Source organism: Trichoplax adhaerens, genomic scaffold (assembly GCF_000150275.1).
Source record: "Trichoplax adhaerens TRIADscaffold_6 genomic scaffold, whole genome shotgun sequence".
Lineage (NCBI taxonomy): Eukaryota > Metazoa > Placozoa > Uniplacotomia > Trichoplacea > Trichoplacidae > Trichoplax > Trichoplax adhaerens.
This window is the reverse complement of record NW_002060948.1, coordinates 3,472,398-3,527,163: the sequence shown is the minus strand read 5'-3', so window position 1 is coordinate 3,527,163 and position 54,766 is coordinate 3,472,398. Positions and strand designations below refer to the sequence as shown.

The 54,766-nt window shown below is 32.4% G+C and overlaps 9 protein-coding genes across 9 annotated transcripts; 7 read left to right on the top strand and 2 right to left on the bottom strand.

The window, feature by feature from the left end:
- Positions 1 to 6,693: 6,693 nt before the first annotated feature.
- On the top strand, positions 6,694 to 10,704 carry TRIADDRAFT_57504 (uncharacterized protein; the record flags this gene model as incomplete). The annotated part of the gene is made up of 9 exons (XM_002113722.1): positions 6,694 to 6,787; positions 7,565 to 7,664; positions 7,888 to 7,948; positions 8,408 to 8,452; positions 8,816 to 8,958; positions 9,101 to 9,683; positions 9,795 to 10,067; positions 10,212 to 10,247; positions 10,375 to 10,704. The coding sequence occupies 9 exons, from the start codon at positions 6,694 to 6,696 to the stop codon at positions 10,702 to 10,704; spliced, it is 1,665 nt and encodes a 554-aa protein (XP_002113758.1).
- Positions 10,705 to 12,209: 1,505 nt separating this feature from the next.
- On the bottom strand, positions 12,210 to 14,745 carry TRIADDRAFT_57503 (uncharacterized protein; the record flags this gene model as incomplete). The annotated part of the gene is made up of 13 exons (XM_002113349.1): positions 12,210 to 12,287; positions 12,547 to 12,636; positions 12,671 to 12,767; positions 12,824 to 12,946; positions 13,028 to 13,125; positions 13,211 to 13,300; positions 13,404 to 13,491; positions 13,603 to 13,716; positions 13,844 to 13,938; positions 14,054 to 14,181; positions 14,300 to 14,339; positions 14,420 to 14,570; positions 14,735 to 14,745. The coding sequence occupies 13 exons, from the start codon at positions 14,743 to 14,745 to the stop codon at positions 12,210 to 12,212; spliced, it is 1,203 nt and encodes a 400-aa protein (XP_002113385.1).
- Positions 14,746 to 18,221: 3,476 nt separating this feature from the next.
- On the bottom strand, positions 18,222 to 21,570 carry TRIADDRAFT_57502 (uncharacterized protein; the record flags this gene model as incomplete). The annotated part of the gene is made up of 8 exons (XM_002113348.1): positions 18,222 to 18,506; positions 18,739 to 18,771; positions 18,903 to 18,975; positions 19,337 to 19,419; positions 19,490 to 19,565; positions 19,878 to 20,079; positions 20,594 to 20,812; positions 21,045 to 21,570. The coding sequence occupies 8 exons, from the start codon at positions 21,568 to 21,570 to the stop codon at positions 18,222 to 18,224; spliced, it is 1,497 nt and encodes a 498-aa protein (XP_002113384.1).
- A 2,201-nt stretch (positions 21,571 to 23,771) lies between these two features.
- TRIADDRAFT_64017 (uncharacterized protein) lies at positions 23,772 to 28,615 on the top strand (the record flags this gene model as incomplete). Its single annotated transcript, XM_002113721.1, has 9 exons — positions 23,772 to 24,318; positions 25,495 to 25,716; positions 25,936 to 26,140; positions 26,416 to 26,488; positions 27,107 to 27,154; positions 27,333 to 27,493; positions 27,768 to 27,837; positions 27,967 to 28,002; positions 28,175 to 28,615. The coding sequence occupies 9 exons, from the start codon at positions 23,772 to 23,774 to the stop codon at positions 28,613 to 28,615; spliced, it is 1,803 nt and encodes a 600-aa protein (XP_002113757.1).
- A 2,118-nt stretch (positions 28,616 to 30,733) lies between these two features.
- Positions 30,734 to 35,536, top strand: TRIADDRAFT_57500 (uncharacterized protein; the record flags this gene model as incomplete). The annotated part of the gene is made up of 8 exons (XM_002113720.1): positions 30,734 to 31,274; positions 33,024 to 33,245; positions 33,493 to 33,697; positions 34,082 to 34,151; positions 34,460 to 34,620; positions 34,851 to 34,920; positions 35,052 to 35,087; positions 35,249 to 35,536. 8 exons carry the CDS (start codon positions 30,734 to 30,736, stop codon positions 35,534 to 35,536), a joined length of 1,593 nt encoding a protein of 530 aa, XP_002113756.1.
- A 2,733-nt stretch (positions 35,537 to 38,269) lies between these two features.
- Positions 38,270 to 42,054, top strand: TRIADDRAFT_57499 (uncharacterized protein; the record flags this gene model as incomplete). The annotated part of the gene is made up of 9 exons (XM_002113719.1): positions 38,270 to 38,816; positions 39,061 to 39,282; positions 39,607 to 39,811; positions 40,036 to 40,114; positions 40,249 to 40,299; positions 40,426 to 40,589; positions 41,239 to 41,308; positions 41,381 to 41,416; positions 41,584 to 42,054. 9 exons carry the CDS (start codon positions 38,270 to 38,272, stop codon positions 42,052 to 42,054), a joined length of 1,845 nt encoding a protein of 614 aa, XP_002113755.1.
- Positions 42,055 to 43,944: 1,890 nt separating this feature from the next.
- On the top strand, positions 43,945 to 44,971 carry TRIADDRAFT_57498 (uncharacterized protein; the record flags this gene model as incomplete). Its single annotated transcript, XM_002113718.1, has 2 exons — positions 43,945 to 44,506; positions 44,754 to 44,971. 2 exons carry the CDS (start codon positions 43,945 to 43,947, stop codon positions 44,969 to 44,971), a joined length of 780 nt encoding a protein of 259 aa, XP_002113754.1.
- A 923-nt stretch (positions 44,972 to 45,894) lies between these two features.
- Positions 45,895 to 47,913, top strand: TRIADDRAFT_57497 (uncharacterized protein; the record flags this gene model as incomplete). Its single annotated transcript, XM_002113717.1, has 6 exons — positions 45,895 to 46,061; positions 46,440 to 46,512; positions 46,778 to 46,938; positions 47,065 to 47,134; positions 47,369 to 47,404; positions 47,566 to 47,913. The coding sequence occupies 6 exons, from the start codon at positions 45,895 to 45,897 to the stop codon at positions 47,911 to 47,913; spliced, it is 855 nt and encodes a 284-aa protein (XP_002113753.1).
- Positions 47,914 to 50,713: 2,800 nt separating this feature from the next.
- Positions 50,714 to 54,038, top strand: TRIADDRAFT_57496 (uncharacterized protein; the record flags this gene model as incomplete). The annotated part of the gene is made up of 9 exons (XM_002113716.1): positions 50,714 to 51,281; positions 51,390 to 51,611; positions 52,423 to 52,630; positions 52,739 to 52,814; positions 53,047 to 53,088; positions 53,205 to 53,365; positions 53,499 to 53,571; positions 53,686 to 53,718; positions 53,874 to 54,038. The coding sequence occupies 9 exons, from the start codon at positions 50,714 to 50,716 to the stop codon at positions 54,036 to 54,038; spliced, it is 1,548 nt and encodes a 515-aa protein (XP_002113752.1).
- Between the last annotated feature and the right edge of the window lie 728 nt (positions 54,039 to 54,766).

The window sequence follows — 54,766 nt, the reverse complement described above, 5'->3', positions numbered from 1 at the left end:
TGTTTAAGATTATGGATTTAGAACTGAATGAGCTAGTTAATTGTATTAGCGCTAACGAATTAGTAAAGAGATTTTAATTAATACAATTTATTAGAGGATTGATACAGATTAGCGGAAGTATTATCGAATTCGTTGAAAAGTTATCGGTTAAAAATGATGTTAATAGGGTAGGCGGTTTCGGATCTCTAGGACAGGTTTTATTAATAAGGGGACGACCTATCAAATCGATCTTATTTAAACTTTAAATAACGTCTAGTCTCGCCATCATGACTGCTCCTTACAAACATGAAATTGTAGCCCAAGGTAGTCATGGCGATTTTTATCCATTCAAATTTACTTGTCAGCCATCTTCTTCCGAAACTATTGAAGTTGCAAATTGTCGATTTAGTTACGATAGGGAGAATAATTGGCCAAATAGTCAATTTAATATCGTCTTAATAATGCGGTCTTGTTTGCAGTCAAATAATACAGTATAGGCTTTTGTATACGACAGTCACTTCTAGAATTGGCCATAGCTTAATTTATTATCTAAGCTAGAAAAGTTGGAGAGTTAAACCATCCTAGACAGAGCTTTATTCATCTTAACTTAAATCAACCTACCCATACTGTGTCTAGATAGTATTTATCAACGCTACGAGAAGCTTTTCTTGATCTTTTCAATTTAATCGAATGTGTCAATATACTCAAGACATGCAATAGAGTCAAATCTGTTACCGTATGTGTCTTGAATATTTAATGCATAATTTCTTACAATCCTATCATTCTTTATCATGACCTATAAACGCATGGGATACAATAATGATTGTACTGTATTCTATTTAGCGTTGATTCTAGTTATTTTAGAAGGCAATCGACGAAATCGTTTCCATAATTCTTTTTCTAGTACTCTAGTACCCAGTTGCTTTGTTTGATAAATTCGTATTTCATTAAGTACGCGTGGACTATACGTAAGTTATATTCAATTTAATGAATGGCCGATGATTCAGCCTTTGATGTGTAGGAACGTATATGATTCTAGATCCGTTAATTTCATGCTACCAGTAGTTGATGAATTCATTTTTATTGCAGTTAGAGTATTAAAAGATTACCTTTCCCCGTTAAATTATCAATCAAGGTATAACCACAATTCTCACTTAGTAAAGAAGAATCCATAACTAAACAGCCAATATTTGTCTGCAAAACTATTTTGAAGGGTTATTTCTGACATAGAATAAATAAATGCACCATAATGATTTTAGTGATTGAGACAGAGACGTAAATCATTCTTATTTCTTACGTTTATAGTTATTTATGGTATATCATCCAACTATTTTGAAATAATTTCTGTGGAAATAGTTCTTTCATAACACATAAACGATTATGATGACGATGCTTTTTCTTAAAATGGGATATGGTACCGTAGTTATTATTTGGCAGTTCTTTGTCATGCTTTTCTATCTGTTTGCGATATATCGTTTAACTGTCGTTTTGAACTATTTCTGTGAAATAATACAACGGTTATGTAACCTAAGTTGCACAAGAATGAAAGATTTCACGAAAGGAAGACAGCCTCTACTTTCAAGGCGTTTATTTCTATTGAAGGATTGAATTAACTACTCGATATGTTCCTTCCACTTAATCGTAGTTAACATAACCGTTTATTTTTCATTCACATTTGTCATATTGGATGTTTCCAGACAGTTTGCAGTACAGTATCATTGATTACCCAAACAGACTGGCTACTATGGACTATCTTACGGCCATAACCTAATTTGAATGACGACGGTAGTAGAGATTTTTTTTTTTATGTAAAACGGCAGTATTTCTTTCCTATTAAAAGTAATTGATTGAGGTACAATATGAAAAATTTATAGCTAACCATCCAAAGCTATTCTTTCCTTCCATCTTAGATGCTCATAATGACGTAGTAGTTTAAGTAGATTTCTTTAACCTCTCTTTATTCTTAGTCATCTCTATCATTTTGTCTGTCCTTTGTTCTTATATAATGGCCGTCATTTTCAAACAAAGTAACTGCTGCACTCATTGCAGACTATTAAGTTGGTTGTGCAATATCCTTGAGAGATTTCGAAACTTAGAAGGAGTGATAGGAGTTTACTAAAAGTAAGTTGGCTGGGTGAATGATAGAATCAATGGAAAGCAGTAGTTTATAAGCAAAAACTGGAGAAGAATCGTTCCAGTCAATGTTATACTACTTAGAATAAATGTATATGTATATAAGGTCTAGAAATGTCTACGATTAATTGTAATTGACATCTTTTCATTGAGAGTATTTATTCTTAGCATAGTATAATGGCATAAAATGAGACAGTTTGAGAGTCATTTTAATAATCAATCTTTGACCAACCCATTAACCATCAAATTATGATAGCCATCCTATAAGAATGATTGGATAGCATTCAATATACGATCCTAATTGTTAGTTAGTAGGATTGATGTTGAATATTCTCATTGGGTTCGATACAATTCAATCATTGCAAATGAAGGTAATCGTAAATTGAAAAGAGGTAGTTGAAAGAGTTTTTTCCCAATTTCTTGAATGTATCGTTAGTCATATTGTCCATTACACGTGCATTACCTAAACATATATTAGTCATCGATTTACAAGATGTTATCTACTTTCTTAGAAAAGATGATTAATTGTCTTATATTTATTAGTCAGATTGGCCTAGCTAGCTTTAAGATTCAGACAGTTGGAAGCCCCGGGCTAAATGGGCATTTCATAAAGTTCTTTTGAAGTTATCGCAATTTAGCATAGCCCTAGCGAGGCTTTAAATTAAGCAACCTTAAATCAGAATGAAAAAATAGCTATAGGGACTCCGTACTGCTCTTGAATTCTATAGTCTAGTTATAATTGGATGGACTAACTTGGAAATAGAACAATTACAAGTTCAAGTTAGCAGTTTAAAAGCAATACATAATAGTAGTGAATAATTTGCATTAATATTGCGTATGTCTAACCGATTCTGACTAAGAAATCAACAATAGTAACTCTATTGTTGCTATCTAAAGCTATTTTCTAGGCTTTTTAAAAAATTAAATAGGTTTTTCGCTTACACATGGAAATTATACATAATAAATGGACAAATTATCAGTATGGCGTAGCTAGAGCTTTACGAAAATGACGATTTTATTATAATATATTCTGGCTAAGAATATTGCTACATAGTTTTCAGCTCCATAACTTTTATAAAATAAGTAAATGCTCATATTCATTTCTTGTTGTTTAATAAATCCAGCCGGGAGATATGAAATTGTTGCCGATCGAGATTAATGAATCATTTTACTTTACAACTGATTATAGCAAATTCATGATCTCCCTAAAATTAAAAGTTCATTTTCCTTTTTTGCTTGCGGCTTAGCTACAGGAAGTGAATTTAAGCACTTTATATTCTTTGACAGCTACGCAACCTTCATCTAAAATAGGTATAGTACAAGGTGCGTTAACAAATGATGATTATCATTTTTAAGCAATCATTCCTGCTACAATAGAAATGAACTCGTCCGTTAAATTTTCATCTATTTTTAAACACTTCTTGAAATCCAATATCATATTAATAACAAATGAACCTAGATTAAAAGTGAGTTTAGCAACTGAGCAGTTTTAGTCACTTTAATGGTATCATACCGAATTAATGTCATGTATAATTTATAGAAGGCTGCCATAAGAAGCTTTAAACTATAGAAAGTGATGAAATTATCTATCATATCTGTAAAGACGAATTACTACATTGCTGTTAGTAATCTAGAACCTATAATTGTAATTGATTACAATGTTATGGATTGAATTGGGCTACCATTATTTATCAATGCTTTTTATTTTTATGACATAGTCTCGGACACCATTAAATAACAGATAGCTAATTTGTGTTAGCTATTATGTCTCAGTAGCAAAACCTCTATTTTTTGTTGTTGTCTTGCTATCCACGTGAGGTAGCGGCAAAACCTAGCAGGAAATTAAAAAAGATTTAGCTACATAACAAAAGTTATTTATTCATAAAGTTAAGTGCAAACCAAATGTAAAGTGCCGCCTTCATAATTAAATATATAAAGAAGTTAACTAAGAAATAGAACAAAGCACATTGATTTTAACCAATATCTATCTCTCACTTACAAACTATCAGACTATCTTATTCAAGAAGTCGATTTCAATGCGATGATATAAATCAATTCAAGTTATTCACCTTGTTTTAGCTGAATCATTCTCCATCTTGATATCTCTACTTGACACCCCTCTCCTTGCTGGCACCTTTGAAAGGGTGATACTGTCACAATAGAGAAATTTAATAATTTCCTTCCTATTTGATTTGCAACCTTACCGACAAAGTTACAAAAGGTGATCATGAAAGCGTTTGAATATTATGTTGCCATGCCACAGCTGACCAAGTTGTATAACGTTCAGTCAATGTTTGCAAATTCTCAATAGCAATGGGCTTGTGACGGTATTTTAATTGCTTAAAAAATACATATCCACGCCAAACTGTACCATATGATTAGTTCTCTATTTCTTTTTATTAATTTAATCATCCGAGTATAGTTTGATCGCACCCTGACGCTATCCTTTATTATCCTATCACATGGAGTTAGCTTTGCTACACGGATACTAAGTAGATAGCCATTTACAAAAGAAAAAGTTACCTTCAAGAAGAAGTTATTTTGGTATGCCTTTAATCCTAAAAATAGGCAATTTATTTGTGACTATGTTCAACGGTGCTACTCAATGATGGATTATGATATATTTTTTATCGATGACAGTCTAATGCTGACTTTATCGTCTTAACTACATAAAATTTACCAATTAAGTATTTAGAAAAAATTAAAATAATGTGCACTGGTAGATAATGTCTAGACAGGTAGTCTTATTTTCAATGCGATGAAGATAGGGGTACAATCGATATAAATACGAGAACATGCAATAGTATCCTCAAGATAATGAAAAATTGACTAAATTAACCTACATAAAATATAGTGCTAATGCTTATTGACCAAGTCTAGACTCAAATCTATTAATACAAGATTGAGAAGTTTTTATAACGATATTGTCAGACAGCTTCTAAATTCAATTTATTCATTCAACTAAATTTAAAGTATTCATCTTTACTAAATAATAAGGGGCCAAAACAGTTAGTTAGTCATAGACGATAAAGTATCATAAAATAGTCAAAGTAAGGCTTACAGTCGATATACATACTTAGCATCAGGATATCAACTTCCACCTTAATATGAGTTGAATCATTAAATATTCCATCATCTCACGAGAAAAGATAGCTTACAAGGAAATGAAAGTTTTTTTTATCACTTTGTTCTGCTTTGTTCATGGTAGTATAAAGACAAAAATATAGTGGGCTGGTTGGATTCGACACAACTCAGTAGGAGAACATCAGTCATGTTTTCACCATGGTGACTATTCCTTCTCTTATACAATACTAATAATCAAAATGCCCGTTGATTTGTATATTGATATCAACAACAACTTTATCCTATTCATATCTATCATCGTTAATTCTATATACTAGTTTATCGATCTTACTGTTCTTTTTTAATCTTCATAATATATGATACAGCTGATCGTTTCCACATGAAAACAAATTTATCTAGAATACAATTTAATCCATCGGAAACGAAAAATAGTTTTATTGATATTATAACTTTTTCACTCAAGTGATTGTTTTGTCCACAAGCCTCGAGGGTATCACCCTGTGTTGCCTTTAGCATCGCTTCATTTATATTTCTTCAGGCTTAAATTAAGTCTAAGTTTTTTCTTTGATGAGAAACTAAAAAGAAAATAACTGATAGCTTAGTCTATTTAGCGAATCGATTTTATAGAAAGTTTAATTCCCCCAGACGTAGGATATATAGTTACAAGTATAGGAGTAGTGTTTTAGAATCATATCACCTGCGTTCTACATGAAAGAGGAAGTGGAAATAGAATGGAACTTTTCTTCATTTGGGAGGTTCTGATCTAGAATATTGTATTAGTTTCTCCGATTTTTAGCCCAAGAGGTACTGTGTGAATATTTTAAAGCAACAATTATTCTGTTTCTACTTTTTAGCTGGAATGTAGCTTTAAGATTAGGATTTAAATATAATTGGAACGCTATTAATGGCATTTAATTATAATTTGAATTTATCGAGTCGTTTAAAATTTTATTGTTCCATCAACGATAACATCGAGTCAACTAGTTGATTGCGCTGCAGCTTCAGAGCCTATTGGTTAATCATTCAAAGGATAGGCGAGATTCCCCCCTTTAATATGCAACTATGACATTGAATTGTAGCATAGAATAGATTTTCTATGCGCGATTTTCAGATTTGCTTTTCTGAGCTACGATCATGATGAAATTTATCTGCTTAAAGACTAGATAACTTATGCAAGTATTATTCAACCTCATCGTTGTCACTATTATTCTAACAATCTAATTCGAACGATTATATAATTAATCGATCTTTTCAAGCAACGCTGTATTGTATTAGTATAGAACAAATCGTTTTTATCATCAGTAGCGATCATCAATCGGATATAACAATTAACTAGCTATAGGTCTATAGTATGGGATTGGCATAATACATGGAGACATCCAAATAGGACATTATAGTGCGCGAAAATTTCTGTTCGGGCATCCCAATTTCCGTAAAGGTTTAATCTTTCATTTGCAGAATATTTCTAATTAATCTCTATGGTCTCAGAAGGAAAAAATGATATACTATATTGATAAACTTAGAAGGAAGAATGATAAGATAAATAAACCACTTGGACGATTGCGTTTCTCAGTAATTAAATTAACCCTACGTATGGTATTGCAAATATGAACAATATCAAGGATTTCATTTTTCACCATCTGGTTATTTTTATGATTGAAATTACTTATTATTTAAATATTGAGTTCTATGTATAACAGTAGCAACTGATCCATTTATGAATAGATCTTTTAATCCTTCGGAACTACTAATTATATCTATCTAGACCTGTCACGTTGATCGAAGATTGACAAAGACATGACTCTTATTTCACATTTACACAACTTTGATCCCTAGCCTTGCGGGCAATAATTACGTAATATCAATTGAATTAGTTGGCCGTAGCTTGGATGGTACTATACTAATATAATACCAATAGCAAGATCGATTATTAAACTGCCTATTGATCCTTAACAAGTAAGTTATAACAGTATCGATCGTAAAATACAACGCGCTCAATATAATAGCGTTCAGGCCTTTAGATTCATTAATCGGAAAGAGTTAGGGATTGGAAAGGAGGAAAAGGAGTGATTAGTCATGACATTTAGGGAATTAACCAGATACTATACTTGATCATCAATCATTTTCTATCCCCCTTCGTGAAATAAGAAAGCATTTAACTATCACTTTTTCACGATACTATCCAAATTTCTTTGTAGGTTAGACTAAATATGACTCAATAGCTTAAGCATCATGACTGAATTTAAAGTTATTTCGATACACTGTTAAATTAATTTGTTTCTTATTAATATCCACTAATGCTGTGCGTCAAATGTTTCCTCGCTAAAAAGAAGTACTTCTAATCATTTTGCAATTTCATTATACTTAGGTAGCGGTCATAAACGCTCTGATAAATCTCAAGAAAAATCAATGTACTACAATCGTGGTGGAAATCATTTAAAGGAATATCGGTCAGCGTCACCCAGAAGGTAAATTTTCTTTTGCTACATAGTGTTATTATTTTGTGCAGCCTATATATATAAAGAGATAATTATAGAATACATTTTAAAATTAGAATAAGGTGAATCATTACTCTAATTTGTGTTCGACGAAAATATTACGTTATTGCTAAGAAATAATTTCTTAATAAGAGTTTCTATATTTTTAGAAATGATGTTTTAATCTTTTTAAATTCTATTTATAATAACACAGCGACAAGTACTGCAGGGATGATGTGACTCCTGATAGTCAATACAATCCAACTCATATTCGGGTAACGATAATTTTCAATAACTATAATTCCAAAGTAAAAAACTGCTGTCAAATTATCGACAGCATAAACTATGATTTTATGTTTCAATAATCTTCTTAGGATGAATTTGTTGTTTATCTTTAAATTAAAAGAGAATTTATGTATACTAGATTGAGTTTTAAAAGTTAATACATGAACTAATTACTGGCCATTAGCAATCGTTGTCCAATTAAAGATAGTTATTTACGGGATTTAGCGAAATTTACTACGATAAGGACACGATATTGTTATTAACTAGGACTTATGTAGAAGTAGTAAGGCATTAATTTGTAACGGTTACCAACATTAGTACAATATCTTAACAATAATTGAAGTCAATCTCATATCATTATTTAATACGGTTTAACCTGTATCTACCAAGTAACGTTTATTTCTTCAAGTTCAAAAGCGATATATTTAAAATCTCATTTTTGCAAATAGGATGACGTTATCGATCATAGAATGGCCCAGGAATTACAAGATCAGGTGATCAGACGTGATATATAGTTAAAATTTCCCCGTATCCTGCTATTAATTTACCCATAATGATTTAGTTTCAAAACGATTTTTTCAACTGTTTACGCACTTTACCTAGCAGTCGTGATGCTTTCTCATCATTTAAAATAAATATTACATGGAAACCCATTTAGATTTTCTCTGAAACAGTGAATAAACTTCCTTATTACTATAGCTGGATGACAAATAATAAATCTAGATTAATTTTACTACTGTACTATAACCCATTTCACTTGAATATGTACATTATGCATACAATCAATCTCTATTGAAAAGAAATAAGACATATGATAGTATATAATTTTTCTGACAATGCTATGTGATTATGATTAGGAACTAGCCCGTATGCTATGGAAGCAGGAAATTCAGTTAGCTAGGAGAAGACATGAGCATGAATATCGCAGAACACACAGCAATAATAGTAATAATAGTAATAAGTATAACCATAATGGCAATGTTAATCCTCATGATAAAAGGTAGACAAAAAGTTAGGGGTTGTTATTGCATCCATATTGATATAATAGATTCTCTTTTACTTACTAATATAAATGAATATTTATTATGTATTAATACCTTAAGGCATATATACACTTATCTTTTGGTATATCTTATTTTTAGATCGCCTAGTTCTAGTAGTAGCCAATATAGTGATAGCCCAAGCCAATCAAATGTTATCGCACAGCCTGTATCTGGTGGATTTGCTGCCAACAGCAGTGGAAATGATGATCACCGCCAGCATCGCAATCATCGTCGTAACGGTAATCAGCGAATGTATTATGACAATGGCAATAATGGGCATGATGGTGGTCAATCCTATTATGATAATCACAGTAATAAACAATATCGATATCGTAAGGAATATCCGGAATTTCAAACTTCCGATCGATCTTCTAATAGCGATTTTCAAGGTTCCGAAGATGGAGATATTCATCATGGCATGAGTGATATAGATTGGAATCCAATGAAGCATAGACCTAGGAGACAAGCGCAGTCTGATAGTTCTCAATCTCAAGATAATAGCTTTGAAAGTAGTAATCGTACTCACTTACCCAAGCAATTTAGGAATGAGTTTATTCCACGGTCTCAATTTATAACAGAAGAAAATAACCGAGAATATGACTTATCATCACGTTTTCGTAATAGCGATGGAGGTAAACGATGGGATATGAATCGCAAGGCAGCATCTAAACTGCATCGGCAGGTTAGTTGTAGATTCTATTTTTGTGATTAGTAACAGGTTTATTTTCTCTATGCTAAAGATATTTTTGAATAATGGTATCGATTATCTTGTTTATTAATTATATTATTATAGAATCATGAATTTCCCTTAAATTCATCTCATAATATGCCTGTTAGCAATACCGTAAACGATTTTCGTTCACCTATTCCCCATAATAATGATCATCATGCTCAGCGTTCCATTCATTTACCTAACGGCAAAGCTACGAAGCAAGAAAAAGCACAATCAAATGGTGTAAATGGTTATAGTAGAGATGATCCATCTACTCCAAATGGAAGGAATCAACCATCTAAGGCCATAAATAATAGCGATGAATTTGAACATGAATATGAAATTGTTGAACCGGTAAAGGATTTATTAAATTGACTTCACTTTATAACTTTATTGATGTTATCGATATTATTATTCAATCTTAGTTCTTTCCTTATATAATTAATAATTACCTTAAATCTGCTATAAATTGATTATCGATTTTTTCTGCTGCAATAGGAGGACATTAACAGTATTGTAACGCGCAATATTCAGGTAATGATAAATTTCAATAGGCTGTACTTTCACATCTATCCGTATACTATTGTGAATCAATAAATTCAATCAGTACGTATTTTGATCAAATTGATAGTATTAACTAAATAAATTTCACATATCATAGGGACCCCAAAAAACAACATCCAATGTTTTAGCAGCAATTGATCCTACCGTGAATAAGTATGGCGTAGCCATATCAGATCGTCCTAATAATTTAGATTATGAGAACAGCAAGAAGAAGCAATTTGCTGTACGACAAATTGTGAGTCGAGAAGATGCGATCGCCATGTTGCAAGCCGGTTCACCTGTACTATCTCAGCAACTTGTTGTAGCTAAGAGACGTGTATCGCCAAGTAAGACTAATAGCAGTCCACTGGGAGATGACAGGCCTAAATCGAAAGTTAAAGAGTTCTTTCAAAATCTTAATCATAAGAAAGGGAAGACGAGTAAATAAACGTATATTGCAAATAATAAGAATAATTTGTGATGTGATCAAGGCGTTATAAGGCAATGGAATTGTTTCCTATCGATTCAGTCGAAATAGGTGTAGCTCAATATAGTTTTGATACAACTGAATCAACAATACGAGTACATGTAAAATAGTAGATTAACAATGATTGATATGTATATAGCCGAGAAAAATTTTTGCTATTATCCTTTATATTGAAATCAGTTATCAACATTTGATTTATAAACTATGTAAATGCTTTTACTTTTACGTATCTTAGACGCCGTTTAATCAAGTACCATTTTATGTCCTATGATGCAATTATTGCATTTCTGTTAATATTAATATAATCCTTACATGCAGTAATGATTTTATGTAATGATTCTATGTACAATGTCGATGTGTCTATTCATCAATCATGTTACGAGGTTAGAATAGCTTTTATTCTTTATAATTTTATATGTTTTCATCCTATGCCATCGGTAAATAGATACAAGCATGATTGATCAACAAAAATTCCTTATAGCACTGTACAAATGCGGCAACTATGTTTTATTGTTTTAATATCAATCTATCTATTGGTTGAAATTATTGTGCATTGCATAGTACAATGTTAATTTACAACTTTAATTTTGCTGACAATCGTTAGTATTCGTTAGATCTAATGTAAGTACAAGTACTAAAATTATTTGTCACTTAGCTTTGACAAGAATTTGTCTGTAATTGTTTAATTGTTATCACAGTACTATAGTTGCTGATAAAATCGGTTGTGCTGTACATTTATCCTTCGATGTAATGAGCTGTTGTATAATTTCACACATTTTTACAACAAGAAATCTGCGCTATTTGTTTCCCAATCTGTAAGAGATTAGCAACATTAATTAAAATAGTACCAACTGAAATTTCAAAATTAAATGGTAAATCATAGATATCGGTCTTTGTCATATTCTTCAAGATTTATATATTAATTCTAAAAAGAACGTGTCAACTTGGCTGTCACTACCATAACTGAGACACTCTTAATAGCAAGCAGTATATACCTTCTACTGCGAACGTATAAAGATTATTATTAAGTTTTTTACCAAGTCAACAATATTTACAGTTTTAAGTTAAGCAGCATTAGCTGATGCCAAAGTAATGCTAGCAGATATCAAATTACAACTTTACTCCTAGTTCAGCAATTTCTACACTAATGTACATTTATAGTGCATACAGTGCAGTATATCATGTATACTTTACAACTTCATATCGATAACTTAACAAGTAACACTGGAATCTGATTAGAGTATAATATCATCTTCAGTCATCGAAGACAGCGGTAATGTATAGTTCGTAATCTTCGATAATTTTAATCTCTTAGATGAATTATTAAGATTTGATCTACTTGAGTCTCCAGGAAAGCTATCACTTCGCTTTTGCTGAAATATTGCCGTTAAGAAAAAATCATGCGCAACCATTTATCCGCATAAGATGGAAACACAGTTTGATATAGTTTTAGTCTACAATTACCATTAAGCTAAAATATTTTCGGATACGAGATGTAAAACCTTACTATGTCCGCCTAAGCCGTTAAAGCCAAAACGTACAACCTAAGACACGCATATAAAATCTATTAGGTAAAGGGGCTAAAAAATTATAAATATCGCTTACTTACGCCATCATTTTTTTGTGTTAACATCTTTGCATTCTTTTCAAAATGTGAAAAATGATCAGCTGAATTCGTTTTGTTTTCTATTTTTTTAAATGTACAAATACGTTAAAACTATTCATTTCTGATCTTCAATTATGATCTTGCAGATACATTTACTAAAAGTAAGGATAATAACTTCTTAAAAATGAATATAATACCTTTGTATTCCTTCTTCTAGCGTGAGACAATGTCAGCAAAGTTTGACGTTGGAATAAAAAATTAAGGAAACATTTACGAATGGAAATACGCTATAGTAGCAAAGCAATCTTTAATAAAAATTACTTTAATGTCGACTCTAGTTCTTGCGCTAGTCATATCAACAGCATCGACGAAGCGTAATCCGTTTCTGTCAAAACCATACGGAAACCCACTTAGATACCTTCAATAGAGTTGCCATAACTCAAGTAATCAACTTAATCTTACTGCAGTACTAACTTGTTCGCGATAGCTCTTAGACTAGAAGAGGTTTCATTGGCTGATCTTAATTCATTTGTTCTAGATATCGAACTTCCTTCGTCATCGACCGAATTCTCGAGGAAATCAATTTCTACTGGCGAGCTAAGCAATAAGAAATAGAATCAACATAAAGAAACATAAAACTTATCGATGCGATCCCGAATAGTTGTTTCTAGTCATTACTCATGTAAAGTTAGCATTTTTTTCTGCATAGATGAGATATCTTGTTTCTTAAAATTTCTTAATTTATTGTTAATAATTTTCAGTTTCTTCTGTAACACCTTCACATAAGAGATAAATGCAATGCCAAAACTATATCAGAAACGAGCATGTTTTTCAAAATTATAACAGTAAAACTTCTTATACCCCATTTTCCAATTTATATTGTTCAAGTTTTTGAGATGCGGCAGTGAAACGCTTCTTCATATCTTCTAAATCTGATTTTGCATTTTCTGACTATTATACCGTATGAATAATACAGGTAATTATTATTGCTACGACAACGAGATGTTTTCAAAGTTTTATCAATACATGTGTATATTCTGGTAGGAATTCTTACAAGTTTAATATATTTTCTTAATTCTATCTCTAAGTTGTATTTTTCTGACTTAATAAATTTCTTGGATTCTTTTAATTTTTCATATTCTCTGAAAATGATTGTAGAAATTAGATATTAAAATCAAAGTTAAAGAATTGATCTGTCACTATTTTTGACGCTCCTAAAATATGTATAAGCATTTAATCAACCATCTTCTAACTTTTTCAAGGACGAAATATAAGTGCATAGTTGCTCGATAGCAGCAGGACCTTCCCCCACGTGTTTAATCATTTTGTCTACTTCATCAGAATTTGATTCTAGAATACTTCGTAATCTATCAATATACAAACCGATTAAAATATGATGGCAAAAAAAGCTCAGGTCGGAGCTATTGCGATAAAGTCCAAGATAGTGTTTTTAACTATGTTAATCGGAATCTATGAGCAATATGCAAGGCTTACCCATCTAATCGACGTAGTTTCTCATGCAACATATTAGACTGGCTGGCAACAAAGCTTGCTTGGTCAAGCTTTCTTAGCGTCTCTTCTTGTTGCTCCTGTTTATATATGTATTATTTTATATTTTATGGTTATTATCAAGCTAATTGACCACAAGTTTGCAATTGTATGATAATCCTACATGGTATACACGGATAGTCCCATTAGTTTTACCTTTAAATCTTTGTTAATTTTCTTGTAATCTCTAAGTGCTAATTTTGTTGTTTTCAATGTATCTTTAAGATTTGATAATTCTTCTTCTAAATCCTGGTTTTCGTTCAAGATTTTTTGATATTGGCTATCTACATTTTACAGCATTGAAGTAGCGCAATAACACCGTTACCTAACAACTGCAGTTTACTATAACGACGATGCTATGTCAAAATTAAATGATTGCCTATATTTGCAGTAGGTATTTACCTCTTTTCTCGTAGATAGCTATGTATTTATCTAGTTGCATCTAATTGATGACGAAATAAATTATAAGCTCACTGATATCCAAGGTTTGTTACAAAACTTTATACATTCATTTACTCATACCCTTAATTGCTGTGGATCATCGGTAAGGTGATTACTGGTATTGCAATCATCACTTCGACTGCAGTCGAAGAAAAGTTTGATAATATCTCTTTTGGTACATCTATTACGACACGTCGGGCAGGTTTTTGATTGTATAACCCATTTTTCTAAGCTAAGCAAAATAGAATATTGTCCGTAAATACAATTGATATTACAGAAGAGCAGATGTAAGCATTCAAGTAGTATCAGTAAGCTGTTTTATTTACTTTATCAAAAAATTGAAAAAGTTTTAAGGCTTAGGGAATATTGAAACAAATCGCCTTGACTGTAATTTACTGTAAGGACATTTTGGCGTAAATAAAGGTTGCGGTTAGTATTTATAGATGCTTTTCCGGATATAATTATAAAAAATACTAAAAATTGCAATATTTTATTGTTCATAAACTAGAGAGTAATTTACGGCTTTCTATAGTCCCATGATTGGACAACTTATTAATTTGTCTGTATATCGTTCTATAGAGTGTGTTTTAATTTGGCAACGTCATAGATAGTCGAATCCTGACTTATGTTTTGCATCATTTTATACATTGGAAGAAGTGCCTAGATTGCGCATGAAGATTTGTTACGAGAATTTTAAAACTACATTCAACTCACCAAGAATAATGAAAGACGTGGCCACCTTTGAAATATCCAGCATACACGAGTGTTCGATAAAGAGTGCAATCGACAAGTTAAGGGAAAGAAGCATATCTTATATCGTCATATCGTTCAAATTTTTAAAAGTAACTATGTTATAACTGGGGATTGATTATAAGTTTAAAAAAATAATTTATCAACATTTTAGGCCATTTTCGTGATGTCTATTGTATTCTAAATTAGGCTATACCTTGCCATTGGTTATTGCACTATTTACAGTAATGAATCTACGAGTCTAAATTAAAATTTGACGATGAATTGGCTCAGTTTAAGGGAATAAGCTATGCACATTTAGGCGATTTCAGTAAGATATCTATGTTATTATTATTATTAATCCAACTAGCGTACAATTTTCAATTCAGTATAAAGGCGAGCGTGCTATTATGCTACAGTATTATAACTATTGACGGTAATGTACTCGTATAGGCGCATGATGCTGTATTTCTAATCTCCAAAATAAGGCCATATTTAAAATAATATTAGAAATATAGGATACAGCGGCCAGCAGCCAGATCTTCATCTCTATAACTTGTTCCATCGGTGCAAATCGGGCAAGTTGGGAATGTAGCCATGACATGAGATCATCAACAAGATTGATTCAATCGATCGATCGAGATGTTGCTGTTAATCTTCTTTCTTTAGTTAAGATTGAATTTAGATTTTACCTTGTGAGCTAACTAAAATTAATTATTCAGTGTCTGTGCCATCCAGCAAAGATTGCCTCTTTCTACCAATGACAGACTCAGTTAGCTATGGAGAAAACAGTACTGTTAAAATCGAACGCAGCATGGTTACAGTAACATCGTGTCTTGCTTGATTCGATGTCATGTTATTATCGCATTGCACCATTAAATGTGCCATTAACACTGCTAGGATTGTATTGACAGTATTAATCCATAGTAATATCTAGATTCAAGGTAGTCTATTCATACTACACTACAGTGGAGTTCGAGTAAATTAAGGTAAAATAAAAGTTCTGTCCTGTCTACAAATTCTATCACCATGATTTATTTCGCTGCATTTTAATTCAATGTTAAAGATAAAGTGATTCATTAGTAATGAAAGATGGACAGAAGTTAGCCTTATTTATGCTTGGGATCCATTGATTATCGGATTTGGACCTTTGCTTCTCTAATTGCATTACTAGTGCTACAACATTGGATCCCTAATGGTCTAGTAACCGATTGCAGATTGCACACTAATGTACAGCATGTTATCCAATGTAATCCAATTTTAGCCTTGGTGTTGAAAACCATGAGAATGGATGTGGTTGGAAATCATGGCGGTATTTTAGAGTGATGTATTTAGTCAACAAGTTAACTCGGCATTTCGTTGCTTTAAAATTTCAATACGTACCTTAGGATAGGCAATGGCAAACTCTAGGTTACAATATGACATGGAGACAACAACACGGCTGTTGAAACGAACTTTGGTCACTAATCAGTGAAGAAATGCTTTCCAGTTTGTTCTACTTGGACTACAAGATGAGTTGAAACTTTTTTTTCAGTCCACTACAGTGATTCATGCCAAAGAAAAAATTCACTTCTAGTCAGCATTTTTGTATTGGGTTGGTCATTAAATTGATTCTCAATCTTTCAAAGTAGAATTCACAGACTTAATGGCGCTGGAATAAATCCACCACAGGAAAAAAATGGCTGGCTCCAGTCTTTGAAGGGATTTCTGCGTCTACTGTACACTGAACAGTACGTGTTTGGGAGGTGAAGCGCTTTCCCGCGGAATGTTTGAATTTTTTAACTTGATGGTACAGTGTACAGTACACTCAGTGTAGTACTGTACACTGTACTCTACTGTACTTTCAAGTACAGTACACTGTATACTGTAGTACTGTACTGTATATTGTACAGTGTACAGTACTGTATAGTATACTGTACAGTACAGTACTGTACTGTACTGTACTGTATGTATAACAAAGTACAGAAATCTTTTTGCAGCTTCACTCCCACATTGGAAGACAGCATAGCTGCGATGCTAGTTGGTCCAGATCGATAGGATGTCAGTAGACTGAATGAGGATAAAAGTACATTGGAGAAATCAAATGATTCTAAATTTTGACATTGAGATATTATGAATCCAGTTACGAATGGAATTGACTTCTTATACCAGAATTCTATCAAATCAAAAATGAGTTATCTCCATCAAATCGAGTCCCCATTAATTCTCAGATGAAATCTGAAAATCGAATCCAAATCAAATGATGATTTGATTTAAGGCACAATTTGGATAAAAACACCCAATCACGGTACCGGTATTCAATCTGATTTGCAATGATTTAGGATATTTGGTATTACAAGGGTAAGCTACTAGGATAGAGATATGTCATCATGGAGAACAAGAATGCTTTGACTACTTGGAAGCTGATGTATATGATGATAGAGGTAGTTACATAGATCAAGATAGGCATGCTATGGATGCACGTACTCTACTGATTCCATCATGCAATATAATTAGTAATTAGATATGATAACGTGGATGTCATATACCACTAGTGATAAAGTAAGTCTACACGCCAACGCTTACGAAGAACGCCTTTACGGACTGAAAGAGACGAGATTAGCTATATCACCAAATAGTTCAGTTCCAAAGACCGAATAGTGTAATTATACAGCCACTGATAGTGTAGACGAGGTAGTCAGGAAATGACTACTATTTAATACTGAAGAAATCTTGACAACCAAGATTATAGTCTTAACAATTCAATTGACAAGCTAGTTGACTAACTAACCGGCTACTTACTAAAAAGTGATCTTCAGGCAACAGCCTTTTATAGTCTCGTCAGAAACTCCTACAGCATATAAAGTTAAATTATCCTTCTAAAGTTAACAAATGGCCATTATGAAACGTATTCTCATCTAATCATTCATATCAATTAGATGAGTATATGTGCATGATTAAATAATAATAATGTTGATTCTCGAACATATCATGAACGTATAGTTATCGTGTTTTACAATTAGTATTGACATCGATTAATGAAATATTACTGGTTGCAATATGATCGATCATGTATTTGGATTATATCCCTGGACAGTAATAACCAGGCACACGTCTAGACAAGAGCATTCGTATATCAATAAACTGCTGATATTTGATATTTACACACTGTATTTCATAATTCATCGTGTTTCTTCTTATTATGATATTCGGACGACGAAGTCATTTGTTTATTTTCAACATCAGGATCTTCTTCTGAATCTATTCCTTCATCTTCCTCTTCACTTGCGCCACCGCGGTCTTCATCGTCTTCCTGATTACCTCCTTCTCCGTCGGATGGTACATTGACATCATCATCATACTCAACCAATTTATAACTTTCTAATGCTACATCTAGATTACTAGCAACCTCACTTATAGTTATTAGTCCGTCTTGATTCGAATCCAAGGCTGTAAGGATCTATTATGTCGAAAGAGGTCAAGTATACAATTAAGAGCTATTAACGGCGACGGTGATGATCGATCAGTGCAGTACGGTACTTATAGGCGTATTAACACCTTAAGTACTTAATGTAGCACAACATTAATATATCAGCAATAATAACTACTTTGATGATAAAACTTAAAAATAATATACTATTGGTAAAGATATACGACTATAATCATAATTACTGCTAAATTGATTGACTTACTTTATCTGCGAATGCCCCCGAGCCACCCACAGCCTATAAAAATGAATCGAATGAATGCCTTCAGCATGAGATTAATTACAGATTGGAGGCTTGCGGTATATTATACATATATGCACACGCAACATATAAGATACTAAAAGTGATTCGACGCAAATTTTATTTACCCTATAACCGTTCTTAAACTTAATTTTGTCAAATAAACCAGAGGTTTCGACCACTGCTTCTTCGGCTACTTGTCTGTAAAAAAATGCATTATCATTTATTTTATTGGCATGAATTCCTCATTTATATTGGTTAACTGTATGATCATTCTGAAGCAATACCTAACTAATCTGTAGCTAGTAAGATAGTACTCGTAGTCAGGATTGTTTTGAATATTGGTTGCTGATTCAATTATAAATTGGAATTTCCTCCAGTCTTCTATTGTAATAGACTCACATCTTTCTCTCGACACGATTTCATTCGAATTAATGGCATTATATTGTTTTAGCTTCAAGGAGCGGATAGATGATGGCCCCAAAAACGAATTACAGGGAGAAAGTCACACTTTTTCATTATTTCATAATCTAATGAACACTGCTATAGGCTATGCTCTTACACTGATGCAAACTGACAGGAACTTACAATGTCTTTCACTAATGTGGTGACTTTAGTTGCTTCTTTAGGATAATACTTCAGTAGCTAATATAGAAAATAATTCGATCAAAAATCTGTAACAGACATCAACGGTAAGTTTCAAATCAAGTATTACCCCTTCAAAAGTATCCTGAATTATATTAAAATGGATTTTAGTACGCTTTCCAAACCATTGTTCTAGTATTTCCTTCCTACATATAAAATGATATCGTCAAGCTTTATTGTCCAAGTCTGATGTATCTTCATGAACCATGAATTGAACGGTAACTAATTAATACTTAAGATAAAGTTATGATATGATAATGGACAGTTAAGTAATAGTGACAGACTACCAATTCCAAAAACGGTTTTAAAAATTAAACAGCAAACTGCAGCAGAATCTTGTTGTAGTAACTGCTTCTTGTAGAGTAAATTATCAAGAAAATCAAGATATATAAAGGTAAGTTAATTAATACTGCTACACCACACTAGAAGGTAACTCTAAAGAATCCATAGTACCGTACCTAAATGTGTTGGATTCAGAATTCCCCATGCTAAGGATTCCACTACCTGAGTAGCTCCAACTTAGGTGGTATTGACTTAGTGGTACATAGTCTTGACTGCAATGGATAGGATTGAAATTTTTCAGTTTGTCATCAGTAATTTCAAATAAAAACGTAAAGGCAACATTCACTGGGCCATGAGAACGAACTTGATGGGCGCAACCTTTTGAAATATGCAATAGATTACTTTAAGCTTAGAAGAAATCAGCTACCGCATATTAGTAGAATTACAGTATTACGCACTTTACAATCACTACCAATATTGTTTGCAATGATGCATATTAAACAAGGATAGTACAGGCGGTTTAGTCGTCAATGATAAAATTGTGTTAAATTACTTGAGACGATATTTGAATGCACATTTAGTTTTATGCATCAGTTAACAACGATTGTTGGAAGTGCATTCTTTAAACTATTAATCAGATCCTACTTTATTTAAAGAAGATGTGTTGACTATATTAAATAGTAAGTTGTACCGCGCCTTAAAGTGACTAGAGTGGATAATTCTCAAGTTAATTAAAAATAATTAGCAATGTCTCGGATAGCTTTCGAGTACTTTACAAGTGTAGTAGTAAGCGTCTAGAAACTGAAAATAAGCAGTGAGAAAAAAATTTACTACAGGACGAATCAACTAACTCATCGTGTCGTCATACTGATGGAGACTATCTTTCTCGTACCTGGCGGTACCAGAATGCAATCACCAGGAGTAATATTTCCCTGTTTAAATGGAATCTCAGCAATACGAGGATATCGTAGTAAATTAACACGGTCTGGGTTGATAGAAGATGATCCTGAGAAATTGTCCACCTGATTATTAATGTACATTTTATCTAGATGTTTAGAGTCCATTAGTATCCAATCTTTCCTGCCTTTAATTGAACAATGAAGAGTATAAGCTAAAAAGAGTAAGGAAATGAATGATTTCAGTCGTTTTATAAATGTTTTGAACGAGTATTTATAAATTAACATTAAGATACAATAAAGAGCCTATCTATATTGAAAGTTTTTATTTAGATTTTTTCTTTAAATGTTGTTATAGACATTATTTCTTGGCATCTCATTCGATATTGAGTAAAATTGGCTATCAAAATGGACATGGATACTGGTTTACTTCTAATGTAGTCTTACTGTTATCTCGGTGTAATCTGCTGCTGGTTTGCCCTGAGCTCATCCATAAATGGCTTTCAATAACACTCGTGGATAAGGGTCCACATCTCATAAATGGCATAACGAAGATTTCATGACGCATTGGATCAGGTAATTGTGTAACCGCATACTTTGGTTGGATATGGTAGCTGTCAATGAAGTTACTAATAGTATCAAATCCTAAGCCTAAGTTTCCTTCCGGTCTTGTCTGATCTTCACTCTTCCCTTCTAGTTTAAGTGTAAGATTGCCATACTTTTCTTTTAAATATTTTTCTGTCCAGTGATCAATAGCTGGACTACGCTTAGCAGCATTTTTAAGTAAAGCAGTCTCCTTGTTTATCAACAGTTGATAAAACTCTTCATTGCTTGGTAAGATAGAAAGAGTAGTTATATCGCCATCAGTATCACGTTGAAAACCGAGAGGTTGTAAATGACCACGCAGAGTATGAGTGGAAGCTAGTGACAAATGGAGCAGTATCAACACAAAGTATTTGTTATTGCCATCCATAATTTGTACATAATGTATTTGCAATAAAATAAGTTCAGGAATTAATGTAATAAGAATTGATACGTTCTAATTATTATATCTCATTTAGTCTTGCTTATGAAATGAGTGGTATAAATATAGATACTAAGCGCTAAAGTAAATTGGCCACAGTCGAAAGTAATCTATAAAACGCTTGGAGCTTTGTTACCGTATTCCTTTTCTAAGCTTTCGCTACATCACAGACATGCATAGGGTTTCTTTTTATGACTGTATTTGGTGAAAATCACGTAAAATTCAATGATAGGCACACCTATACGATTATAGACAGTTAATTATAACAATAGAATTAGCTATAAGAGCTGAACTTTTTTTTATCATGCTAAGAAAAGGCATAGAAAGTAAATAATGACGATGATAATAAGCTCTACTGTTTCACGATCTACTAAAGTTTCTTTCGATATTATCGATGGCTAATCCTTTTGCCATATCAAAAAGTACGAAGATCTATTTATATTTCAGTATGTGCTAGTAGTTACTTGTACGAAATTTGACTTCTAATATATTATTACTAGCTAACGTCACATTGTTGGACTTTTGAATTTTGAATTTGACTTTTGATTAAAAAACTGCGTTGCTACGAGCACTCAAGCTATTCAACGAAATAATTTCCCTTCCCCTTTCGAGCCACTAGCAGGCAGTTTCCCATGCTTTAAATCACTAATATGATATTTTTACTATAGAAAGTCTCTGTAATAAATAATATGATACTATGATTTAAAAATGAATGAATAAGAATTCAATTTACCACCTAAAATCGTGGCATGAAACTTGCAAGTACCACAGGAATTAAAGTTGAGTTATCTTAGCACGGTAGCTCTTCACTGAAAGCTACAAAGTAAAACTAATAGAATGTGTTCGAAATGGTGATGAATTTATATCACATCTACGTTGTTGAATATTTTCATTATGTAGTGCTAACATTTGTGGCGAAATTATCGTGAACATTCTGATCAAAATAAACCATAAATTGAAATCATTATTTTCATCATCATGTCTATGTTATCAAGTGATATTAGTTATACGTTGACAACAAAAATATGATTTCTGTAAATTCTGAGTGTTCTTTGTGAAATGGTGGATGGGAATCGAAAGAACTTTTTCTTATATTAAGTCTAAATCACTTTCAAAGATGATTTTTATCGATATCTATCTTAAATTGTTATCTATTTAACGATCCAGCTTAGTGAAATGGTAATGATTCAATTAGCTACTACCCTAGACTAAACATTTTCACACATCAATCTCATGATCACTCAGTATACGAGTAAATACAGTATGCGTTAAACTAGATGAAAGCTTCATTTCCTTGGCTAGTCCAATGTCAAATGATCCTTTGCCATTTCTTCAGCGTCGTCTTACTGTCATCATCACATAATATCCAGCAATTATAATTAATAAAATGTTGCTTCTTTGTTTCAATTTAGAACTACTATAACCCTATATTAATTAGTGATCGATCATTGGCGATTAGCATAAGGTATTTCTTACTCAAAAAGTGAAATTTAATTTTATATGCTAAAAATTTATATAATCTGCGACGTCTATATTTTCCATATTATTCAGAATCAGTATATTAATCTAATCACAATAAAGTCATTTCTCAGCTTATAATATATAGAAGCAGCATTTAATATTAATTTAGCTGTTTGTAATTCATGTCGAATAACAGTAGATATGCCAAGAGTTCGGTTCACAATCGGTTCATATGGGTGGAATCTACTGAATTTAAATAGTAGTAATTTCTTAATAGGCTAAAATAAGGACAATTGAAAGCTTTTAACTTTACATATTGAATGTTTTGTGCCATAACTATGTGAGTCTATATCCTATTACGATTCTGTAAGTCATAAAAGACGCCTATTATTGATGTAGATAATCGACTAGAGCTAATTGATAATTTATTTGATGGAAGTTAAATATGAATTAATAAATAGACGTCATCTATTCAAGGAACTGTTTGTTCATCGACGACCTGATGAATGTTAGATCATCATAAGAATAAGAAGGATAAACAAAAGAAGTGTTTCATTCTATAGTTTCCTTAACTAGTAGTTTAGCCATCCAGTTCATTTAGTCACGATTACTGCGTCTTGGAATAGATCAAGTTTAGTGGCCGTTGTTACGACGATATATAATTTTTGACGTAAATTGGCGAATAAAAAATGAATCGTTTTTACGTCGTTTTGATTGGATTTTTGTTGGCAATCGCCAATTTATCTTTGGCAAAGGAGAGTCAGCAAGAAGTCCCTCGTGGTCATATGCAGGATTTAGGGCTACACCGCGATTCGGAAGGTCATATTGATATTTTGCAAGAAATACCATCAGCAGAAGAATTTTGGAGAAAGTATGTTAGTAAAAGGACAGCGGTACTTATAAAGGGAGCCGCTAAAGATTTCCCGGCCAAATCTTTATGGACTGATCCGTACATATCGGAAAAGTATGGCCACTTAAATGTTCGATTAGAGAGCAAAAGAGAAGGTTATCAATATCCAGCCGGTGATGTTAGCTTAGCTCGCGACTCTCTTAAACATTTTGTATCAACTTATGTTAAGGAGAATAAGTACATCGTTTCTCAACTCCCTAAACCGATGTACGGCGACGTCTTAGTTCCTCCTTGTCTAGCATGCGGTGATTTTAATGATTCTATCGTTGAAGTAAATTACTGGATGAGTAGTGGTGGAACCAGGAGTTTACTACACAAAGATGCGCGTAAGTAGAATTTGAAATGCATTAAACTCCTAAGCAATGACATACTAGCAGGATCAAATTACTGATCTGTTACTTGGATACTTTTCACATCGCAATCATAATCATGAGTTTGTGTTTCTATGCACATTGTATAGCCTATAAAAGTTAATTTTTAATTATGACGAGATTAGTGTAGTCAAAAATTAAAGAGCAACGATTACGACTCGTCATTTGAGCCCTAACTAAGATTCAATTATTAATATTACTTAAACGTAAACTGTACATATTTCATATCCATCACGTTGTATAAGGTTAAGAGTCTCTCGTCTTGGCATTGTCATTTTTTTATTTCAACCGATTGTCAAAGGACTGTTAAACTTATCTCTTAGATGCGAAATAGTTTATTATTTTTCTATGATAATTAGTATAGCATAATTATCGTAGTCTATTTCCTATTTACTAAGATAGAAGGTGGCAGAAAGAAAACGCAAGACTGCTTGGAGACATGCTTGTTTACTACTTCACTAATATTGACTTTACGTTAGAGATGGGTGGATCGCTTAAACATTCATTTGACGATCATGATTGATTTAATAAATGAGAGAAAGACTTTTCTTATTAATAAAAGCATCAACGGTTAGAAAGTGTTATAAACACGATTACTGAAATAGTAATCCTTGTTTGCTAATGTGTTCAATTAGATTACAAAAATATGAACTTCAGACTCAAAAAGAAAATTATAAAATACGTGGAACCGATAGCATTATTTTGAATTAGACTTAATTTACTGTTACGCTAGAAAGACCATTGGTTCGAAGCCTTTCTGGATGAATAACTGGAGATATTCTTTGATCAATTTAGTTTGTCATTGCTTCCATATGAATCTCGCTAATATTAAGGATGATATATGTACAAGTTCGTAAATCTTCAAATTTATCTGATCATCAAATGAACCAGAAGCCCTGATTTTGTCATCGAATCTCTAAGACTCTGCTAGATGTAGTATACCATGTAGATTTTATTTCATTTTGACCAACTGTTGCAATTCTCGTGACTTGAACGTACTCTTTCGTCGCCCGTGAGCATTTCATTAAGCACGTTGAATTATAAGGCCTTGTTGCTGTAGTTTTAATATAGCTTTAATCGCAAATAATACGCATTAATCTTAAGTTCATGTAATTATTCAATTTTCGATAGCCAATATCCTCAATTGTGTACTCAATGGGACGAAAGATTGGATTTTGATTAGACCTGAGCATGAATATATGGTACCATTGGCAAAAGAGCCATCTATGGATGGTGGAGGTTATTCTGTACTTAAAGTAACCAAGGTCGATTTAATCCAGTTCTCAAAATTCCGCGATTGCCCATATCATATTGCTAACGTATCAGCAGGAGATTGCTTATACGTCCCTTATGGTAAGTTGCATCATTCAACAACATTTAACCGAAAAAATAATTTCAAAGATCTAATATCGACTACCAATTTTCTCTTAATAATGTCTTTATATAATAATAAATAAAGCAAAGTAAGATATTAACAACTAATGTCTTAATGGATAAACTTTATTTTTGCGAACGACCATAGCGTCTATAACTAAGAAAAGTTAATTGATTAACTCGTCATCGTCTCTTTAGGTACATTACATCATGTCCGATCATACGGCGAAAAAAACATGGCCGTGTCCTTTTTGTTTTCTCGCAGTTTATCGCATTCTAAAAAGTTTAATGACGCCGGTTGCGAGAAACAAGGACCTAAAAACTTAGCGGATTCAACAGTTGCTTGGGATTTTGATGGGGCCACGACACTGACGATGGGATTACAAGAACCAGCAGTATACAGGTATGCTCTTAAAACAAAAATTGACGACATACTGTAGTTGATCTGTGATCGGCTCTAACTGTCAGCAAATATGAGAACAACTCTTATAAGTTATATGACACAAAGTTTAATGAGAATAATGTATTAACAACATTTTAATCAATCGAATATTTACTCTGTCAGTTAAAGAAAGAAGGCTTATACTGCCCACTACTACTTTTCAGCGACACTAATTTTCACGATACAGTTGAAAATTTATGCTTAGGTGTTCACTAATCTTAATAATAAACATATAGGAGAGCAGCATTACGCGCATTCCGAGGAAAGAAGAATATAACTACTAAACTCTTCATGAAAAGGATAGGACAGGTATTGCTACACTTAGTATAGATTGTTGAATTGATATAATATCCAGTATCCGCTATAAGCGATACTGTAGAGGAAGAAAATGATATATGAATTATTCAGAAACTCTAGATGTTGATATAATACTAGAGAATTATATTTTAGAGCACAATAGCTTCAGATATGTTTAGTGTAATTTAATAAAGATCGCGTATCATGGCGTAGCGCACTAAAAATACTGAAAGTATATGTTGTAATAATGCTAAAATATCATTATCCATCTCGTTACTAAGAACATTCTATTACAATTTTACGAAAATAATGTTCGGTAGAATATAAAGAATCATAGAATTAACCGCTATCAATTTCTGCTTTATTAACGACGTTCTACAACAATTTTATAAGATGACATTAAGTAGATTACCAAAAACTACAGAGCAGTATGAAAATATTTTCATTTTTTATGCAATCATGCTATCTTCCTACGTCATCAGCTGATCTTACGAATAGTTTAGCTAAAAAGTACTGGAACGATAATTGGAATAAGGCACTTATCTATATCAAGGCTTACTTCATTGGAAATATATTTATGACAAATCAGGAATATCTAGCTCAATAATCACCTAAAATGATTCGTTTTAGACTATACTTCCGGAAGATCCACAAAAAAGACGTGAAGCAAGAAAGAAAGTAAGCACTTTATAGGAATTTCTATCTTACCATGGATTATATTATTGTTGCAACAAAAATTACTGAATGCAATTTATATTAATTATCCAGTCTATCTTGAATCTATTGAAATCTATGCTTGATATTTCATATTGCATATACACCGTAGAGAGTAAGAAATAGGTGTTTTCTAATATAGGCTATTGAAAACTTTAAATTGAAAAATAAAAAATTTATCACCGTGGACGAAATATCGGCTTTACCTATGGATGCGTTTAAACCAATAATTTTCATATCAGAATTGGATCCTGTTAACACACTACAATATGAGTATCGCTTGTTTACTAAAGATCAAATGAGGTATCAATAATTGTACCCTATTTACAATATATCAATTAAAAAGTTTGCAGAATTGTTCCCTATATCCATTTTAAAAGGATACCATAGCTTTTTTAATTGTATTTGATACTTGATTTGTTAAAATTGTGCGTGATCATCATCGGTAGAACGGCAATAATAAATTGCGCTATACAATAATTTTAATTATGTTGATTATTATATCTGGAACTTCTGCGTAAAAATTGCTTACTTTCAAACCTAATCTTATATGTTATCGCATTTTGACGATCTATAGGGAGGTCTTTCGTGAAGTAAAAGATGAAAAGGGTGGCATTGACTGTGAACAATTTAAAGAATATTATAGGGTAAATTTTTATATATGCAAATATTATTAAGCTTTGAATGCGTTACACATAATATTTAAGCTATCGAATTAGGTTTAGAGCTTCTATTTAATGCTTGGCTTGAACGGCTATAAAATATTTTTTATCTAGCGTAACCTGGGTGGATCGGAACGAGTAGCTATTGAGGTCAGCGCATTTCTAGTATTTCTCTTGTATATATTAGTTAGAATATCATATAGAACGCGAGCTAATAAAAGTTTTATCTTGTTCGATTTGACGACTATAACACACGCGTAATTCATAAAATGAAAATAATAATAACCAACCTTTAAACAATTTATTGATGATGATTATATAGGTTATACAAGAGTTTGACAACGATAAAGATGGCAAAATCAGCAAAAAGGAGCGAAAAAAGAACATGAAACGTGTATTAAACTTATTTGAAGATGATATGCCACCTGAACACGTTAACGACTATGCAGATGTTTTTGTGTATCGCGATCAAAGGGAACAGGTGCCAAAGGTTGATCCAATGGAAATCTACTATGATGGTGATGCGGAAAAAAAGTATGAATTTTACCGAAAAGGGGAAGGTGAAGGAATTCGTGTGAAAGAAGGTTATACTCAGTTCGAGGATGGAGAAGATCCACTTTTTACGAGCCGAAAAGAACTTTCAACTAAGGGAGAAAATAAGGATGAAAGAAATGGCGATGAAGAGGAGGAAGAAATGCAGATGCCAGATGAAGAAGAAGACGTCGACGAATATCCCAACCGAGATTCTCGTGATGAATTGTAATGGGTGCTGTAGTAACAATTTCTAGCCAATTATGGCAATTATACATTATCAAGGTAGCAATACTTTAAAATTTTTTCTACACGTAGTCCAGGTTTAGTGACATATTGCCGATTTGTGTAAGTTTGTAGATGTTACTACGGTATCTTGTGCTCAGTAAACTTTTTTGTTATGATAGCATTGCTGAATGATGCTTTACCCTAATTACTTGGATTATAACTATCTATTTATTAACATGGAATAGAAATGATAAACATAATTGCTTCTACAGGGATTCTGAGCGTTAGAGAATTGTATTAGCTTCATTATAGAATGAATTTATTTAAGTTATGCATGCTAATCATAGAAATTATCTGGTTAACGATAATACCGTTGAATCTATAGCGCATTATTTAATTGTCGTAAAATACCCCAAGTTTAAAATTATTCCATGATTCCCTCCCAGTTGGCAAAACTATATTACAACTTGACTTTTATGGTATATCATATCTATCTCCCATGCTTCACAACAACCTTCATAAATAAGGTTTACAATCCATACTTTCCCTACTAGTATTGTACTTCACTAATGCAGTTGATGTAACAAATTATCGTGGTACTTGTATTTTCATGCTCTTCAATAAAGAAATTAACTTTATATTTCCACCACAGCTCAAAAGTAATGCTTATATTGTAGATATAATTTTGAACAGCTGATATCAATGATAGACATGCAGGTCCTTTATAATATAGATAGCTGGCTTAATTAAGCGAGATATAGCCGTTTAGCTGTTATGTAACTGTGTATATAATGGAAATTGTTGAAATGTCGAAGTAATTTCTTAGTAAGCGTTTGGGAATGCTTGAATCAGATAAATTGAGCACTGCTGTATCAATTAAATTGATAATCCACCATTCAAAACTTCCTATAATGTATCTGGCAATGACGAAGAATGTTTAATAAGCCCTTTACAATAACCCTAAGTAAAATATGTCTATAAGCGTCTATCAATAGTTAAGCTTGTAACCATTTATTTTAATTAGTGAGGACGATAGTTGTTACTAAGGTGAAAATTTAATAAATCCAACTCCGAAATTTGATGTAGGGCAATAGCTTAGGCGCCTATTTCATACTTTCTCCATGAACTATTACGGATTTCTAGGACGTGAAACCTGATGATAATAAATCAGTCTGAAGAAATTATTAGAATCGATACTGCAGCATATTAGGTCCTTTACGTTCGTTGATTTCCTTCGTTTGCGCCTGCTACTAATAAAGATAACTTTACTATCATAATATATACCTTAAGAATCATATAATTTTAACATAGTAGACGATGGAAATAGTACTGAAACTGATAATTACATTTATATGCAATTACTTCCTACTATTTGGTGCAATTATACTTGAGATTTGCAAATGCCAACATTATCGAAGAGCAAATGAACAGTTTAGCTTTAAACTGATTTTGTAAGGCAAAATATAATCATAAGTTGTTCATTAATACTCGCTACACAACGATAATATTATAGCAAGATAGTAATATTTTAGCGAAAATGATTACGTCTGTATTTTATTAAATTAGTCTGTAGTCAACCCTAATGACCGAAGTAGTGAATAAATGAGAAGGCCTTTGTTATTACACTTGACTAGATAGACCATAATCGTTACTCTAAGTTATTCTTCACTATCATCGTAGCTATATAACTTGTACTTATCACTTCATTATTCACTTTTTCTGTGCAGGATAAAGGCACCGATCAGAATGCTAAGGGAATAAATCTATTTGCCTCTTTCCTAGGCTACAGTTTATATGTATTCATAAGTAGTAAATTTGACAAATTAATTTTAAATATTTCACAACCTACGCCAATTTTATTGACAGCGATGGCTACCAGGCTATTGTTTGTTTAGGCAATTATTGATTTAAACGTATTTTGTCAAGCTTATACATTAGTTGGCTTAGTCTAATAGAATAGAATATTATGAAAGAACGAATTCATCATTGTTATGCGGGTTTTCCCTTGACGTCAATAGAGGTTAGTATAATTAGCAAGACATAATATTAGTCCCACCACAAAGTTATTCATTCCCTAGGGTGCACTCGATTACATCTCAAATTGCTACCAAGTGGACATAAAATGACTTATAAAATTACTGTGTTATTTTTAGTTGCTATCTTGGTCAATCAGGGCAATGCGGATGACAATTATAAGTTACCTAAGGGCCATCTTAAACCATTAGGACAACATCGTGCTGCTGAAGGGCATATTGATGTACTCAATGAACCGATTTCTGCCGAAGAATTCTGGAGCAAGTATGTTGGTCAAAGGCGACCAGTCTTACTAAAGCAAGCGGCATTAGATTTTCCAGCGATAGACTCATGGACTGATGATTATTTAAGAAATTTTTATGGAAATTATTGGATTTATTCTGCTAAAATCAATGAAAAGGAAGAAATCTCTAATGACCAAGGGCATCTAGAACGCCAATCCTTGAATGATTTTATATCAACTTATGTCAATGAAAGCAAATGCATCGATTCTCAATTGCCTCAACCCATGCAACGCGATGTGCTAATTCCACCTTTCCTTTCATGTGGCTCATTTACAACCGCTATGATTGATGTACATGTTTGGCTTAACACCGGTAACAGTAAAAGTTCGCTACGGAAAGATGCTTGTAAGTTAAGAGCATATTCATCAGCTTCACTAGTGAAAGCTGACTTTGTTAGATACATCAATTTCCTCATATCAATGCGTATGTAACTGCTGAAATGGGCACTTGAAAATTTATTATGATTTTGTAAATATTATCTCGTATACTATTATTTAATGATGTTAGCATGGTAAGATATTGTAGTCGATTAATAGCTCTAATAAGCACCGCACTCGCTCTAATATTGCAGACCGAAATGACGTTATGTAGTGTAAGCTCTTTCTTTACTTCATCAAACAGCATTTAGACGAATCAAAATTGATGTTCCAACATATAACCCAGATGCCTTATAACGTTTTTATTATATTAATGTTGATCATTGGCATGATGAAATATTGGAATAGATTTCTGTTATGATCGAAAGATTCCATATGTTATTCGTCAAGATTTTACAAGATTTGCCTGATAATCCTATTGAGGGTATACAGTAAATTTCGTATGACATAAATCTATTCCGTACTCGAAGTATTCTTGGCGTACGCTAGGGATGTGCAACGCTTTAACTCTCGATAGAATCTTAGAGCACGGGAATAGCAGTTGATCAATAGTAACTTCTTAAATCAATTCCACCATTAGATATATGAACAGTATTGAAGCCATAAGATTGCAGATGATTACGGTACTTTAACAAGTTGTAATAAGATGGTCTTGATAAGATAAGTCCATTTTACTGTTCCTATCAATCACAAATCGGCAAATAGAATAGGTTGGTCAATATTATAGTTGTTGAAATAAAGTGTTTCATCTCCCCTTTGTCTCGTACTATATTGATGAGTTATACGAGCAATAGTAAATTAGTCTAAGACATTTCAAATTGCAATAATAATGCGAGCATACTGACCCACATTGACGGTCATCTGTAGCATTTTAATGTATCCTACGATTCCTTCTGATTGAGCTTGGGTTTGGTAATATCTGCACTATAAATATAAGAACCAGCATCCTTCATGAACTCAAAAATTAAGGTAAATATGTCACGCAAAGTTCTTAGTCAATGCTTATATGCACTTGGCTTCGTATGTTGTAATTCCCGATTTAAGTGAAATTTGTAACAGTTTGGCCATAAATTCGGGATAAAGGGCGTTAGAATACACGTAGACCGGAGACAAGGAAGATAAATGTTCATAGTTATGAACGCCTACCTGTTGCATAATTAATGAGCAGAAGTAGGAGTACTGCTATCGGATAGATCTTTGCAGTGTATGGGTTCTTATCCCCTAACACATCACTCCTGTAATTAACTGAAATCATCATAATCTTTAGCTCTTTATTAGGCATCCATCTTACGTGCTTCACACCCAAGATACTATCTATTAGGATTAGAAGTCTTATACGAATTATTCCTTAACACTGCGAAGTCTTTAACGGGTTTTATGCAAAAATAAAAAAACTGCAGATATGAAGGGCTTTACCAAAGAGACTACTAAAGTTACAGCTTTGATCATTATCCTACCGTATATATCAGTAATAAGAGCTACTGCTTCTATAATATTGGTAGCTATGTTGTAAAATGACTGTATTACTACTTAATAGCGTTCTGTTAGATAAATAAGTTATACGTATTAACTGCAAATAGAATAATTGAGATAAAATGCTTGGTACTAATAATCTTAACTACCACTACATACTATACATGTATTATTTATAGCAATCCATTTATAATAATAATGACTCCGTTTCTGCCTTGACACAAATTCTTTTTAATGCCAATAGCTAATACGATCAATTGCTTATTGAATGGAACGAGTGATTGGATATTAATCGATAATCAAAACGCACATCTTGTACCCATGGTAGAAGAGATAGCCAAAGATGGAAGTACACGTTCTGCCTTACAAGTTGATGAAGTGGACTTACAGAAATATTCAGCATTTTCAAATTGCCCTTACTATGATGCTACCTTAGCTAAAGGAGACTGCATCTATCTTCCTCATGGTAAGTTTTCCGATTACTATAGTCACCTTAAGGCAGAAGAAATGAATTATATGGTTTACACTAAGTAGGAGAAAGTGCAGCAAAGCATATATTCGCTTTAGTTGCCTATTATTTAGGTCCAAAATCCGTCAATTGTAATTACTTAAACATATTGAAGAAACTTAATAAGAGAATTTAAGGCCTGAATATTAGCTACTTAGGTTATGATAGTTGTTTTTTGGTAATTCTTATTAATTTTACCTTTCAGATTCTTTGTATCAAGTAAGAACAGATGGTGTTAAAAATATGCGTGTTTCGCTTTTATTTTCTCAAAGCGTATCGCATTTGAAAAAGTTTAACAACCAGGATTGTCAAACGTCGAAATATAAAAATATTCGGGACCCCATGTTTGATTGGCAAATTAATAGCCATACAACCCCAGTTGTTGATTTGCAAGATCCTAATTTATACAGGTTTTTACAAGTTTAATTCTGTGCCTTCAAGCTTGGAAGAAATTTTGTTAAGCAATGTTACTGCTGGACTTTATTACAATTTTTAGTTAATGATTCTAGAGATTCAATATTTTAAGTTACATACCAAATTGTTACATACTAAATTTTAAATTTGTGTATCTATAACTTTATACTTTGAGTAAGCCATCGCTGTGAATTTCATCATCATGAAAATCTAATATTACACATTAATCACGATTCTTTTGACAGATTTTAAATTCTTGAAACCTTACGTTTGAGATTTTAATTTCTACGAAAAAGTGAAATGTTAAGATTGGAATTGATAGCAGTAGTAGTTTGGCCAATTTTGTTCAATTTATTAATTATTTTCTTCACTTGAAATAGAGAAGCTGCATTTCAAGCATTTAAAGGCAAGAAAAAAATAAGGACTGAAGTGCTTTTAAGGAGACTCAAGGTAGTATATCATTTTTTTTAAAAGAAACCTGTTATTTCAGAAATCAAGATACAAAATTGTACTTCTAGCGTTTTTCCATAGGTATTGATCATGGTGACGGTGTTTGATTCTTATAGCCTTATCGAACTAAATTTTATACTGTACTTATTTAAGCGTACCATTCCTGATCGAGGCTCTGATCACATAAACAAAGTGATAAAATTAGTAAGTAAAGCCAGCCGATACTAAAGATTTTAGTCTCTAATCTGATTTGTAAGCAACGTTTTATTGATAGATGTGGCTACTAATTAAAACTTGCTTCTACATAGATACGAAAAAATCTCCAGATAGAGAATAAAAACGTTGTCACTACTGATGAGATCGCTGACCTCCCTCTGCAATCTTGGATAAATTTAATATACTACTTTGATTTAGATCCGGAAAATCCTTTAAAATATGAATATCGCATCTATACAAAGAAAGATATACGGTAAGTCAAGTCTTATCAAGTTTAGGGGTATATATTTTCGCGATCAACCATTTAATGCTAAATTATGAATAATCTTGTGACTAAAAGATAATACAATATATTTTATGGAGCTACATTTGGCCTAAAATCATTCTCTAATTGCATACAATACGTCTTGGATTATGGTTTTCTAGCCGTAGAAGTTTGCTACTGTCGTTATATACTTACACAATCTTTATAACTATTTCCAGATCGATAATCGAGAAAACCATTGATAAAGCTGGAGGAATTAATACTAGAAAATTTGCCGTTTTCTATGAGGTACAACCATCCAATAATTTATTAATTTACTATTATAGACAATATAATTCCGCAATGCAAGCACGAAATTGGGACAAATTCTCATTATTGCCATGGTAATTTAATATACTCTGGTTTATTCCATATTTTAGAAATTACTATCAGGGTCTGAGCAATCAGCAAACGAGGTAATGACTGATTTAAAAGGTTTAAATTTAGATAACTACGTACTATAGTAGTAATAGCTTTAATATATAAGTACTTTAGATCTTTAATATATAAGAATTTACAGTACATTAACAGAAAATGAGGGCAAGAATGGAACATGATGATTAATTTCTTTCTATAGATTATGAGAAAATTTGATACTAACGGAAACGGAAAAGTTAGTAAAGAGGAAAGACTAAGTAAGTTGGATGAAGTTCTAGGTTTGTTTGCTAATCCGGATGGTAAAGTTGACGAAATAGATAGCAATGAAAGTGATATATCGGATGGTGAAGATCCTCTAAGATCAGAGGAGACGGAATTAAAGAAAGAGTCTGCTGAAATCGGAAACCAAGGAATACCTGAACAAACTGATAGTGGAAGCATTAATGATGAAATGAATGAAAAGAAATCTTCTCGCGATGAATTGTAATATTTTTATCTTAGCCAACTGTTCGCATTTATTATTATATTTCGTTATTAGGAGTTTCCAAAAGACTGTTCCTATTTGTATCTTATATTATTATAATTTGCCTCGAGTGGCTTTGACAGAATGATCGTTACTAGATATTTACTAGTGCCTAGATTAACTGTTGGTGTATTTAGAGAGAATAGTTGCCGTTCATGAATGATTTCTACTACAACATGCCCGATAGTGTTTATTTGACAGTTCCAATATTATTTCTTTGGCGTATTAGGGAGAATGATTACACTTAATAAATATTTTTGGCAAACTTATCGTTAGCGTTTGTTCTCGATTTAGTACTACCTATGTACTTTATAGAAGTATTGCTATTTTAATGATCCTCGTTGCTATTAGGAACATCAATAGCATAACAGCTTTATTTCTTATTCAATTTTAGTATTGCTTTATAATCTTTAACTTCAACCTCCATCCGCAGACACGTAGTTAGTTTAAATTTAATTTCTAATGTACGTACAAGGGTTAAAATCTTAAAAAGCAAAAGAGTAATGAACGACTAAAGGATTATTCCGATCGATGATGGCCTACCATACAAATTAATAGTAATTATAGAGGTGACAAGATTGATGGTTTGCTGTTATTCCTTAACTAGAACGTCTTTAAAATGGTAATTGAAATTTTCATTCGCTTTTGGACAAGCTCTAATTTGAAAAGCAATGACATAGCAGCTCGCTTTGCCATAAAATTAAAACTATCATCCATTTGATAATTATAATGCCGATCGATGATGGCTAACCAAACAAACTCATACAGTAAACATACGTAGAGGTGATAAAGTTGATGCCTTGCTACTATTTGTTATCTAGAACATCTCTAAAATGATAGTTAGCATTTTTCATTTGCTTGTAGATAAGTAAGTCCTAGTTTGAAAAGAGATTACATGGTAGTTGCTTTTACTATAAATCAAAACTATCTTCCATTAGATAATTATTATTCTAAACCACCGGATGCAACTTCCTCCACAGCTTATATTAACTTTCAGTAAGTAGTTTCATTAATATCACCTTGAAAGCAACGTGATTTTATCATTAAAGTTACTTTCCTACTCGTATATCGTTGTTTATTTTCGGAGAATGCGGCAGTGTAGATCGACTATAGTATGTTTCCGTGTCAAAATGAATTAGTGTAAAGAAAGTATATTGGAATTCTTCCTCAATCAGCTGGATATAATCTACTATGATCGATATGGCTGTAATATGATATGAAAAATGAACATTTGTGATTTCTATGTAAAGATTTTGTGAATGGATGGATAATGTTATCGATGCTTTATCGAAGGTTGCGATATTGCTACGCAGAAAATTCTATGTGCTCTTTTATTTGCATGGCACAGACTAGAAAACACTGAGCATCTATGAATTAATGATTACGGTGCTTGCTTCTTCAAACAAGTGCATTATTCGAGAAGAATTGATCCTTTCAGATTATTTTCACGAGCAGACTAGGAGGGGTTAAGATTGTATGCATTAAACGTTCTACCGATTCCTTGCCGATCGCGCTTGTTGCAGTTGATAGTGTTTTGGTTTCATTTTATTTTCATACTTACTAAGACTAAGAAGTATTAAGAATGAATGGTAGAATCGCAATTTTACTTCTCGAAGGCTATATTTATAGCAGATATTTCTTTAAAAAAGGAATTTGCCCTATTATCTATTCTACAAGAAGTCAGAGTGATGAATTATTTACTTTCACCGATCTTTGACAAAACATCATCGAGAATCTTGTATCGCATACCGGAGAAATTGATATAAAACGCTAATATTTTAAACGTTATAACAGGCTAAAAAGCGTTGGATCGTCAATATTAGCTGATCTTAGATAAAGTATCATAGATAATCTTAAATTGAATACGTGGAATCAGACAAGATTATAAATGAAACAGAATCATTCTTTGCTAGGAATCTATAGTGGGATAAAAGATTTTATATTAATTTTATAATGCAATTCAATAGCATCAACGAAAGATATTAAGTATACGAATTATGAGAGGACCTGTTAAATTTCTATAATCATTTAAAGTAAGAATAGACCGTGGAATAACATAATTCAATTTAGCTTCCGGTAAAGATTTAGCGCTTGTGCAACGTGATCAACGATGTTGACTATGTGCTACACTAAAAATCAAGCCTATATCAATTATAACTTCTTTTAATGTCATTATTTAGACAAGCTAATTAACTCTCGATGCAGCCGATAAGGAATGGTGGTCTATGAAGGTCGGAATCCCTACCAACTATAGCTTGATTTAACGACGTGACTAGACAAGCCAATCAATCCAGCGCAGTGCCAGTGGGAAAACAGGTTTCCGATCCAATCAATAAGAGAAAACAGTAATAGAGCTATCAACATTGTATTATAAAATCGCTAAGGACAAGTAAGATAGGGTGAAAGTATAAAAGTTGGTCCCATCAGAGGATAAAATGGAAAAGCAATGGTATTAATTCAATTATTCAAACAATAAAGATGGCTGTTATTATTCGACACAATGGCTAATAAAGTTATTCTTTTCAATGTTATTGACAACCTGATTGAATGCCAATTGGATTGAATACTACTAGTAGGTTAAGTTTGCTACGGAATTTTATAATATATATTAGTATGTAACAGGAACAGGTGTTAATTCCTTCATTTTCGTTGAAAAAAAACAAGAGGGACCAACCCTTACGAGTAAAAGTGATTAAGATGAAGTGGATGCAAGGAATTACTTTCTTGTGCCTATTATTCGCTTCTTTAGCCAAAATCGATGGAAAAGAATCGAGCAAAGTTCCAAGGGGTCATTTACAAGAGATAGGTTTACATCGTGATTCTGACGGCCATGTAGATATCATGAATGAGCCATATCCAGCTGAAGAATTTTGGTCTAAATATGTTAGTAAAAGACGACCAGTTCTACTTAAAGGGGCAGCTCAAAATTTTCCAGCTAAAACTTTATGGACGGATGAATACTTAAAAGATGTATACGGGAAGTATAGCGTAAAATTAGAGAAAAAAAAAGAAGCTCAGGGTATTCCCGCTGGTGATTTAGGTTTAGGTCGTGACACTATCAAGAATTTTCTAACGACTTATGTCGAAGAAAATAAATATGTCGTTTCCCAATTGCCTAAACCAATGTATCGCGATATTCTTGTTCCACCTTGCTTATCCTGTGGTATTTTTGAGGATTCCTTAGTTGAAATCAATTACTGGATGAGTAATGGAGGAACTAAAAGTTTGTTACACAAGGATGCTCGTAAGTACTATTGCGATATTACTTTTCAAAAGATGGCGTCCACATCATTATGTTTTTAATGTATCTTTACCTATTCAATTCTACAAGCCAATATTAGAGTAGAAATTTAGTTCCATCTCTAATCTTGCAGATTATTGAATAGTAGAATAACATTTTCTAATCACCATTAATAATCATTTTGAAGTCAAGATATCCTCAAGTAATGCTACATTTTGATATCAAGTTATTTCTCTTCAATAAATAGCAAATATTCTTAATTGTGTATTAAATGGAACCAAAAACTGGTTACTCATTAGCCCCAAATATGAACATATGGTACCTTTAGCAAGAGAACCAGCAATGGATGGTGGCGGTTATTCTGTTTTAAAAGTAGATAAAGTTGATTTAATCCAGTTCTCCAAATTTAAAGATTGTCCGTATTGGTATGCTAATGTCTCTGCCGGCGATTGTCTCTATGTTCCTTACGGTGAGCTTATGCTTTTGAAATTGCTTTACAGATTGAAATGAGGCGATGATCCAATATGTAATATGTATACTCAAGTTTCCACCAATTGCATAAATAGACTATAAACAGCTATGTATATTAAATTGATATTAGATCGTAATTAAGTACGAGCCATGTTCCAGAATGATTAAGACTACTATATGTATAATTATAAACATGAGTATATGTTGACCTCAGAGAAAGTAAAATTTATGGGTTTGGATTTTAATGCTATATATTGAAAAGTGTTCGATCATAATTGTAATACAAGCAATCTAATTCGACATTGCCTTATGATAATATTAGGTACTTTACATCATGTGCGATCCTTTGGCGACAAAAATATGGCCATCTCATATCTATTCTCTCGCCGAACAACACATACAAAAAAATTTGATAGCAAAAGTTGTGAAAATGCAACGTATAAAAATTTGACAGATGTAGAAGTTGCTTGGGATTTTGATGGTATTGGTTCGTTAACGATGGGTCTACATGAACCTAAGCATTATAGGTTATATTTTTATTAATCTCTAAGAACTAGTTCATATCAACTTTGGTTTAGATATAAACTTGAAATACTTATTCAAATACGTTACTGTAATTTTAATATATGATAATATCGTTATCATTTTTAAAGGATAGTTCCTTGGTTTATTTTCAGATGTTCAATTTTATGTAGATATATCGTTATAACTATTGCTCACCTACTAAGGCAATTTAAATATTCGCCAATAGGGATAGCTTCCTACATATTTTTAAAAAAGCAAAGAAGTCGATTCTACCCGCAAAAAAACTACTGAAGCATGTTGTCAGGGTATGCAACTATTTTCTGCATTATAGCTTACTACATATTTGAATTAATCTCATCATATTAGTTGAAAGCGTATGATAGTCATAAATAATCTTGATGTTATCTTGCCTATATTTAATATATCTTCTACTTTAAAGGATTATCTTGGTGAATTTGAAGGAGAGAAGTATCAAAAAGGATATAAAATAGTACGTTGTAACTAAGAGCAGAAAGAAAATAAATGTTCATGCTTGAAATTTTAAGAATGAATTTTCTGTACTGAATCTACTTGGGCAAGCCCAAAGCAATAATTTGATTCTATATTTTATCTTTAGTACAAAGATAGCTTGCAAATAACTGATGATAAGGAAACCATATCAGTTGATGATATCAAGGCTTTACCTATGCAGTCATGGAAAAATATGATTATATTCAATGAAATGGATCCAGCAAATACTTTGCAATATGAATATCGTCAATTTACACGAAGTGAAGTCTCGTAAGTTACAGTTATAGAAATCTTTCAATAAACATTACGTACAAGCTATCGAATAAAATTCGATAAATTAGATTAAATATTTGTACTGAAAAGAAAATTATCTAACATTCGTGTGCATTTCTATTAGATATTTCACGTTCAAAAATTCTAGCACCTAGAATAATTAGAATTAAATTTTTAAATTTTCTGACATAATATCTAATTCATAGTGAACTACTTCACTTTTACAGTAGTATTCGTATGAAATATTGGTTTCATGATGAAATTATGATAGACTACCTGTAGATGCATTTAATCAGGCATCTTCTTAGGCACCATTCCATACAATTAAATTCGAGTAATATTCTGTAATCTTACAAAAATTTAAGGGATCGACTGTAATGTGTCTTTGTTTCTTAAATGTGCTGAATTAAAGCTTATAATGCTGATGATTGTGTCAAAGTATTACAAGTTGATATAAAAGCTCGAACAATTTAGCTACATTACTCTTATTATCATATAACTGGATAATTATAGCTTAGCAACATATACAGTTAGTCTGATATTGTTTTTTCGCACAGTGATTACAGCACATAAATATGACGGTATAAAGTTGTGCTATATAGAATCTAATATTTATCTTCTAAATTGTTTAATTGCTGTTTTCAAGACCGATATTTAAGAAAGCCATAGGTAAATCAGGCATATTTGATGGCAAGAAATTCACAGAAGCCTACGTGGTAAGATGCAACTTCATGCGAACTCTTGTTCTATTCTAAGACAATTAATTGTTTGATCATTTTCAACTCTAGGGAACATTAGGTGGTTCTGAAAGGATAGCTAATGAGGTATTCGTAATATTACGTAACAAGATAAAATGAATCATAATCGCTTATATGCATTTTATCTAAATAATAAAGACTAGCGAATGGAAGCAAGTAACTATTACAGCGATATTTTGTAAACTTGAACAGTTTTACCTAAAATTATCGCTAATTATTACTTTTAAAATAAGATTAAACAAAAAATGGATACCAATGGGGATGGCATCATAACCAAAGAGGAGACGAGAAATAATTATAAGAAAACAATGAAACTTTTTGATCAAGATATGCCACCTGAGCATGTTAATGATTACGCTGATAGCTATGTTTATCGTAAGGAACGTCCAGAAGTTCCTGAAAAAGATTCGATGGATCCAGAGAGCGATGAAAATATACGATTGGATGACGGAAAAGGGATTTCTGTAGAAAACGGGTACCACCTATTTGAGCCGCGTGGAGAGAGTGGAAATCCTAATGATCAAAACGACGAAGAAAGAAATGAAGCAGACGGTAGAGACGATGAAGGTAATGGTGATGAGGAAGATGAAGAAGAAGAAGGAGAGGATGGTCCCGGAGACGATGAAAGAAGTCCAGAAGACGATGATAGAGGTCCAGAAGACGATAATAATATGCAGAAAGGTGCGACTCGTGATGAATTATAAATTTGACCAATTACATTGAACTATTCCACACCTTCTATAGTTAATAATAATATTAATTAAGTGAAACTAATTTTTAGTTTAGCTGCTAAACATCTCTAAGTATTGCCAGTACTGGTACTTATCTTTTTCAATTAGTATACTACTAAATTAAAATGAGCACAGGCGAATTATTTATCAATGTTGTTAACCTGACAGGAAAAGCAAATTAAGGATGTTTTCAATAAAAGAGATATGTAATAGCTATTTTTGCCTAAAAGTGAGTTTTTAGACTTATATACGGTAAAATTAAAAATTACTGCAACTAGGAATGACAGATGATTAGTACTAGTAGACGTATAAAAAATTGAGTCACAAATACGTAATTACTGTACTCTACGTAATTATGTTTTGATAAATTTCAATTGTTGATTTAAAGTAAAAGGAGACCGTAAGATTGGGATTGTGGTATTACATGTATTCACTTGTGAATAAAGTCGAGGTTTGATTATTAAGTTGCACTGTAGTAGAAATAAATTAAAGGTCGTACGACACGCAACCTTTTGATGCACAGATAGCATGATATGCCCGTATATCATCTATATGATATTGCGGTAATATCTAAATTATTGCCATACTATTACGACAGCTAGCGTGCCTTCCCTTACATTCTAGTAGAAATTGAACGATAAACTTCATTTACAACAGAAAGAATTATCAGAAGTATAAATCAGAATTCTACATATGAATATTCTGTCTAGTTATTTACATATTTATACCAGTTTTCAAATAAATACGAGTCTGTTTCATAAACCAGATATACAGAACAACGACTACCAATGAGTTATCATAAATAGTTCATATGGAATATCACCATTGAAATATTTAGCAGGCTAAGAGCACGTAGCATTTTATATCCATATTGATGAATTAGCTGGTCATGTAATAAAAGAATTACGCTATGATGGCCTGCATGTTGAATAAAAGTGCTTACCAATGCCGATATCCATCAACTAAGGATTACTGTATCAAGAACTTGATATAAAAACTTATAATAGTTGTTACAGAGACTTGCAGGTGTACATCTCTAGTCTCTTTACAATCGAAATTCAGCATGCCAATCTTAGAAATCTGAGTTTGTTACCGAAGTACTAAACTAGCCCACAAGGTTAGAACTGTTATAGTGAGAGTATAGCGCCTTTAAACAAAATTAAATGAGCAATAACCGTTAGATATTAGTCATCTTGATAATGGAAATAAGTTAAATTGCTTTTTTATGGGGAGTTCAAAATAACTTTTAGCTGTTTTTGTATTAACTTTACTTAACAAACGTTTAAGTACGGCAGAATTTAGCACCATCCCTACCTTCTAAAGGCATTATAATTAATTTTTACATTAACGTGACAATCATTTCCACACTTTGATCCTCGCTTAAACCGCTAAATAAAAGGTATTGAGTTGAATGGTACGTACCCTAGCTAATATTTATAGTCTGAGCCTTAAAACTTTTCTGCAGGCACTTTCATACTTGATTAAGAAGTTTATTTGACTGGCGTCATGTATCACGGGATGTACATTAATTAAGTGCTATGAATAGCTGTCAATCAAGGACTAAATCATGTCGAAATAATAAGTCCATAGTTACATTGTCTTTACGCAATAGAATTATAGTAACGGATGGCAATAAATATGGTTGAAGAACTAACAGCTACCTGTAGAAGTTGTCAATTATCTGAATAAGAATAGAGATGAATAAAATTATACAAAGAAAACTACGATCTCCTTAATCGCCACCAATAGATGTATCAACCGTCTTTGTAAACTTAAATCTGCTATTATACACATCTAAGAAAGATTTAACAATTACTTAAGGACAAGTTCACCTATTTGCCATTACAGTGTTTGAATGTTAACATGGCGATTCTAACACTCAATAAATGTATCATTCTTACTCTATGTTTAGCAATAGCCTTTTTCCATCATGGTGATGGTAAAAAACAATCCAAAAAGGCGCCGCGCGGCCATTTACAACAACTTGGATTACACCGTGATCCTGAAGGCCATGTTGATATTATAACTGAACCGTTGTCAGCTAAAGAGTTTTGGACCAAGTATGTCAGTAAAAGGCGTCCAGTTTTACTTCGTGGCGCTGCTAGCAGTTTTCCTGCTAAAGAATTATGGGTTGATTCTTACTTATCGGATACTTATGGTAATCTATCACTTAAAATTGAAGGAAAACTTGAGGAAGATCCCAATCCTGTTGGTGATATGGGTCTAGCCCGTGACACTATTAAGCATTTTATGAACACTTATGTCCAAGACGATAAATACGTAATTTCTCAGTTACCCAAACCAATGTATGGCGATGTTCTTATTCCACCATGTATGTCGTGTGGACTTTTCAAAGACAGCATTATTGAAGTCAATTTTTGGCTAAGCAGCGGTGGCACTAGGAGTTTATTGCACAAGGATGCTCGTAAGTTCTTATCACAAAGCAATCCCATTAAGTAAATTTTTAAGGTATTAAGTGAGATGATAGCTATGTTCTTGTAGGCATTCCAAAACTTCGTATTAATAGTCTGAGATCTATACATTGACTCTAAAAAGATGATTCTGACATTCAAATTAGAACGTTACACTTTTGAAGCCCTCCGGATGAATTTGTTTTCGTCTGCTTTACAACTAGAATTAACAAGTTCTGACATTTTCGTACTATTATTTAGCTTTAGAAAGAATTCGAAATAATTATGTTGTTGTAGTGCTTGAGTTTTATAACCCTTTAGGTTCGCAATCGTCTGACTCAAAATCTTTGGCAAGTAGTCAATTCTTCTTGCTTCTCTATTGCTACAGAGATTTCAATTCCTTATTTCAAATTCAATCTGATCTTGCTAATTATTTTGAAGAACTAAATCTATCCGACAAAAAACTTGATTGGTTATGAAAGATAGAATATATTTGTTTTGATTACCATAAATTTCTTTTCTTTCTTTACATCGTACCTTAAGAGTATGCTATGAATTTAAACTCTATTTAAAGGTATTCATACTAAAAAGAGACAGCATTTTTGTAGCTATTTTTCCGAGATTTGACTTACATCCTGGGTCATCATCTTGATTTTTTTATAGTTAATTTTGTTTTTACAGTAGTTGGCTTTTACAGTGACTTCATAAATTCTTATAATGCTGATAATTACTACTGCTTGCAAGCGTCATTAATGAGAAACTTTGTGATTAACGAGTATTAAAATAATAAATATTTATGACAAATATCGAATCGAAATCATACCTTAAAACTAGAAAGTTGACTTTAGAATATACTATAGTAAAGAACCTTCCAACCAGTAAATATAGAACCGGTATAGAATCTGATATAATTCACTCTAATATATGTTATTGCATTAAGCCTTGTCATTGATTCCTTCCTTTTATGGTTATAGCTAACATTCTCAACTGTCTACTTAATGGAACTAAAAATTGGCTAATGTTCAATCCCAAACATGAACACATGGTTCCATTAGCCAGAGAACCAAGTTTGGCTGGAGGTGGTTATTCTGTTTTAGACGTTGACCGGGTCAATTTGATCAAGTATCCCAAATTCAAGGATTGCCCCTATCATTACGCCAATGTCACTGCCGGAGACTGCCTCTATGTACCTTATGGTGAGATACAACAACAGATAATTCAGCACATTATCGATGAAAGGAAATTAATACTATAAATACAGCTGGAATAGGTTTAGCTAAAATATTCCAGTACAGACTACCTTATTTAGCTGCTGTAGTATGCCATTAATTGTCATACCTTACACCATTTTAATGAGATTTTAGGTAGCTTACATCATGTCCGTTCATCTGGTAACAAAAACATGGCTGTGTCATTTTTATTCTCCCGCACTATAACGCATAATAAGGAATTTGATAATACAGGCTGCGATAAACCAGTCTATAAGAATCTAAAAGATACACTAGTTGCTTGGGATTTTGATGGTGTTGGCTCTTTGACCATGGGATTAAATGAGCCTATCTTCTATCGGTATGAATATCATACTTGATATGATATACCTGTGTTATAACTTAAATTATATCACTGCTTAAAGAAGTGCTTAACTCTAGATTTTATGTGAAATGTGGCCAATGATCGCTTTTGTCGAAGAATGCTCTATGAATAGTTATAAGTGTTAGATTTTCTTTCATTACCTTTGATAGCTGTGACATGAAGCTTGAAATTAATTATCAGTTAATCTTATTTCACCAATCCTGAATTGCATACTTAACTATAGTTAACGTTACTAATCTTTCAATTTATTATAGTAAGTACGGAATACGTAAGAGCACATCTACTGTATTATAATTAATTTTCGGTTATTGAATTAGAAGCTGATTAGCTACTTTCTTGAATTAATTTTCATAGGAAAAACATATTGAAAGCCTTTAAGGGGAAGAATAATATCACAACTAAACTATTAATCACTAGAGTTAAGAGGGTAAAAATATGATGTGGTCATATGGAACCTAAGAATATTGTTAATTTCAGTGATGATTTTGCTAATTAGAGGCGTTATTAATAGACTATGTTGCCCGATGATGTAGAGAAATCGAAGTTGGCCGTTTCTTTGGTTAGTCCTAGATAAGCATCCTAGATCGTAGCGAACTATAAGTGGTCTTATGGAGATTACTAGTTCACTGCCATGATATTTTGAAATCGTAAATGGTGATTAATCCAAGTTTTCTTTAATTTATTATCTATAGTTAAAAAGGAACTTGAAACTTGAGAATAAAAAATACATTACTCAAGCAGAACTTTCAGCTGTACCTTTAGGTGCATATAAAGAAATAATCGCTTCTCTGGAGACCGATCCATCAAATACCTTGCAATATGAGTATTTTCAATTTTCTCAAGCTATGATTAAGTAAGTAACAACATTTATCCTGCAGCTCAAAGATCATAAAAGATTTATATTCGGTCGTAAAACCAAAATCGAAATCTACTGTGTTCGATTTCGTGCTGACCTATTTTAACCCATCGCATTATCTAGGCAAGCATTCGATCATTCAACAAGGAGGGACGGTGGAATTAATAGTGAAAAGTTTATTAAGATTTATAAGGTAATTTTAAACCAGAATCTTAAATACTTGCAAAACGACATCTAGATTTCATAATAATGGGTATTGCAGTGCGTATCAGATAAAATTTCGATAAGACTACGCGATTCTTCCTGGTAACAATTTCTTATTTGATTAAAGTAATATGATTGCCATATTTAATCAATCTCGATTAAAATTTTATTCTTTGTGGTAAATGCATGATAGTCATCAATTTATTCACATTTTTAACCCTAGGAGAGGATACATGGATCAGAAAAGATTGCTAAGGAGGTAATTCGAATTTCATGCAATACATTTAATTGTATATCGAAGTGTGTAAGCCTGTAATGTTACTAAATTAGAAAGACTATAAAACGATCATAGTGGAAGGTTTCACATATGCAGTTAGCTTCAGACTCACTGCTGATATTTTTACATATGTGGATAATTAGCTACTGCAAAAGCTGGATGAAAATAGTGACGGAATAATTACTAAATCAGAAAAGGCAGCCAAAATAAAGAAAGTTCTGGGTCTGTTTGAGAAAAGCGTGCCAGACGAGCACTCTAATGACTATCAGGATGTTTATGTTTATCGTAAGGAACGTGAAGAGGTACCCGATGAAGATGAAATGGAATATCATTACGAAGAAAATTATAGGCCAATTGATGACGGAGCCGGCATACCGGTTAATAAGGAAGAGAGATCAAATGATGATGATGATGGGGGCGATGATGAAGGTAATGGCGATGGAGCTGAATTTGTGGACGAACGTGAAGAAATAATGCACGAGGAATTATAAATGGACGTTCAATTATTCCTAATTATTTCCTTATAATTGTATCTTGTCCATGTGCGATAATCATAAGATAAATTTTCCGTACAATTAATATTATTTTTGCCAATTATAATTATAACTTAAAGAGAAAAATTGTTTCAATCAATAACTACATCTATATTTAATTATGCGATCAATATTAGGCATATTAAAATATTGCTTAATCCTTTCTTATACAAAGTCGCTTAGTGATTCCATTTGTTTGTATGACTATTCAATGTTACATCAGTACCTATCTTTTTGAGTAGCCAGCCATATCAGCATTCGATTTTTCTACCTCTTGCATCTCTTAATAGTGCATTCAATAAATTGAAAGTAAACTCAAACAATTTAAACTCGAGCCAGCTGTACAGAAAAGTTGTTAATCTACGTGCATTCTAGTACTTGTCATACGTATTGATCCGAGTGTTAGGATTTGAGAATTTATTCTGATAGATTTGACCTGATTGCTAAGCTCAAATAGTTCATCTTTAACCAGTATAAATGATAATAGATCAAGTTTTATCTTCAAGATCTTGTCATAGGTTTACAAGGTATCAGCAGAAGATCATAAATTATAGTGCAATTTATAAGTCATGAAATGAATCGATCTTGACAATTGAAAGGATTTTGGATACGGCACGTAAATGAATATAATATAGGTGGAAATAGCGATTTCTTACCTTATAATTGTAAAAGTATTCATTGATCTGTAGTAGCTGGTGTTGCACAATGATTGCTAATCACGAAGAACTCTAGATCGTTCCGTTCCTTGTACAGTCTGGTTCAGCCCTCGATAATTACAGGGGAATTAGAACTTTTATAATATACTTGATGTATGAGCAGATATTAATCTATACTTATACATATACAAGAAGACATATCGTAATCAGATATGCCATAATAAGTAAGCATGAATTAAATTATATCGATTTTAACAACTTTCTTATTCGCTACGTGAGGTTATGAAACTATCCTTCTCGACCAGACGATTTTCTACTATTAAAAGTTTACCTAAATCCTTTTTCTGATTGGCTTGATACTGTTAGCAATGGCAAAGTTTTAACAGCACAGGTTTAGAACGTAGAAATATACCGTCAAATTAAGTAACAACTGCACTATCTCCTCCGAATACTACAGGAAAAAAGGTTTTCATGATTTTTTGTTTCGATATCAAGACCTACTTGATTTCATTTCCTCTGCTAAATCGGATATAAAATAATGGCTACGTCTATTAGCGACTATGAAATTACCCTTCCTGATTTGATAACTTCTCCGGAGAGAGTCAGATTTAGTGCTTTTTCTTCCTGATTTGATTCTACCAGCAATGAGTAAGATTTTACAATACTCATTTGAAACATGGAGATACCCCTTTAAAGTGATCAACCATGTCTCCTCTTGGAGCTACAGGAAAGGAGATTTTATGTTGATTTTTATTTTTTTTATTTACTTCAAGAAATAACTCTTACTTTCCTCAATCCGACATAGCGATATACTATACGTATGTAGAATGACCGACAGAGTTACATTCATTATAAAATTATCCTTTCCGATCTGATTATTTCCTTTGGCTAAAATGACAGGAAAGGAGATTTTAGACATTTTTTGTTTTGACTTCAAGAAACCAATCTTGCTCCTCAAGCGGATATAGAGGTAGATAATGACTACTCAGGTAAGTCATTATGAAATTATCCTTCCCGACATGATCCTTTTGCTGCAGAAAATTAGCTTAAGGAATTTTTCTCTTACTGGCTTGAAACTACTACCAATGAGGAAGTGTTGACACTCGCCATTTTGAAATGTCGCACGATCGTTGTATGGCTGAAGCGAATGGATGAACCATCACATATTAAACAATGCCATTCTCTAAGAATGACCAAGGGGGTGAAACTTATTTGTTTGACATGTCTCATGCATTGTGACTGCAATGAATGACTTTTGAACGTCACTTACAAGTGGTTGGCGTGTACTTCTCCAAGAATGGCTCTAAAATTGAAGCTGGAGAAAAAATGGCCACTTTCATTACCGCTGCTGTAATCTACTGTTTTACAGTAAAATGCCAAGAAATACACCTCAATTTATGGATATTTTATCGATGAGGAGCGTCAAAACTATTCAAATAAATGTGGAGAGACGGGCTATAGAGGAAAAACGTATTATAAACGCTTTAGTCTATAACGTAAAACTCAATGATATCCAATGACCAAGAGGAATAAGACAGTCTTCACCAAGGATACACATTTTAACTTTGATTTCGTTCAGGTTAATCTGCCTTTAAGCTATTTCTATGATGGCTCGTCCTATTAATGTAAAATTATTCTATATTTAACATGATAATAGGCTAATCATTTTATTCATTTTCTTTACAAAGACTGGATTGATGTACACGCCTCCATATCCTTTCTCAGATACAGCATAGAAAGGAGTAAATAGAGTGGTTAAACTGTTGCCAATTCGTATAGCAGTTAATTAGCCTTAGTGAAAAAGGCCTAAAATGAATATATCCGTTGGATTGCCGTAAAACAAGCGTTAAGACTACTCTTATACTCACACACGAGTTGGTAGACAGACGAATACGTTAGTAATCTTGAAGGATTTTTATTTTCTACTAGTAAGTTGCTTACCATTCATGTATTGTCCATTAACATTGCCACTGTTTGCTATTACTACACATATGAATTGATGAGTGAAAAATTTCATTGAATCAATATACTCTGTATAGCACTATTTAGCTCGAAATTGCAAACGCCTTTAACTTATAACCTGGCCTGGATCGAATAGAACCATGGCGGTCGGACTGAATACTATATTAGCGATTGGTTTTTTACTGATAGTTTCGTGGAGTCATCCATCTTTAGCCGATGGCAAGGAGAAAAGTGCTACGGCAAAAGCCCATCAAGAAGAGCCGATTTTTGAAATGAAAAGTCTTGCCAATCAATTTGTTAACATTCTTAAATATGTACCCACTACAAGTGAATTTTGGGACCAATATGTCACTACATTTAAACCTGTTTTAATTAAAGGAATTGCTGTATATTCACCAGCTTTTCATACATGGAATCGAAATTTTCTAAAAAATTCTTACGGCAATCTTACTGTTAAAATTATTGATAAAAAAAATCGAATGAAGCCACCAACTGGAAACGAAGGCATGGGTTTCGACACATTAAACAATTTCTTAGATATAAATTTTCGTAAAAGAATGTACATAGAAACGCAACTTCCAACCGCTATGCAAAAGGATATCTTAGTCATGCCGTTTTTAACATGTGGTCCAATTACTCGTAGTATTCTCGCCAGTAATTTGTTGATCAGTCTCGGCGCTCATCATACCCAGTGGCAGCGAGATTCGCGTAAGTAACAAATAGGACTACAGATGTCATCTTGTGAATGGCGTTAAATTACATTGCCATTAATACGATAATCTTTCATAATTCTGTCTTATCTTTACGCACTTCTAGCATCCATGCTTCACTGCTTATTACGCGGAAAAGAAGAATGGGCTCTTATTGAATCTAAATATAACGAGAAATTACATTCCAAATGTGAAATTGCCGATTTCGATACATCCAATGTCGCTTATCTCGACGATGATGAAATACGAGGATGTTTGCGTTCTGAAACATCCGTCCCCTGGCATTATGCCGAAGTGAAAGGAGGCGATTGTTTATATGTTCCGCATGGTAAATAATCTTGAAAGACATTAAAATGAAATTATCGTTACTACAGTTAACATTAATGATAAAGTAGCCGTTATTATAAATCAGAATGATGCTAATCAAAGTCATTCTAACCCAAATGAGCATGTGAAAGCCATAGAGGTAAAAGAATAAGCAATTTGAAAGAAAAAGCTTTTTTCTTTTACCGCTATGATTAAAACCAACACGTTGTAGTTCTTTATCAGGATTAGATTTCCTTTCAAGATGCAAGGAAACTAATTTATTTAATATGTATAAAGTTACCAGCGGCATTTGTGTTTTATATTGAATTATTGTATGCATTCCTAACCTTTAATGTAACTGCTAACAGAAAAGAAATACGAACCGTTATCTTGCGTCTGAATTATAATAATTTTCTTAACATGTTTGTCAATCGTGAAATTTTATTAGCAAAACGAGTAAAGTTTCATCATTACAAATTCTATAATCAGTTTTATAGAATGCAACACTTTAGGAAATAATTTTTATCGCGTTTCATAGTGATAGCATCTAAAGCTCTGATAAATTTCACCATTAAATTATCATCTTGAAATTTTTTTGTATCGTAGCAATTATCCTACACGCTGTACAGGGCTAACGAGAAATTTCATTTCAGCTAATCTGATATACGTTCTATCAGGCTTTTACTCTATTTACAACTTAATATCTGTTATAACCCTAGGGTGCTATTCTTGCTGTATGCTCGTAACTGATTTTTAAACTTTAGTTCGGCGATAGTTTGTCACGATTTTAAATTATTGACCCTTGATGATTACTTATTACTCTTTCAATGCAGGTTATTCTCAAATCGTAAGTTTCAAAGGAAAGCACAATGTAGGGTTTTCAGTACTACTAGATAGAACTGACTATCACGATCTAGAATACTTGCAGCGTCAAGATTGCAAAAAGGCAAAAATTAAAAATTTAAACAGTATTGAATTAGTTTGGGATTATCCAGGTAATGGCCACATGAGCATGGGTAATATTAATCCTGTCCAAAGCCGGTATGTTAGTAAATTGTATAGCTGGAAGTAACAAATTATTTATAACTTGTACTTGTATTGACGTTCAATTCCAAAGAGATATAATCCTGTAAAATATCTATTAATTAGGGGAAATTTTGTACACGAACTCGAATCGAGAGGGCTTCCAAGCGATTTAGAAAATCTTAAGCTGCTGCTTAATGAGGTAACATCAAATCCTTCGAAAAATTCCAATACAGTAGCGATCGTCAAGGACACTAGTAGCTAATGAACTAAAACATCGATTTAGTTGTCTATTAAAATTAATCTGTAAGCGCTTGATTTATATCAAGCTTGTCTTTTTATTTTAGAATAGTAAGTGATGAATATTATATATACTCTGCTATATAAAATTACTCATTGTTCATTTAAATTCTTTTTATTCACTTTTTCTCCAGTTTGCCACTTCAACGGTTACGGTAAATAAAGCTATAGATTTGGTGAGGGAGATTCTCAGTTAACCTTACATTGAACTAGATAGATCATACATCGTTTCGCAGTATAGCACCATATGGTCTATCATCTTATTATATTTAATTCGATTTCGCTTTTTTAGTTTAAAAAACATATCGACCTTAGTGGTAACATTACCAAAGAGCAAATACAATCAATTCCAATACCAGCTTGGAAAGCAATTCAAACCATATTAGAATTAGATGCTCGGCCTCATAACAATATTAATTATGAACGTCTTCATTTTCACAGGAAAATGATCAGGTCAGTAGAGTACTGGTGATAAGCTGCACTAATCACTATAATTTTTGCTTAAATTATACTAATTTTATTAAATCGTTGTTGATAATAAACTTACTATGAGCTTATATTTTTTTGATTTATTGGATGATGCTAGGGAAATTATTAAAGCCGCCTATGATAAAGGCAGCAAGCAACTTGATAAGAATCAGTTTACGAATGCCTATAAGGTAAATTATATAAGACGTAAGATATATCACTTATCAGCTGAGTTCGAAACTTAATTATTATATAATAATAAGAAAAGCCATACGCATGCTAACTACATAATCCATCCATTTCAGGAAATTGGTGGGTCTAATAAGTACGCTCAAGAGGTTAGTAAGAAAATTTCGATGATTATGCTATGCCTTTTCCATGTAGCAATGGCATGCAAAACTGTAGCTAATGGTGAAAGCAAATAAATTGTTCTATTCCAATTCTTGGGTCGTCCATTATTTGAAAGAATTCTTTATTTGTATTACTATCACAGATAATATCTGCATTGGATGGAAATAAAGATGGTATAATCGATATAAACGAATTAAAAGACAATTTAAATAAGACAGTAGAGCCTTATAGCGAAACCGTGAAAGATAATGACAGTTCACACGACGTCAGAAATTTGCTATATAAGCGAAGAAGAAGAAGAGGATGATGATCGTGGTGAGCATGATGAAGATGACGAGTTTGAACGTATAAGAGAATTGTTGAGAAGTAAAGAATTACCCGAAAATTTACGAAATATCGATGAAGAAGATTTAATAAAATTATTGCGACGCCGCGATGAACTATGAGCGGATTTAAATATTAGTAATATTTTATCAGTAAATATCTTTTTATATAATATTGGACTTGGTATGAACTTAAATTTTAAAATTCAAAAAATAGATAAGACATTTGAAAATACTAGTAATATCTAATGGAGATGAAATCATTTACTGCATAGACTAGAATATTAGTAACACTTAAAATTATAGTGAGATTTTTATTTACTATTGACAATGTTATAGCGTAATTTACTACAATTATTACCTGTACTATCAATCACCCTATTTATCGATACTCTTCGGAAAGTACTGAATACTGCATTTACTCAGTAATAATAAGATTTTTTAAAGTAATTCATCTCCAAACTAAAAGTGTTGTCAGTTAATCCTATTACTATAGAAAATATGATAGTAAACAATAACTACATGCATATTTATTCCATATGATCTTAGTACTATGTTTACCAATATTAGATTGAAATTATAATCTTTCTCTAAAATACAGTTAATGACACCTCTAGTATCTGAATAAATAACTTCTCAATTTATTATTTTGATTGCGTCCTGTTTTGCTAGTTCATTTCTGCAAAAGACCTAAAATTTCGATGCAATGAGT